Below are 72089 nucleotides of genomic sequence, written 5' to 3' on the forward strand. Positions count from 1 at the left end.
GAGGGAAGTGTCCCCGGCAAAACAGCTCTGCCGGAGCCCTAGATTGGTTCCGCCAAGGTTCCGCCTCGTGGCGGCGGAGTCTCGTCCTGAAAGCTTGCTTGTGATTTTTCCTTGGACGAAAGACTTCATATAGCAGAAGATGGGCATCGGAGGGCCACCAGGGGGCCCACGAGGCAGGGGGCGCGCCTAGGGGGGTAGGGCGCGCCCCCTACCCTCGTGGCCAGGGTGTGGGCCCCCTCTGGTATTTCTTCCGCTCAATATTTTTTATTATTTCCAAAAATAACTTTCGTGGAGTTTCATGACTTTTGGAGTTGTGCAGAATAGGTCTCTAATATTTGCTCCTTTTCCAGCCCAGAATTCCAGCTGCCGGCATTCTCCCTCCTTATGTAAACCTTGTAAAATAAGAGAGAATAGGCATAAGTATTGTGACATAATGTGTAATAACAGCCCATAATGCAATAAATATCGATATAAAAGCATGATGCAAAATGGACGTATCAGCGCTCATCCAGTTCCTCCGTGAGAACTGGGGCATCTTCGCATGGAAACCTTCTGACATGCCGGGTGAACCTAGGGGACTGGCTGAGCATCGTTTGTGAGTCGACCTGAAAGTAAAACCAGTCAAGGAACATCTTCGACGGTCCGCCGTACAGAAGAGAAAGGCAATTGGTGAGGAAGTGGCTCGGCTCCTTGCAGCGAGTTCATCTAAGAGATTTACCACTCCGAGTGGCTCGCCAATGTTGTCATGGTCCCCAAGAAGGACGATTCACTTCGCATGTGCATTGACTTCAAACATATCAATCGGGCCTGCCCGAAAGATCATTTTCCTCTCCCCCGCATCGACCAAATCATCGACTCGACTGCGGGATGTGAGCGATTGTCTTTTCTGGACGCCTATTCCGGGTATCATCAGATCCGACTGTATGGACCCGATGAGATAAAAACGGCTTTCATTACTCCATTCGGATGCTTCTGTTATGTCACCATGCCATTCGGCCTGAAGAACGCCGGAGCCACATTCATGAGGATGATTCAGAAGTGTTTGCTCACTCAAATCAGTCGGAATGTGGAAGCATACATGGATGACATTGTGGTCAAGTCTCGTAAGGGTTCCGACCTGCTGGCTGACCTTGCTGAAACTTTTGCCAACCTCAGAAGGTATGATATCAAGCTTAATCCATCAAAGTGCACATTCGGAGTTCCTGGTGGAAAGTTACTCGGTTTCCTCGTTTCCGAACAAGGGATCGACGCTAACCCAGAGAAAGTTGGTGCTATACTCCGGATGAAACGTCCTGTGCGTGTGCATGATGTCCAGAAGCTTACTGGTTGTTTGGCCGCCTTGAGTCGATTCATTTCTCGCCTCAGTGAAAAGGCATTGCCTCTTTACCGACTGATGAAGAAGTCTGATAAGTTCGAGTGGACTCCTGAAGCTGATGCAGCATTTGCAGAGCTCAAAGCCCTGCTTTCCACCCAGCCAGTGCTCGCTGCTCCAATCAGCAAAGAGCCTTTGCTGCTTTACATTGCAGCCACAGGACAAGTTATCAGTACAGTACTCACGGTCGAGCGGGAAGAAGAAGGAAAAGCCTATAAAATTCAGCGCCCAGTATATTATGTTTCTGAAGTTCTGACTTCATCAAAGCAAAGCTATCCACATTATCAGAAGCTTGTTTATGGGATTTACATGACCACGAAGAAGGTTGCACATTATTTCTCTGATCACTCCATTACAGTCGTCAGCGACGCACCATTATCAGAGATTCTGAACAACAGAGATGCAACTGGTCGAGTGGCAAAGTGGGCGATTGAACTCATTCCCTTGGATATCAAGTTTGAGGCAAAGAAAGCTATCAAGTCCCAAGCAATAGCAGATTTCCTCGCCGAGTGGATCGAATAGCAACTTCCGACTCAGGTTCACTCGGAGCATTGGACCATGTTCTTCGATGGATCCAAGATGCTGAACGGTTCTGGTGCTGGGGTGGTGTTGGTATCCCCCCGAGGTGACAAACTCAGCTATGTTCTCCAGATTCACTTCGACTCCTCCAACAATGAAGCTGAATACGAAGCACTTCTGTACGGGTTGCGTATGGCCATTTCACTCGGCGTCCGTCGCCTCATGATCTATGGCGACTCGGATTTAGTGGTCAATCAAGTGATGAAGGAGTGGGACGTTAGAAGCCCAGCTATGACTGGCTATTGTAATGTAGTGAGAAAGTTAGAGAAGAAGTTTGAGGGGTTAGAGCTCCATCACATACCCCGACTAAAAAATCAAGCAGACGATGATCTGGCAAAGATAGGTTCCAAGAGGGAAGCCATTCCTAGCAACGTGTTTTGGAGCATATTCATTCACCTTCAGTTCAAGAAGATCCTTTCACTGAAGAGCCCCCGCAACCAAAGAGTGGCACAGATCCGACTGAAGTCGAAGTCCCAGCCGTGGTCGACTTGATCATGGAGGTTTTGGTCATCACTCCCGAATGGACAGTGCCGTACATTTCATACATTCTCGGGAGGGAACTCCCGGAGGATGAAGAAGAAGCTCGACAGATCGTGTGTCGATCCAAAGCCTTCACTGTAATAAGAGGACAGTTGTTCAGAGAAAGTGTGACTGGAGTCTGCCAGAAATGCATAACACCAGAAGAAGGTCGAGTGATCCTCGTGACATCCACTCGGGGACCTGTGGTCACCATGCATCCTCTCGGACCATCGTGGCCAAAGCATACCGAGCAGGATTTTATTGGCCACGAGCAAATGAGATGGCAAAAGAAATAGTCGACAAATGTGAAGGTGGCCAGTTTTACTCCAACATGTCTCACAAGCCTGCATCAGCCCTGAAGACCATTCCACTCATCTGGCCCTTTGATGTTTGGGGATTGGATATGGTTGGACCTCTAAGGACTGGTAGGAGCGGCTTCACTCACGTGCTCGTAGCAGTCGACAAATTCACCAAATGGATTGAAGCCAAACCTATCAAAAACCTTGAAGCCAGTACTGCTGTCAGTTTCATCAGAGAGTTAACAATCAGATATGGTGTTCCGCACAACATCATCACTGACAATGGTTCGAACTTCGATTCTGATGAGTTCAGAGCCTTCTGTGCTTCCCAAGGCACTCGAGTCAACTATGCTTCAGTCGCCCACCCCCGGTCGAATGGACAAGCTGAAAGAGCAAACGGACTGATTCTCAAAGGACTGAAACCCCGACTGATGCGTGATCTCAAGCACGCAGCAGGCGCCTGGGTCGATGAACTTCCATCAGTTCTTTGGGGATTGAGGACAACTCCCAATCGGTCGACTGGCTGAACTCCATTCATCTTGGTTTATGGAGCTGAAGTTGTACTTTCGAGTGACTTGCTCCACAATGCACCCCGAGTCGAGCTTTTCTCAGAAGATGAAGCAGAACAGGCACGGCAAGATGCAGTTGATCTCCTGGAAGAGGAAAGAGAGATGGCCCTGATCCAGTCGACCATCTATCAGCAAGACTTGCGTCGATTCCATGCCAGAAACGTGAGGGGTCGGGCATTTCAGGAGGGAGACTTGGTTCTCCGAGTGGATCAGCAGAAGCCACACAAGCTTGCTCCTGCCTGGGAAAGCCCCATCATTGTCACCAGAGTACTCCACAACGGAGCATACCACCTTTACAATGTCGAGCACAAGAAAGACGAGCCGCGCGCTTGGAATGCGAAGCTGCTCGGCCCCTTTTATACTTAACCACTCAGTCTGTTGAGGTGTAATAAGAAATACCTTTGTAGTTTGTTTATCAAAGACAAGAGTTTTACAGTCTTCTAAAATGATTGCCGTTGCTTATATTTGTGTCTGAAATCCCCCAGTGGGTGACTTAGCCGCGAATCCGTTTCGCCTAAGTTTTAAAAATCCTACTGAGTGGTGAGCAACCCTCCCACTCGGGGGCTTAGCCGCGAATCCGTTTCCCCTAAGTTTTAAAAATCCTACCGAGTGGTGAGCAAGCCTCCCACTCGGGGGCTTAGCTGCAGTCCAGTACTCGCCTAAGTTTGAAAAATCCTACCGAGTGGTGAGCAACACTCCCACTCGGGGGCTTAGCTGCAGTCCAGTACTCGCCTAAGTTTGAAAAATCCCACCGAGTGGTGAGCAACCCTCCCACTCGGGGGCTTAGCTGCAGTCCGGTACTCGCCTAAGTTTGAAAAGTCCTACCGAGTGGTGAGCAACCCTCCCACTCGGGGGCTTAGCTGCAGTCCCGTACTCGCCTAAGTTTGAAAAATCCCATCAAGTGGTGAGCTACCCTCCCACTCGGGGGCTTAGTTGCAGTCCAGTACTCGCCTAAGTTTGAAAAATCCCACCGAGTGATGAGCAACCCTCCCACTCGGGGGCTTAGCTGCAGTCCAGTACTCGCCTAAGTTTGAAAAATCTCACCGAGTGATGAGCAACCCTCCCACTCGGGGGCTTAGCTGCAGTCCAGTACTCGCCTAAGTTTGAAAAATCCCACCGAGTGATGAGCAACCCTCCCACTCGGGGGCTTAGCTGCAGTCCAGTACTCGCCTAAGTTTGAAAAATCCCACCGAGTGATGAGCAACCCTCCCACTCGGGGGCTTAGCTGCAGTTCAGTACTCGCCTAAGTTTAAAAATTCCCACCGAGTGGTGAGCAACCCTCCCACTCGAGGGCTTAGCTGCAGTCCAGTACTCGCCTAAGTTTGAAAAATCCCACCGAGTGGTGAGCAACCCTCCCACTCGGGGGCTTAGCTGCAGTCCAGTACTCGCCTAAGTTTGAAACACATCCCTATCCGCAAGGACGGCGAGGTGCAGGTCGACTGCAACCTTCTCCTCAGAGTTGCGCCAAAAGTATAACGTACGCTCCATCCTCATCGGCAAGGACGACGAGGTGCAGGTCGACTACAACCTTCTCCTCAGACCTGCGCCACAAGTATAACGTGCTGTCCATCCTCATCCGCAAGGACGATGAGGTGTAGGTCGAATGGAACCTCTTCCTCAGAGCTGCATCTCAAGTATAAAAAAATATTCCGAGTGAAGAACAAATTCCACTCGAAGGCAAGCACAAACATATTCGGAGATAAACTAAATTCAGATAAATCCTAAGGTTCCGACCTTGGATTAAAGTACTCGGGCGTCAAGCCCGAAGGAGTTTAACGGTTACAAAATCACTCGGCATTCCGAGGCAAATTTAAGGTGAGGCATAAAAGTTTGTTCACTCCGCAGGAGGAGGGTTGGCAGGCTCGACGAATTCGTCCAGGTCGATTCCGTCAGCAATTCGAGTGGCAGCAGCAATGAAGGTCTCCATGAAATATTGGAAGTCATGCTTCTTGGTGTTGGCAACCTTGATCGCTGCCAGCTTCTCTTCTCGCGCTTCCTTGCAGTGGACACGAACCAAAGACAGAGCCACATCAGCGCCGCACCGGGCAGAAGACTTCTTCCATTCTTGCACTCGGCCGGGAATCTCATTAAGTCGAGTCATCAGAGACTCGAGGTCATTCTGGAGCGTTGCCCTTGGCCAGAGTGCTGTGTCGATCCGCGACATTGCGACCTTCAGTCGAGCGAGATACTCAACAACACCAGCAACACGAGATTCCAATCGAAGTACATTCATGACAGCCTCGTCTTTCACTAGAGAATGGATGGGGTCCAAGCTTGTCTCAACTCGCCCAGTCTCTTCCTCGAAGTTCCGGCAAAATTCTGCACGAACGATTCAAAGATGAGTCAGTGGTTGTATATCGAGTCGACAATAACGAGCCAGTCGGTTCAAAGAAAATACCTTCAAGCATGACGAACAGCTTCTTGGCAAGACCTCCCAGATAATTCTCGAGATCGTCCCTCTTGCGAGCAATGCCTTCCATCTTCTCGTTCAGATTGTTCTTGTCCTTCTTCAGGCGAGTCGCTTCCTTATTGGCTTCATCAAGGGCAGTTTTCAGCTTGGCGTTTTCTTCCTCCAGTTTGCCGACTGAAGCTAGCTTTTGATCAGCGAGTGCAGTTTTCTCGTCAGCTGCTTTCTGTGCGGCTGCAAGATCTTGGTCTTTCTTCGCCAGAGCTTGATTCATTTTCTCTGAAAGAAACAACGATCGGTTCAGAAAAAGCAAGATAGAATCGGTTCAGAGACAAATCAGTCGGCAAGCTTTCTCTTACCAGCAGCTTCATCATTGGCCTTCTGCAGATTTGTCTTGGCCAATTCCAGATCGAGGTTGAGCTGAATCTGTTTTTTCTCCAATTCAGCAAAACGAACTCCGAGTTTACAAGATTTCTGTAATCAAGAGACAGCCAATCAACAGATAGAAAGATTAGTTACTTCAGAACAATGGTCCGATAAATTCAAGTTGTTTTCAGACCATAGTCGACTGCCCGCAGTCAACCACGGTCTCGGGGACTACACCCAGTGGGTGCACTTAGCGTGCCCCCACTGGTCCAGTTTCCACTTGACATGGTCTATCCAGGCCCAGTGTAAAAAAAAGAAGCAAGTTGTTCTCAGACCGTCGCCAACTGCCCGCAGTCGACCACGATCTCGGGGACTACACCCAGTGGGTGCACTAAGCATGCCCCCACTGGTCCAGTTTCCACTCGACGTGGTCTGTCCAGGCCAAGTGAGAAAATTCTAATTCCAATTTTAAGACTACAGTCGACTGCCCGCAGTCAACTATAGTCTCGGGGACTACACCCAGTGGGTGCACTCAGCGTGCCCCCACTAGTTACAAGATCCAATCGACACAACCTAGTCGACTAAAGACACAAATTTGCTCAGTGACAAGTCAAAACACCCAATGGGTGTACAAATGCGAAACGCAGACAGATGAAAAGATTTTTTCAAAGGAAGTTTTCAGGTACCATATCCTAACAGAACAAGCAGCAAGTTAAAGAGTCAGTCGGTGATCAACCAACCTGGACGTTGCTCTGAAGAGCTGAGCTGGCGTCGTAAGCCGCTTGGCTGGCTTCCCGGACCATCTTCATCTTTTCCATCATGATGCCCGCTTGGCGTATGGCTTCCTTGGCAGCACCCACTTGGTCCTCTGGGACATGATGGGCGGCAAAGAGCGAAGATGGATCGGCTAGAGTTTGAGCAGTTGACGCCGAAGGCTGAGCACTCGTCAGTGGTACCGCGAAAGTTACGGAAGTCCGATTGGCGTTGCCACCTTCCTGGATCGATGTTTTGGTCGCCGACGCAGACTGAGGTGTCTTTCCAGCTGACGCTTTCCTGTTTCTTCTCCCCTGGGGCATCAGTGGCACGTCTTCGTCATCATCTGGAAGATCAATGACATGGGGAGGAGCTGCAAAAGAATCAATTGCTAGAAGTTCAATCGACCAATAAAACGACCGAGTAAATAAGGATAGGACTATGAGAATCGTACCTGGATTGGAGGTGACGGCATCTTCCATTTCTTCGTCTTCATTCTTGTAAGCGGAAGTCTCGGAGGTAGCGGCACTGCAGATTCCAAGATTCAGTCGGTCATAACAGTGAGTCGACCAAGACCCGGTTCGTATTAAACAAGGAATTCAAGTCCAACTATTACCCGGAAACAGTAGGGATGGTCACTTTGATCTTGGGCAAGGCTTTCGGCGGTTTTGATGGCGCAACTTTCGGCTGCTTCGGTGCCTTTTCAGTTGGCGCTGGAGAAGACGTCCGAGGACGCTTTGATGACTGCCCGGTTTGCGCGGTCGCCTTGCCGCGGGCGCTTGCCGGATCGTGGGTGAGCTTGGATCGCCTTTCCCTACGAGGAGGTGCCGACCTCTTCTTCATGACTCGGGTCGTCGCTATCCTCGTCCTCTTCACCATCAGAATGCCACTCGCCGCTCTTGCCTCCGCTCGCCTCCCCCTCTTGGTCATGTTCCTGCTCTCCGTTAGGCATCGAATACATCTCAGTAAGGGCCTGCACATTACAAGCAGTTGCATGATGAATTAAGATAACACTCGGCAATTCAGAGTTGGACCTTGTCTGTTTCATACGAGTTGTCGAGTGGAGGGACTCTCCTGGCCCCCCTGGGGTTATCTTTGTTGCCAATGATGCCCCTCAACCACTTCTCCACCGTATCCTCATCAACGTCTTCTGGATGGATCCGAGTGGAATCGTCAATGCCCGAATACATCCACATCGAATGGTCACGGGCTTGAAGCGGCTGAATGCGGCGCCTGAGGAAGACTTCCAACAGATCCATGCCGGTCACGCCATCACGGATGAGCTGGACCACTCGCTCAACCAGCACCTTCACCTCCGCTTTCTCCCCCGGAGTCACTTTCAAGGCGGAGGGCTTCTCTACTCGAGCCATGGAAAAGGGGGGAAGTCCAGTCGACTGGCCTGGAGTCGGCTGGTCTTTGCAGTAAAACCAAGTCGACTGCCATCCTCGGACTGACTCGGGAAGGATTATGGCTAGAAAAGAGCTCTTACCCCTCATCTGAATCCCAAGACCCCCACACATCTGGATCACTTTTTTCCTCTCATCACTTAGATTAGCTTTTTTGACCAACTGAGAGCGACACATGAAAATATGCTTGAAGAGGCCCCAGTGCGGTCGACAACCCAAGAAATTCTTGCACATAGACACGAAAGTGGCAAGATAGACGATGGTGTTGGGGGAAAAGTGATGAAGTTGTGCTCCAAAGAAGTTCAAGAAAGCTCGGAAAAAAGGATGAGGCGGCAAAGAAAACCCGCGGTCGACGTGAGTGGCGAGGAGGACACACTCACCCTCCTGCGGTCGGGGCTCGGTCTCGTCCCCCGGGAGCCGCGCGGATCCGTGGGGGATCAATCCCTCCTCGGCCAGATCGTCGATGTCGTCCTAACGAATCGTCGACCGGATCCAGTCGCCCTGGATCCAGCCGCGCGGCAGACCAGACCTCCACGAAGATCCGCCCCGGCTGGACTTCTTCCCCTTCGCCTTCGTCGTCGCCTTCTTCACGCGCTCCAAAGCCACCGTCTTCTCCTTCCCCATCGCAGCAGGCGGAGCTCGAACAGAGCGGTGGCGCTGGGGCAGGAGCGGATGCAGTGGAGAAAACAGAGAAGGAAGAGGAAGAATCGGAACGCACTGTTCAAAAAACCCCGTCTGACGCCTTATATGAGGTTGCTTCCGAGTGACTGACCTGTGGACCCGGGTGATCTTATCAAATCCCGCAACAGTCACGCGAGCGATACGTGGCGAAAAAGGCGGCGCGGAAATTGAGGCGGCCCTGCCTTATCCAACCCGATTGACGCGGCCTCCTCCGCCCCGCGCGCTTCCCAAAAATTTGAATCCCGCGAGATCCGCGGGCAACAGAGCAACCTGTCAGACAGGAGATTTTCTCAATATCAACGCTCAAAGCTTTTCAGCAAAAGTTCACTCGACAAAACCAAGAATGGATCAAGGCGACTGAAAAAGAAGTTGGTGTCACTGTGTTGATTCATTGATCCCAACAAGACACTTCCGAAGCGCAGAAGTTGAATCGGGAATACTTTCAACTCCTTCTCCACTCAAACCCTGAACCATTCGGGGGCTAATGATGAAGCCATGTACCTAGGGTAGGGTCATAGGCCTGACCTAGACACCCTCCCCAAGGGCATCACCCTAAAACCAGAAGCATTCGAAGGGTACCATCATCCACTCGACCAGAGACATTCCACTCGGAAGAATCAATGTCACTCGACCGTCACAGAAACCACTTGACATACAGAAGATCTAAAGTCACTCTACACAGTAAACGGTCGGGCGTTTACTCATAGACTTAATTATCATTTATAACACTTTATTGCAGACGTTACCTGTAACGCTTCCTCTTTATGAACATTGAACCCTGTGTAACGGAGGGGAGCTGGGGTCCTGGCGCACTCTATATAAGCCACCCCCCTCCTCTGGGACAAGGGTTCGCACCCCCTGTAACACACACACGCATAATCCAGTCGACCGCCTCCGGGCACCGAGACGTAGGGCTATTACTTCCTCCGCGAAGGGCCTGAACTCGTAAAACTCGTGTGTACAACTTCGCCATAGTTAGGATCTTGCCTCTACATACCTACCCCCCATTCTACTGTCAGCCTTAGATCCACGACAGTAGCCCAACCCAGCCCGTCCTCATTTCTTCCCACTCCCTCCCCTCCGCGCCGTCATCTTCCAATCCCCTCGTCTTCAACCGCTAGTCATGGCCCGGTAGAGGTTCACCACCTACGCCATGCTCACTCTGGAGTGGCGGTTGCAATTCCTGGAGGATATCCGGGAGGCGCGAAGCTCGGATCGTAGTCGGCCTACCTCTAGACTCACCGGAGTTGGAGGAGGAGGAGGAGGAGACGGCCACGAAGGATGCAGAGTCAGAGGAGGAGGAGGTTGAAGGCGAGGCTGTACTGGCGCCTCCAGCTGTGGGCTTCGCCATGGCCGACGCCTTGGTGGAGTTTTAACACGCCCAAGCGGAGGAGGCGGCGGAGCAGTAGGCCATCATTGACTCCATTACATCGGAGGCGGAGATGGACGCAAACCGTCGTGTACTCTGGGAGGCGGACAAGGTGCTAGAGGAAGTCTACAAATTCACGAACCTTTTTTCAAACACATGAACTTTTTTCAACTTTTTTTCAAATCGGCATTTTTTTCGAATGCATCAATATATTCACATGCACAAACATTTTCCAAAGACCAACTTGTTTTCTAGAATCTAGGAAGATTTTTCAATTTCATGAACAGTTTTTCAAAATCGGTGAACTCCTCTCCAAATCCGTGAACTTTTTTCAAAGTCATGAATTTTGTTTTACATAATCAATTAACATTTTTCAAATATACAAGATTTTTTTGAAATCTGCAAACTTTTTATAAGATCATGAATTTTTTTGAACTCATGAACTTTTTTGAATACATGATTTTTTTTTTCCGAACTTTTTGAAGAAAAAAATTCTTCCAAAAGATATGGGTTGACCTGTGATCAACGGGAACCACGGATGTGTGCAGTGGGTGCGCCTTGGCGAGCTACCAGGTCGCCCGTTTGATGGGCCGGCAAATGACTACAGGTCGCCCGTTTGATGCAGCCAACATTATTTGGGCCACTGGCTGGGCTATCCCAAATACGTTGGGCCCATTTTTTAGGCTCTTCCTATCATCTTTCCCCCCAAATCAACCGACCTGAAATCTCTCTGCTTCTTGAAATCGGTCGCAGCGGGAGACGCTCTGTCCGTCGTCTATATACCCTCCCTCGCCGTCCTTCCTCCCCTCCCATTGTTTCTCGTAGCTTCCTTCTTCCTTCCGTCCCCTCCCTATTAGGGTCACCTGGGCGTTCTTGCGAAGCTGTTCGAGCGAGGGGAGATGGCGGGCAAGCGGAAGGCCGACGACAACCTGACCGGAACAAGGCATCTGGCTGCGCGGACGGAGCCTACAGCCGGCGACGACCTCGCCGGTACATCGGCGCAGACTTCAGGGCCGACGGCGAATGCAGCCGGGGACGGCATTGCCGGGACTTCGCAGGCGCTTGCGGGGCTGACGGCGGCGACTACAGGCTCCGCCGGCGGCTCTTCCCAGTTCGGTGGAGGTGGGTGCCCAAGAAATCAAAGCATACGAAGAGTGCGGGGTTCGTTCTTGCGTTGATGCCCGCTTCTTGGATTGTAACATCCGGTACCTTCGTTTCTTGCAGTTCTCGGGAGCGGGGCCTGGTCGGGGCAGAGGGGAAGGGGACTCGCTCCGCCGCACCGGCAGACTTTTCCAGGGAAGACGGCGACTACACCAGCCTTCTCAGTAGGTGGAGGTGGGTGGCAAAGAAATCAAATCATACGAGCTAGCGCGTCCTTCGTTCTTGCGTTGATGCCGGTTCTTGGATCGTTTCTTGCAGCTGCTCGCGGGGCCGGGGGCGGGTCGGGGTACAGGGGATTCTCCCAGCCGCAGCCGCATAGGAGGGCGCCATCTCAGGGGATGCTTCGGCCGCCGCTGGGCAATCCACGTGAGTCCCCTCCCAAGAACAGCGCCAATTCTTTCTTTCTGATCCATGCGGTTCTTGATTCTTCATTGACGTCGGAGTTGGATTTCTTGGTTTCTGTTGCAGCCGGTGGGCGTCCGGCCTTCACCTACCAGTACCATAACCAGATCGCCGGCCCCTTGCAGACAGGAACAGGCCACTCCGGCTCCAGCGGGGTAATTTGCGATGCATTATTTCCCATTCATTCGTTATTTGGGCTTGTCCTGCCGCCATGAACTCATTGATTTCTTCTTGGATCTTTGCATTGGTCACCAGCCTTCTTCGGCCATCACTTCCGCAAGCGCGCCAGGTGCTCCAGTTCCAGTCAGTCCCCTCGTCGAGGCGTGCCCTCGTTGCAAGAGGCCCCCCACGTTCGTGTTTTCGGGATGTGCGCCATTTTGCGTGGATTGCTACGCCAAGATCGTCCTCAGCAACGTGCTTCAGAAGCACCCGGAGATCCGCTACGTGCATCCGCCTCCAGGGGCTGCGGCCATTAGGCCTTCTTCCAGTTCCAGCTCGAGCTCGGCCGTCGGTTCGGGGCCGATCTGCCCGGCTTGTGGCCACCCCTTGGGCACCGGCAACAGGGCGTGCAGGTTTTGCCACAGCAACGGCCCTCCACCGCCAGGGCTCGGCTAGCTCACATCATATCTCGTCGCTCCAATGTCTTCTGAACTCTGGGAGCCTTTTCTACTTGCTCTGTTTTGACAAAGATGCTTGCTCTGTTTCGACAAAGATGTGGCCAAATGTGGCAATACATACATACATACAGTAGAGCAGGGACACTATATACTTGATTGTTTCCTTTGTCAGTGACATTATAGAGTGATACTCTTCATACTTGCTGTGGATGTCAGTGTGCAATCTGATTCGTTAATCTTTGGTTCCTGTACTAATCTTTGGCTCCATTCCTACGCTTTGATTTTGCCTCAGTTGTCTGGCTGGATCACTTTCGGTTCTTCGTTGGTACTGGTTCAGTTTGAGACTACACTTTTTATTATACAAGTGATCAAATTGACGATCAGTTCAAAACCTAACAGTATGCTATGGCCAATACCTATAATAGGTCATTTGGGGAGGGGAACTTTTGGTTTAGGACATCGATAAGTACCGACCGTTCGGTCTGGGAGTGGACTCGTTCCTCACTGGAAAGCCAATCGACCGAACGGTGTCATTCGGGACGACAAGCCCAGCCCGAACACCATCACCCCAGGCCTTTTTCTGCGTTGAAAAAAAGAAGAAAAAAAAACAGTTTGTCCAAAAGCTATTTTGACTAAGAAAGCCCACTTTTGGCTATGAATAATAAAGGCCAGATTTTGGCATGATAGATATAAAATAAAGAACAAGATACAACTAGAAAATCACTATGGGTTGAAGCCCAAAAAAATTGCAATTATCTTTATAAGAAAATTTTGCCATGTTCAAAAAAAGATCTTTTTATGCAAAATGGCTACCATGATGGCAAAAAATGTGGATTAAAAATCTGTATGCTATTTTTACTATATAAACAAAGAGACAAAAAGGTGGATTGAAACTTGCCATCATATGGAGCAGAAAAAAAAAAGCACCATCTTTTGTGTAGTGGTGATTGCCATGTTTTGTAAAGTAAATGTACCATAGTCTATAGAAGCAAAAAATTACCATGAACAATGGAAAAGTCAAAATCTGCCGTGGATGTAAAGTATTTTTGCCATGGCAAAAATAGAACTCAAACTTGGCATGCTCCATTAGAAAGTAAATGTGTCATGAGTGACAAAAAGTAAATTTGCCATGTATGTTAAATAAAAATTGGCATGGCAATAGAAAGTTAATTTTGCCATGGAAATAAAAAGGTTAATTTTGCCATGGTAAAAATTGCCATGTATGTTCAAGTAAATTTGCCATGTACTTCCGAGTAATAGTCGCCATGGCAATTAAGGTAAAATTTTGAATGGCAAAAGTTAAAAGTAAATTTTTTGACATGGCAAAAAGAATAAAATTTGCCATGTATGTTCAAGTAAATTTGCCATGTACTTACAAGTAAATTTGCCATGGCAATTAAGGTAAAAATTTGCCATGGCAACTTAAAAGTAAAAAAAATTGCCATGTATGTAATAGTAAATTTGCCAAGTAATTAAAGGTAAAATTTCCATGGCAATGAAGCTAAAAATTTGCCATGGAACAAAAAGTAAAAGTTGACATGGCAAGGTAGAAAGTTAAATTTGCCATGCTCCATGAATTTTACTTAGTTTTGGCATGGCAAATAAAAGATAAATTTTTCCATGACAAAAAAAGGTAAATTTGACATGGAAAAAATGAGTAAATAATCGCATGGCAAAAAAAGGAAAAAAAAGTGCCATGTATGTGCAAAGTAAATTTGCCATGGCAAAATGAAAGGGAAATTTTGCCATGTCATGATAAAGGAAAAATTGCCATGTTGTAAAAGAATAAGAAAAGATTTGCCATGCCCACAGCCAAAAAAGTGCTGAAAATTGCCATGGCAATTTTTTAGATTGTGAACTTGGGTGAAAATTGCCATCATAGAAAACAAAGGAGAAGAAAAAAGTCTATATTTGCCATGGCCAAAAGAAGACTAAATTGCCATGGCAATTTATAGAATGTAAAAAAGTCTATATTTGCCATGTTTCTACACAAAACTGACCAAAAAATACCAAAAAGTTTATTCATATCCATCAGGTTCAAACAACCAATGCATTATTCGATTCATAGGTACATATGTTCAAGAATTACATAAAAACCAAATAAAGAATAATGAACCACAGTTGTATACTTGTACTATTAAAGACGGTAAAGAAAGAGGCGAAATATATTCTGGTTGCTGAACAAGGTGAAGCGGAATGCCCATATTGTGCCCTCCTCCACGCAGAAGGCACGCACGACTCTAGTCCAACCCCTTGTGATGGCCGGTCGCCCATCCTTCATGGTCTTCATGAAAACATCTAGATAATCATCATGTTCTGGTAGAAATACTTTAACCTTTGCATGCCCATCAATCATGTAGTTTGAGAGGTAATTTTGAGTAAACTGCTTTGGCAACCACTGCAAAGGAAAAAGATTCAGACATTGTCATGTAACACAACTCATTATGGCCAGTAAAAAGAAGGTTGCAGAGTTCTTACTTACCATCCTGTAGTTCGTTGTTGTCTTGGATAAAGTATAAACAAATAGTTTAATTGCCATCTTTGGACCCATTTTACTAACAGTCTTTATCAGCTTCCTCACTTGATGCTGGTTCATCGATATCTCATTGCCCCATACGCAGAAAGGGTCAAAGCGCGGATCTTTACCAATGACATATGCACCTGAAAGCACCAAGTTAATATTAGAAGTTAAACATCAATTGCACAATGATGTAGTATAACACTCTTTTATAATATGTCTATATACATCCGTATGTGGTAGTCCGTTTGAAATCTCTAAAAAGACAAATATTTAGGAACGGAGGGAGTATCTTATGACATCCAATATACTCACATATTAGATGAACTAACATCTTATATTATGGGCCGAAAGGAGTTTAGTGCATTCTTACAAATTATCGGCTGATTAACTGCTGCTGTATCCATGGGTTACAGTTAGTGTGAGCTAGTTCGGGCTCAAATAGCCCTAAAGTATATCTAAACATGAGGGCTGGTTTGAACTAGTTGCATATATAACCCACCTAAAAAATTATCCAACCCAAGAGGTGGTAATTGGAGCTAGTTCTCCTAGTGCATTTATTGTCAATCTAACCCTGCCATCCAAACAACTCTTTGGATGGAGTTAGTTCAGGGTTAGTCAGGAGCTAGAAACTAACTCTAACCTCTAGCTAAGTTGAGTATCCAAACAGGGTTGTGTTATTGTTGTTGCTGCTGCTGCTGCTGCTCTTCTACGTATATCTAGACATCATTAGAACATTAATGTAACACTCTTCCTTGTTGCTATGTAGCCTAGGATTGGATATTTAGACATTAAGTACAGTGCATGTTGCTATGTAGCCTCAGATATATTACATATGGCCCTAGTTAACCTAAGAATAAATGGGTTGCAGATATATTCAGTTAAAAGTCCGATTCACCTATTAGTCCCTTATTAGCCGCCGGCCTATATGGTACCAGCTACCGATATCCTGAACAGTGAGCAGATATAAGACATGGGATGAAACTAACCTCGATGGAAAACAGCAGTCGTTTCCAAAATTGTCCTATGCAGGTACATCGAGAAGCATGTTAATCACAACAGGCTAAACATCAACCAAAATTATCCATGGCAGACAAAATAATCTCCAAAAGATAGCTTCAGTGTGCAGGTTTAAGCACGCTAGTAAAGCAAAACAAGTGGAAAGGTGTGCTAACTGCAACAGGCCTAACATTTAATAACAAGCAAACATAGTTATTCAAACTGGTATTGTGCCGGTCTAAGTACACTGGTTATTGTTAAATAAAAATGGAAAGGCGTGTTAACTACAAGATGCAGCAACCAAATGTAGTCATTCATAGTGGTATTGTTGAAACTGGTACAGATGAAATTGAACTGCACAGTTCATACTTGCACATATAGAACATCACGTTGTGAATAACTGGAATAAACAAGGCATATTACGAACAACCAAAGATAGCATTTGAAACTGGACGTATGCTTACTACGGACAACCGAACAATCAAAAAATTTAAAAGAGGCATATGCTAGCTATAACAGGCTTAACAGCAAGCAAATATATGCATTCCTATCGGTATGTTTGAAGCTGGATTGATGAAATGTACTTCACAATAAATAATTGCACATATAGAGCATCACATTGTGAATAACTGAAATAAACAAGGCATACTGCGAACAACCAGATATAGCAATTAAAACTGGACATATTCTCACTACACTACAAAAGGGACTCGACGAAACAAATCATGGGTTTCCCCTTGTGAAGAGGCACAGCAAAACAAATCATGGGTTTCCTCACTTGTCACAGATGGGCTCGTTCCCGTGGGAAGAGCACGGACCCTGGATGCGCTCCATGTTGTCGCAGATGGGCTCCTTCCCCTTGGAAGAGCACGGCTGTAGGGTGCCCTCCCTGATGTCGCAGACGGGCGCTTTCCCCTTGGAAGAGCCGGAGAGGGTGTCCTCCTCGTGGTCGCTGTCGATGAGGTCTGACTTGGAAGCTGTGGATCCCAAGCCAGCTTCGCAGAACATGTCCTTCAGAAATGACAAAAGGGGCTCGATGACGATGTAGAATGGCAAATTGTTGACAGCGAGCCAGAGGAGATCAGCGGAGGGGCCATGGATGAGATCGACGGCGGTTGAACCCGAGGGGTCGGGGGTGGGCCACTTAACCTATGACATAGCCCGCCTCAGGCCGTCGCTGTCGATGACCTCGATGTCGTAGCCGGCGGCCGAGACATGCCCGCATACTCTAGCCCGCTGCTTGAGTGCCTGCTGCCAGTAATGGTCCTTAGCTTCCTCGGCGACGACGGGCGAAGAGACCGCTATACACCTCTTTTGGGCCAGTCGCTCCTCGAGCTCCACGGGAAGCGTAGCCCTGCTTAGGCTGCAATGCTCTGGAGTGGGGGATGGGGATGGGGATGGGGATCTGTGGGAAAGGTGGCGTTTGGCAGGCGTCATCTAAGAAACTCAGGGCGGCCTGGGTATGGAGATCGGTGGGTAAGCTGCACGAGCAAACCGGGAGATGTTGACAATGGAGGCCTTGCGGCGGCGGCGACAGCGGCGGCGAGGACCTTGCTAGGGTTTCGAGCGAGGGAGGGTGTGTGTGTGTGTGTGTGTGTGTCTGCGCGCACGCCCGAGGAGGTTTTGGTGTGTGTGTGTGTGTTGTGTGTGTGTGTGTGGAGGGGGGCGGGGGGTGTTTAAGGAAATGACGTGGGTATTAAAAATTTTACTAAGCGGGAGTCAAACGCGGGAGTGAAATGCCGGGGCTATTGAAAATTTTGATGATAGTGCATCGCACATGGTCCGGAGATAACAACCGTGCGTTATGAAACAGAAAAACCCTCGAGGCGGGCAGATATTTTCTAGGGATGCAGGCAGGATTGGGAACAAGAAACATCGCACACGGTCCGAAGATAACAACCGTGTTGTTATGAAACAGAAAAACCCTCGAGGCGGGCAGATATTTTCTAAGGATGCAGGCAGGATTGGGAACAAGAAACATCGCACACGGTCCGGAGATAACAACCGTGTGTTATGAAACAGAAAAACCCTCGAGGCGGGTAGATATTTTTTAGAAGGGGAGCCTTGTGGAGCCCAATGTACTGTGCGGATCTGTGCGTGACAGGGGCACCGCCGTGGCACACGGTTAGTTTGAGTGAACCATGTCTGTTGTGTCATCCGACTTGTCTAATGTTCATAAATTTGGCGAAAAATGACGCGGGAGAGGGTCAGAACACGAACACACTTGCAGGTGGACCAAATTTATGTATGAAAAGGGTGGTTTGATTCTCAAATACCAAATGCAACTTCGATGTGGCACCTCTCTCGCAAAGCGCATGGTATTGCTTGCCCCCACCCCCCTCGTGTCGGCACGAAGGGAATCCTAAGCTATGAACGCATGCCCCCTCCCCCCAACCGAGGTTCACCTACCAAAGTGTGAAGTAGCTAGCAGCTCCCCTCCTCCCTCGTGTCGGCACGAAGGGAATCCCAAGCTATGAATGCATGCCCCCCCAACCGAGGTTCACCTAGCAAAGTGCGAAGTAGCTAGCAGCCCCCCTCCTTCCTCGTGTCGGCACGAAGGGAATCCTAAGCTATGAATGAATGCCCCCCCAACCGAGGTACACCTAGCAAAGTGCGAAGTAGCTAGCAGCCCCCCTCCCTCGTGTCGGCATGAAGGGAATACTAAGCTATGAATGCATGCCCCCCCAACCGAGGTTCACTACCCTAGCAAAGTGTGAAGTAGCCAGCAGCCCCCCTCCCTCATGTCGGCACGAAGGGAATCCTAAGCTATGAATGCATGCCCCCCCCCCCACAACCGAGGTTCACCTAGCAATGTGCGAAGTAGCTAGGAGACCCCCCTCCCTCGTGTCGGCACGAAGGGAATCCTAAGCTATGAATGCATGCCCCCCAACCGAGGTTCACCTAGCAAAGTGCGAAGTAGCTACCAGCCCCCTCCCTCGTGTCGGCACGAAGGGAATCCTAATCTATGAATGCATGCCCCCCCCCCCCCCCAACAGAGGTTCACCTAGCAAAGTGCGAAGTAGCTAGCAGCCCCCCCCCCTCGTGTCGCCACGAAGGGAATCCTAAGCTATGAATGCATGCCCCCCCCCCCCAACCGAGGTTCACCTAGCAAAGTGCGAAGTAGCAACGTAACCCCCACCCCCACACACACAAACACACTTTCATTCGGCGGGCCAGAGAGGCATATCTCACCTTGGTCGTACAACCTCTCTCTTGTTGTCGGTCAAAGTGATGGCCGTCCATGCGACCCCGGAGATGGGCTAGCTCGCCAATAATCGCGCAAGTAGCTAGTCCCCGAAGACAACCACTGCATGCGTGTGGCCCAAACATATGTATGGAGAGGTGTATTTTTGAGTAACAATGGAACAACTTTGATGTGGCACCGTGATTTCGAACTAGAAATCCCCACACTGAGTGAGGGTTAGGTTGACGATGCATATGTATGTTACACCACACTTCAAGCCAACGACGGGGATTCATGCATGCATGCGTGCATATATAGTATATGCGTTCAAACTTAAGGTCTGAATCTCACCATGACCTATACTACGATAACACGAACCAAACGAAGAATCCACCATGGTAACCTTTCTTGTTGTTGGTCAAGGTGATCATGGATGTCCACGCGGGCCCACGAATATATAGGCTTATCGCCGATAACCATGCGAGGGAGTGTACCGTTCGAAGGCAACCACTACATGCATATGTATGGAGGTGATGCATGCATGCATGTTTGAATACCATTTCACAACATTGATGTGGCGCGTGCGTCAAAAATCAAACACTAGCTCCCCACACAAAGCTAGATCGGTTCATGATGTGTCGTTGTACTAGCCACTTCGACTCGATGGGAGGGATTCATGCGTACACATGCATGTGTGTGTGCTCAAACTGTATCATTTTCTTCTCTCGGCAAAAAGGGTCTAAATATGTGGGGTTTTCATATATGCACAATTACTCGTCAACCCCAACGAACGCGTGGGCGCTGGCTAGCCGTGTCCCTTTTTTCCAAGTAAAATGAGATAAGTACTACTCCGAAATCCAAATTGAGAGAACAACTCAATGATTATCCTCGTCGTTTTCCAATCGATTGGAAGAGGGTTGGGCGGTCGGGAGGGGGGGGGGGTGATAGTGGGAGCTGGAATGGCTTTGGTTACCGTCGGCCTGCTTGCAGTGCGAGCAAGGAGGGACCAGCATGAGGGAAGGGCCGGAATTATCCCGAGACTTGGCTACGGCCACTCAAATGTAAGAGTCCGTTGACCCGCCGCTTAAATTTTTTTTTTTTTTGAGTTAAACTAGATAATGGTTCGGTTAGGTTCGGTTTAACTCTTCAAAACCAAAATTTATAGGAGTTATGCGGTTTAAAGGGATTGGCTAGTGATGTTCAAAGAGAGCCAAGCTTTTTGACCTACCTGGCACGCCTCAAAAGTTTTATATGAATGCAGAGAGGATTATAACGTTTTTGAAGAAAATTATTTGTTAAACAGGAACGAGACGCATGACTAGCTTTTCCAAGCCGTCGATGCTAATGGAGAGCATTGTGGCCTTGTGGGGGCTAGATGATTCATTTTCCCTTGGACTTGATACTTGATTTGGCACATAGTCAATTCGTGAAGCAATGTCTTTGATGACCACACAGTTGATTAGCACACACATGGATCAGCAACTTGCTCTTCCTGAAAGCTTTAGATTCATAATTGAGACGCCAATAAAGAGTAAGAGGCACGACTAACTTGCAAACCCCACATATTTAGACCCTTTCTGCCAGAGAAAGAGAAGAAAATTATAGTAAATTCATTCCTTTTTTAGAGCAAAGTGATAAATACTACTCCCTCTCTAAACTAATATAAGAGCGTTTACATCATTAAAGTAGTGATCTAAACACTTTTATATTAGTTTACGGAGGGAGTACTCCACTACTCCTCGTCGTTTTTCAATTTGACATTTTCTTTTGGATTTCTGTTGGTTCCAGAATCATGTGGGTGTAGGGAAGGTGACGAGGGACGCTGGTCTGTTTATTTGAAACGTGATAACTTAGATTTTCATATATGTGCGCTGCTAGGCATCTCCCTTTTTTTCCAAGTAAAACTATAAGTACTGCTCCAAATTGAGAGCATAGTCAAAGATTATCCTCGTCGCGCGTTTTCCAATTTTCGTTTTGCGAAAGAGTTATTGTAAGTACGTGCTTGCAATTGCGATCATATGTCGTGGCATTTGGTTGGCGCGAAGGAGAACTTTTGGTTGCGCACATCAAAGAGCACGTGCATGTTCTGCTGCTGGACGTTGCCGATGATGGAGATTGACGCGCCGAGGTCCTCCGGCGACCTGGCCACCGCGAGACACATCAGCCCGGCTCTGGGCTCCTGGAAGTAGTTGTCCCGCGGCAGCGCCATGGCCGCGCCGCCGTCGAAGTGGAGCACGAGCGGCGGCGTCTTGACCGCGGCCATTGCCACGCCGCTCGGCAGGGCGAAGCACAGCTCGTAGTCCTCGACGGTGCCGTTGAACACCGGGAGGCTCACCGCCTCCAGCACGGCCGTCTTCACGGCCTCGAACGCCGTCCCCGCGAGGTACGCGATGGTGCTGCCCGAGTCGACGATCGTGCCGCCGGTGCCGTCGGGCTTTATCGTGAGGCTGTCCGCCGGCACGCGCAGCCGCTTGGTCCCGAGCGAGAGCCCGACCAGCGGCACGTAGTAGTAGAAGGTCTCCTCTGCCGGGTTCGTCAGTATGGCGGTGGTCTGGATCGGGCCCGCCGTGTTGTACTTGCGCAGGTCGGCCATGGCGCCGAACAGCATCGGGCTGGTCTTGCGCTCAGCGAACGGGGTGAGGCAGTAGGAGAACCTTGGCACGGACAGCTGCGATACGAGGGACATGATCCCCGGACTGAGGCCCATGAGGCCGGAGGCGCCGGCGAGGCTCCCCGCCGAGAGCGCGCCGCATCCGAAGCCGAGGGGGAGGGAGACCTTGCTGCGCTGCACCCCGAAGGTGAAGGTCTCGGACGCGAGGAGGCCGTCCGCCTCGGCGCTGCCGTAAAGCTCGTCGTACATGCATCTGTTCCCGGTGCAGTTCTTGCCGCTGAACTGGCCCTCCTGGCACAGCCTGCTGCCGCAGGGGAGGAAGGAGAAGGAGGAGGACTTGCGGGGATCGTAGAGGGGCGGCTCGCGCTGCCTCGCCGCGCGGCCGCGCGGCAGCTCGCACTGCGTCCAGATGAGGTCGCTGCCCGTGTCGACGATGAGCGTGCGCGGCTGCGGCGGCGTGCCGATGCCCACAGTCAGCGAGTGGCCCTCGTCGCCGAGCGGGGCGAGCGGCACGTGCGCTGCTGACATGTCTCCGCCTTTGCCGATGGCATGTGCGAGCCTCGCGTTGATCCTCGCCGCCCGTGCCTTGCTGGCGCGGGCGGCATGGCCGATGACATGGGCCGTAGAGAGCGAGCTGCCGGCGTAGGGGTGGTTGAGGTCAGCTCGGAAGTCGACCGAGCCGCGGGCGGCGGCGAGGCAGCAGAGAAGCGGGAGGAAGAGATGTGGAATGCGCGCCATTCTCGGTGGACGCCTGAGAGCTCAGACTAGGACGGGCTTTAGTGAGGTCTGACGTGCTAATAATCCACACGGTGGTTGGGTGGTCGCGTCCGTTCCGTCGTCTTTGATTCCCATGATGGTCCAAAAATTTGGTCAATTCCTGAGTGTAGGCCGCTACATGGTGCCTTTCGCCGTGGAAAGCATTGGTGCGGTGGTGCCTGAAGAGTGGCACGCACATTTTTTATCTTCGATAAAAGGGCATTTCTATTGAGCTTAACAAAACATAATGAGCGCACGCGCGGCCTCTCGGCCAACACCAACCCACATAAAGTATGCGAACCAATTTGTGGTTGAATAGTTAGAAGTATCCCTTGCCTCCAATTCGACCCCTCGACATGCCCGGTCAGTAACCGGGCGTGTCCATTAAACCCCTATTGTCCGTCCGCACAGGCATATTCATCATTTTCTTCCTCATATGCCCGATCACTTGCACGTATTTTTTTAAACCCCATATATTAAAACTTAAAATAGTTGAATACAATCATTTCTTGCGACATTCGCCACGCAAGGCAGAAAACTATTACAGAGCAAACCATCTGACCTATTATCAAAGCTAAACTTCACAATTTGGTGAGTTACCACATTGGCTTGTCTATTGATCTTGACCAGCTTCCAATTTGGTAGGAACTTGGTGATGACTATCACTTCCTTCTTCAGATCCATGAGAAATGATCTATCAAGCTTATCACGTGCAAGGAAGGAGACCACAAAAACGCAGTCCGTTTCCAAAATAATAGGCTTATGAAAAGTGATCCAATATAAAGGCCAGTGAGACACGTCCGAAGCTCCACTTCATCAACGCTGGCACACAAACAATTATAATCCCAGGAAGAGACAATGATTTCGCCTACCGAATCCCTGACAACAACCCCACACTAGCAGAGCAATTGCTGTCCACAAAACTGGTATCCACGTTAATTTTAATATGACCAGAAGGCGGAGGCTGCCATACCTCGGGACTTCTCGGAGGGGCATTAGCAGATTTTAGCCCATCTTTAACTCCCTTTCATTTGACGCCAGGGACGAACTCAGTCTTGAAATGGCAGGATGAGTACTTCGTCCAGTAGATATCCACAAAAGCTCGCTGAGTTAGAAACAAACTCTTTCCTTTTAGCAAAAATTAAACCATTGTGTAAGTATCAAGCTCTCCAGAACATGAATAAGATTTGTTCGCGAACTGGATGCGTTAGCTGATCCAATAAAATAAGCAACTAATCAGGCCCTGAGTAATTGAAAACCTCTTCCCTTGCATATTCCACAATCCTCTCAACTCCATACGCAACGCTCTTGCCTTAGGGCAAGACACCAATGCATGAAAGATACTCTCATCCTCCAATCCACAAATAGAGCACCCGCCTGAAGTTGCCTGATGATGTTTAATTCTATTAAGTTGTACCGCCAGGCTATTGGATGATGCATGCCACGCAAAAAAGTTAGATCTTCTGAGGCACATTGGCGTTCCAAATGATATTCCATAGTTACCTCTCCCCATCGGTGCCACTACTAGACTCCACTATCCTCCTTCCTCTCGTTCAGCATAAGCGCCAAATTATACGCACTTTTTACAAAGAACAATCCATTCTTTTCATAGTGCCAAGCAATAAAATCACCGTTGCCAGAGGACTGAACACACACCTTTTCCTCATCGGCAACATGGGGGTAAAAAAAGTGCTTGATTAAATTCACATCCCATCTCCTTGATTCGTTCAGAACTAATTCCGACACCCATTTGATCCTGGTTCCATTCATTTTTTCCCGAGATTTTTAGTCCAAAAATTCTAGGCAACCAATTATCTCTCCAAATATTTATACTAGAGCCGTCAAAAACTCTCCAAATAACCCCTTTTTTAAGGAGACCTAGACGATGCATAATACCTTGCCAAGTCGTCGAAGTAGACTGCGTAAAAACCATATCAAGAAGGTGGCCTTGAGGGTAATATTTTTCCTTCGTCGGTTGCACGTAATTGGTGGAGATGAAGAGAGAAGAGAAAGAAAAGAATGATTAAAGAACGAGAAAAGGTGGTCCAGGGTAGGGCCGCGTCCTACGTGGCGGACTGATCGGGCGCGTTTGCGCGCGTTCGCGAGCCCTTATATCCTCTGTATGTTTGTATTTAATATGAGGGTTCGCGGATAGCCTGGATATATAGGGATGAATGAGAGGTTCGATTGAATCCTTTTTTTTTCTTCTCTCCTGTGCGGTCACTGACCGGACGCGTCCGCAAACGCTTAAGAGATATTCGAGAAGGCCGGCTATAGATGCTCTAAGCAGGCTTGTAACCCACTATTGTACTTGCTCTTTGAGGCGGAAAGGAATAGGCCAGCGCAAAGCAGCCAGCGTGCAGGAAGAGTGAAGACCGAAGCATGACGATGTCAAATGTCGCAGATGTGCGCGTGTGCATTAGAGTCCACTAGCTCTACTACTCGGGAGCAGCTGTATATAGCTCAGGGCGAGCAGTACACTCGCATCGCTCATGCCATCACGCGCTTTCCCATATAGGCCTGGCCCAGCGAGCGGAGGCAAGCGCTACTCTCCCAACGAGAGTGCAAACCGAGTTTATTTATTTATGTCTAAGAAAACTGAGTTTATTTATTTATTGATTTTTATTATTGTAGGTTTTATTTTGATTTTCAAAAGTATTAATGAGTATTAAGAAATGTTTGAGGATTTTTAAACTATTGACGAATTTTAATATTTCGTTTATGAATTCAAAAATACTTCATGAATTTGAAAAAAACAATTATTATTTTGAAATAATATCATAATTTGGATTTTTTGCAAATTAAAGAAATGTTGAACAATTTTAGAAAATGTTAAAAATTTAAAATAAATTGTTTAAATGATTGTGCATTTTGAAGGAAATTGTGGGAATGCAAATAAGTATTCAAGAATTTTAAAAATGATCTCGGATAAAAAATTGAAGTAAAACAAGAAAGGGAAAATAGGAACTGAAAACCAGGTTCTTTTAAAACAAAACCCAAGAAAACTGGTGTACAAAATAAAAAAACGGGCGGACCCTTCCCAAAACCGAGCTCAAGTTCCTAAACCGGAGGAAGAACCTTCCCAATACCGCCAGAAGGTTTCCTACACTCCCACTAATGGATTGGCCCATGCTGTCGCGAGCGATTCTTGACATGTATCGCAATTAGCAAACTACAGGCCAAATAGGTTAAAGGACTTTTATGACTATAGCATTACTGTACAACTCGGAAATGCACATCATTAGTGCATAATACTCGCATTACAGTATTATAGAAGGTTTTGCAGAACATTAGTACATTAGTACATCATTATAGCATTACAGTATTAGAGAAGGTTTTGCAGAACTTTATGTAAATTGCAGAAATCATCGCGAGACTCCCTCTAAATTACTTGCTTAAAAATGGTAAACCTAGATATCGGGTGATGTTATATCGCCAAACCCCTGGGTTAATAAATCATGATATAGTCTGAATTTTTTTAGCACTCATTCTGTTTAACAGAAACTGAATCAGTCAAAACAAAAGAGGCAACACCAAAGCGTCAGGAAGAGCAAAATGATACGGAGGGAAATAACCACCGAATGATCTAGTATATGTATTGGCCCTAGCATACTGTTAGGATTTGAACTGATCATCAGTTTCATCACTAGTATAAGAAAATGTAATCTCAACTCAAACTGAATCAGTACCCAGGAAGAAGCTCTCAAGTACTCCTCATTTGGTTGAACTGAAAGTGAACCAGCCAGACAACTGAGGCAAAATCAAAGCGTAGGAATATTACCAAAGATTAGGAATCAGATTGCACACTGACATCCACAGCAAGTATGAAGAGTACCATTTTATAATGTGAGAGCACTGACAAAGGAAACAATCAAGTATATGATCTACTCTATGTATGTATTGCCACATTTGGCCACATCTTCGTCAAAACAGAGCAAACATCTTTGTCAAAACAGAGCCAGCAGAAATGGCTGCCGGAGTTCAGAAGACATTCTCACTCACAGTACTCATTGGAGCGACGAGATATGAGCTAGCCGAGCCCTGGCGGTGGCGGTGGCGGACCGTGGAGGCGCCAAAGCCTGCACGCCCTGTTGCCGGTGCCGAAGGGGTGGCCACAAGCCTGGCAGATCGGGCCCGAACCCACGGCCGAGCTCGAGGTGGAAGAAGGCCCAATGGCCGCAGCCCGGTACTGCTGCTCACCGGCAGGGACTGGCCCCCGTGGCACACCCGCGTAGGCGTAGCTGGGGACCGGACTCGGAAGCACGTGGCCGCCGGTCTGCGCGTGCTGCGGAGGCACGTCGCCGGCGACGAAGAGGCGGTTGTAGCAAACATCGCACAAGGGCGACGAGCCCAAAACCCCCCTGGTTAGCGCTAGGCAATTATTGCACCAGCCATCAGTCGGTGCCCTTCTGAGTGGGCCGACGGCAGCCCGTGCCCGTGGCAGCGCCGCGGAAGAAGGCTGGCGGAGGCGGTGGTCGAGCTGGCGCTGGTGACCATTGGCGGTGGTCGAGCTGGCGCCGCCGTAGTGGATCTCCGGGTGCCGCGGAAGCACGTAGCTGATGACGAAAGTGCTTAAGCAATCCGCGCACAATGGCGACAAGCCCAAAAACACGATCGTGGGCCTGTTGCAACGAGGGCACGCTCGAACGAGGGGATTGACTGGAGCGCCTGGTGCGCTTGCGGAAGAGATCGCCGAAGAAGGCTGCTATGCGAAGATCCAAGAAGAAATCAATGAGTTCATGGCGGGAGGACAGCCCAAATAACGAATGAATGGAAAGTAATGCGTCGAAAATTACCCCGCCGGAGCCGGAGTGGCCGAGCGGCTGCCCTGTTCCTGTCTGCCTGGGGCCGGAGAGCGAACCATTGCCGGTCGGCGCGTGGTACGGGAAGGGCGCACTCCCAACGGCTGCAACAGAAACCAAGAAATCCAACTCCGGCATCAATGAAGAACCAAGAACCGCACGGATCAGAATCCCAGCGGCGGCCGGAGCATCTTGGGAAGGAACGCACCTGGATTGCCCCGCGGCGGCCGGAGCATCCCCTGAGATGGCATCTGCGGCGGCCGGAGCATCCCCTGAGATGGCATCTGCGGCGCCCTCCTATGCGGCTGCGACTGGGAGAATCCCCTGTACCCCGACCCGCCCCTGGCCCCGCGAGCAGCTGCAAGAAACGAGGTTACAATCCAAGAAGCGGGCATCAACGCAAGAACGAACCCCGCGCTCGTCGTATTCTTTGATTTCTTGGGCACTCACCTCCACCGGACTGGGAAGAGCCGCCGGCGGAGCCTGTAGTCGCCGCCGTCAGCCCCGCAAGCGCCTGCGAAGTCCCGGCAATGCCGTCGCCGGTTGGATTCGCCGTCGGCCCTGATGCCTGCGCCGATGTACCGGCGAGTTCGTCGCCGGCTGTAGGGTCCGTCCGCGCAGCCGGATGCCTTGTCCCGTTAAGGTTGTCGTCGGCCTTCCGCTTTTCCGCCATCTCGCCTCGGTTGAACAGCTTCGCAAGAACGCACAGATGAAAAGGAGAGGGAGGGCGCGGAAGGAAGGAAGCTACGAGAAACAATGGGAGGGGAGGACGGCGATGGATGGAGGCTATATAGACGACGGTTAGAGCGTCTCCCGCTGCAACCGATTTCAAGAAGCAGAGATTCAGGTCGGTTGATTTTGGGGGGAAGATGACAGGAAGAGCCTTGAAAATGGGCCTAATGTATTTTGGATAGCCCAGCCAGTGGCCCAAATAAGTTGGATGCATGCCTTGAAAGAGCTCCTACTCAGCTCCCCGTCCGTGTAGTCATTTGCCGGCCTATCAAACGGGCGACCTGGCAGCTCACCAGGGCGCACCCACTCCACCTCCGGGGTGCCGAATGACGTGGCAGGAGGCCAGAATGTCTTTTGGAAGATTTTTTTTCAAAAAGGTCGGGAAAACGAAACATAAATCATGACTTCAAAAAATTTCACGAGTTCATAAAATAGATAGTGGATTTGAAAAGAAGTTTACAACTTCAAAAAAGTTCATGATTTAAAAAAAAGTTTGGAAATTTTAAAACAAGATTGTATATTTGAAAAATGTTCATCGATTATGTAAACCAAAATTCACGACTTTGAAAAAATTTCATGGATTTGGAGAAAAGTTCATCGATTTTGAAAAAAAGTTTACAGAATTAAAAAAAAAGTTCGTAGATTTGGGAAAAAGTTTGTCCTTGGAATTTTTTTCTGCATTTGAATATGTACATGCATTCGAAAAAAGTTTGCAGATTCCAGAAAAAGTTCAAAAGTTTCAAAAAATGTCCGTGAAAACAAAAAAGGAACAACAAAAACAGAATAAAAACCGTCGTAAAAAAACGGTTAGAAGCTTCCACAGGCTAGAAGTCCGGGCATTTAAAAAAGAAAAGAAAAAGAATAATTAAAAAGGAAAGAATAAAAATAGAATTAAAACCGTCATGAAAACCAAAAAAAGAATAATCGGCTAGAAGCTTCTAGACGCTTCCCAAAACCAGGTGGAAGCTTCGCACCTGATAGGTTGCTTCCGAAAAAAAATATAGTGTCGTCTGCATTCGAAGAAGTAAAAAAAGGTGAAATGGGTCGAGCCCAAGTGGAGGAGTAAGCGAGCACGCAAACGCGCATGAAGCGCCGAATAGGGTTTGGCTGAATTTTAACTCATCTTTCCTACTTATAAAGGTTGGAGTTGGTGATGAGTTCACACATAGGACCACCAACCTTCAACTAAACAAATGCACCCAAACCCACATATGAGACCAACAATCTTCACCAATAAACAAATGCACTCCTACCCACATGTGGGACCAACAACCTTTACCAATAAACCAATGTTCCTCTACCTGGATCAACAACCTTCCAAAATATAAATAATTGTACATTACTCACATGTAGGACCTACCAATAATAAACAACTAAATTATACTTTTATGTGAGATCAACACTTAAAGAAAGAACATATAACAAATGCAGAAATACAACTCCAACTCAAAATAATGCTCTTATTTTTAGTTTCTTCCTAACCAATCTCTCATGCTTCTATATATTAGAACTATGAAAGTGAACAAATTGTAATTCCAAAGCGACGATAGCCATTATCCTACCCTTCTGCCCTGTGCAGTCAACTTACTAATTGTCTATTCCCATGTGTTTCAACAATAAAAAATGTCGTGTCTTACAATGACCGCTTAAGATTCTCCAAAGTTGTCGTATGATTTTTATAGTATTTTTATCCTTTTTAATCTTAAACTACACACAAAGGCTGCATGGCACAATATTTTGATGGCTTGGTAAGCCAATGACTTAACTCGTATTTTATAACTTCGTAGCAAGCGCATGGGCATTGTGCTAGTCTTGTTAAAAAGGGACTTCTAAAAAATGTTAAATGCATCTTGCTAATGATTTGCTTTGAAAGATATTGCTTTTGTTTGGAGCATGATTTGCCAATACCACTGTTGTTACATAATAAACATTGGTGTCTGAAGGCACAATGATGTCATGTCGGGCTTCCTTGATAAACTTCATCTAGTACAAAAAGGAGAAACATTCAAAATACTAATTACATCGCTATAAATACCCAAATATCCCCCCTACACCAGAGAGCCACCTGAAATTCTTTTTCCGCCGTCGCAAGTTTCTGTTCTCGTGAGATCTCATCTGGAGGCCTTCCCCGGCACTCTGCCGGAGGGCGGATCGATCACGGAGGGGCTCTAATCAACCTTACTGCCCTTCCGATGATGTGTGGGTAGTTTACTGCAGACCTACGGGTCCATAGCTAGTAGCTAGTGTTGGGGATCGTTGCAGAAATTAAAAAATTCCTACGCATCACCAAGATCAATCTATGGAGAGACTACCAACGAGAGAGAGGGGAGTGTATCTTCATACCCTTGAAGATCGCGACGCGGAAGCGTTACTAGAACGCGGATGAGGGAGTCATACTCGCGGCGATTCAAATCGCGGAAGATCCGATCTAACGTCGAACGGACGGCGCCTCCGCGTTCAACACACGTACAGCCCGGGGACGTCTCCTCCTTCTTGATCCAGCAAGGGGAGAGGAGAAGTTGAGGGAGAGCTCCGGCAGCACGACGGCGTGGTGGTGGAGCTTGCAGTTCTCCGGCAGGGCTTCGCCAAGCACTACCACTAGTAGAAAACTGGGCTTTGGTCACAGGGCAATATTCACATTAGTCCCGGTTCAGTCACGAACCGGGACTAATGTGAGCATTGGTCCCGGTTCGTGCGGCCAGGGGCCTGCCGGGCCTCGTGGGGGCATTGGTCCCGGTTCGTCCGGACCCTTTGGTCCCGGTTGGTGGGACAAACCGGGACCAATGGGCCATGCTCCTGGCCCACCACCCTTTAGTCCCGGTTCATACCACAAACCGGGACTAAAGGGCAGGTCCTAGTTGCGGCCAGTGTTTAGTCCCACCTCGCCAACCGATGGGCGCTCACACCAGTTTATAAGCCCGTCCCTCTCTGCCTTGTTGAGCTCCTCTCAAAGTGAAAATAGATGCCCTTATACAGGGAATTTGACCTAAATTCACAGTAAATTTCTTTGAATTTCATAGAAATTTATTATGAATTTAGGTTGAATATTTTCTATAGGCGCATCTATGTTCATTTTTTATAGTAAATAAAAATAAATAAACCTTAATAAAATAAAATAAACTATAGTAACTAAAATAAATAAACCTTAATAAATTAAATAAAAATAGCAGCAGTAAAATAAATAAAAATAAAATAATTAAAGTAAAATACATAAGTAATTAGAAATAAAATAAATAAGTTTTTTGTTGTAAGTAGAAACAAAACAAAACAAATAAAGCAAAAGAGAAAACAAAAAACAGAGAAAAAAAATTATGCCACCTACTGGGCCACCACGGCCTGAATACGACTTGAAACCCATCCGTGGGCCAGGATTCATGCCCGCAGAAGGCCCAGTAGGCCCCACAGGCAAAGAGAATGGTTAGGCCCGAAAGCCTGGAGTTGAGAAGAGCTCGAGAGGGTGGGCGCAGTAGCGCTTATAAACCACTCTCGAGCCCTCTCAACTAGCGGGGTGGGACTAAACTTTTGACGCGGGGCAGCACGAGGCCTTTATTCCCGGTTGGTGCCACCAACCGGGACTAAAGGGGGCATTGGTCCCGGTTGGTGGCACCAACCGGGACCAAAGGCCTTCAGTCCCGGTTGGTGCCACGAACCGGGACCAAATAGTTCCCTATATATACCCCATCACCACAGCAGAGCACTCCACAGTGCTCTGTTTTTTCTGGCCGGCGAGGGGAGGGCATTTGGGTGCTCTAGCTCACCTCCTATGCACATGAGGTGTTCGATGAAATGTCTGAGCCACACTAGTTAATCTTTCTCCTCTCGAAACTCGACCTTCGAGCTCCATTTTCCCCGAGATTTGTCTAGGTTTAGCGGTCCGTCACGTCCCGTCCCCGTCTTCACCGTCGTCGATCGCCCGCGCCGATCTCGTCGCCAGCACCACCGTGGTGAGCCTCTTGTTCTTATCTTCTTCCTGAAAGGAAAAAATTCTTACTTTAGATAGTTACTTGTCTAATTTTGTTACTTTTATTATTCCTTCTTATTACATAGTGCGATGGTTTTGGTATCCGCCCCCGTCGGCCCTCGTCCTGTCTATGATTCGGATGTGGTATATATTATCTTTTTATAACTATTTGGTTCATTTATTGTTTATGACAAATATACCGACCAACGTGACATAGATTTTATTTATCTAGGAGGTGGTTGAACCGGAAATTCTAACTGACCCTATTGTCAAGAGGTTAAATTTAGTTGAAGAAGAAAACAATTACTTGAAGGAAAAAATAAAAAAATTGAGGAGGAGAAGATGATATTGGAGTTGCATGTTGCGGATGTCGTTGATGATCACAAGATCAAGATGGATGCAATGCGCTTGAAGATTAGAAAGATTAGAAAATATGCCATTCATACCGAGGCTTGGTATCATTATGCCGTTGGATCAATTGTTACCTTGGTTGCGATTATGATCGCATTTGTTTTCGCATTAAAATGTTTTACATAGTTTCAATGTATGGTTTAATTAATTAGATGCTCTGGAGAGCTATATATATGTTGTTAGATGAGAACTATGTATGTACTTTGGTTTTAATGTGATGATGAACTTCTATTAATTTGGTCACTTAATTATCTATTCATGATGTTCTGTAATGGTTTTTGACACACTTAATTATGGTGTTTGACACACTTAATTATATATAATGCACGCAGATGAACCGGCAATGGATGTACGGTGACAGACACACCTCTGAGTACATTAAGGGCGTGCATGATTTTCTCGAAGTGGCTGAGGCAAACAAGCATAATGGTTTTATGTGTTGTCCATGCCCTATATGTGGGAATACGAAGTCTTACTCTGACCGGAAAATCTTTCACACCCACCTGCTTTACAAGGGTTTCATGCCACACTATAATGTTTGGACGAGGTACGGAGAAATAGGGGTTATGATGGAAGACGGCGAAGAAGAAGAGGACGATGACAACTATGTGCCCCCTGAATACGGTGATGCTGCAACGGGGGAAGCTGCTGAAGATCAAGAGGAACCAGACGATGTGCCCAATGATGCTGCAAGGGGGGAAGCTGCTGAAGATCAAGAGGAACCAGTGCCCGATGATGATGATCTCCGCCGGGTCATTGTCGATGCAAGGACGCAATGCGAAAGTCAAAAGGAGAAGCTGAAGTTCGATCGCATGTTAGAGGATCACAAAAAAGGGTTGTACCCCAATTGCGAAGATGGCAACACAAAGCTCGGTACCGAACTGGAATTGCTGCAGTGGAAGGCAGAGAATGCTGTGCCTGACAAAGGATTTGAGAAGCTATTGAAAATATTGAAGAAGAAGCTTCCAAAGGATAACGAATTGCCCGACAGTACATACGCAGCAAAGAAGGTCGTATGCCCTCTAGGATTGGAGGTGCAGAAGATACATGCATGCCCTAATGACTGCATCCTCTACCGCGGGTGCGTACAAGGATCTGAACGCATGCCCGGTATGCGGTGCATTGCGGTATAAGATCAGACGAGATGACCCTGGTGATGTTGACGGCCAGCCCCCCAGGAAGAGGGTTCCTGCGAAGGTGATGTGGTATGCTCCTATAATACCACGGTTGAAACGTCTGTTCAGAAACGAAGAGCATGCCAAGTTGATGCGATGGCACAGTGAGGACCGTAAGAAAGACGGGAAGTTGAGAGCACCCGCTGACGGGTCGCAGTGGAGAAAAATCGAGAGAAAGTACTGGGCTGAGTTTGCAGTTGACCCAAGGAACGTATGGTTTGGTTTAAGCGCGGATGGCATTAATCCTTTCGGGGAGCAGAGCAGCAATCACAGCACCTGGCCCGTGACTCTATGTATGTATAACCTTCCTCCTTGGATGTGCATGAAGCGGAAGTTCATTATGATGCCAGTTCTCATCCAAGGCCCTAAGCAACCCGGCAACGACATTGATGTGTACCTAAGGCCATTAGTTGAAGAACTTTTACAGCTGTGGAATGGAAACGGTGTACGTACGTGGGATGAGCACAAACAGGAGGAATTTAACCTGCACGCGTTGCTGTTTGTAACCATCAATGATTGGCCCGCTCTCAGTAACCTTTCAGGAGAGACAAACAAGGGATACCACGCATGCACGCACTGTTTAGATGACACTGAAAGTATATACCTGAACAAATGCAGGAAGAATGTGTACCTGGGCCATCATCGATTTCTTCCGACCAACCATCAATGTCGAAAGAAAGGCAAGCATTTCAAAGGCGAGGCAGATCACCGGAAGAAGCCCGCCATGCGTACCGGTGATCACGTACTTGCTATGGTCAATGATTTACACGTAATCTTTGGAAAGGGTCCCGGCGGACTAGCTGTTCCGAATGACGCTGAGGGACACGCACCCATGTGGAAGAAGAAATCTATATTTTGGGACCTACCCTACTGGAAAGAGCTAGAGGTCCGCTCTTCAATCGACGTGATGCACGTGATGAAGAACCTTTGCGTGAACCTGCTAGGCTTCTTGGGCGTGTATGGGAAGACAAAAGATACACCTGAGGCACGGGAGGACCTGCAACGTTTGCACGAAAAAGACGGCATGCCTCCGAAGTAGTATGAAGGTCCTGCCAGCTACGCTCTTACGAAAGAAGAGAAAGAAATCTTCTTTGAATGCCTGCTCAGTATGAAGGTCCCGACTGGCTTCTCGTCGAATATAAAGGGAATAATAAATATGCGAGAGAAAAAGTTCCAGAACCTAAAGTCTCATGACTGCCACGTGATTATGACGCAACTGCTTCCGGTTGCATTGAGGGGGCTTCTACCAGAAAATGTCCGATTAGCCATTGTGAAGCTATGTGCATTCCTCAATGCAATCTCTCAGAAGGTGATCGATCCAGAAATCATACCAAGGCTAAGGAGTGATGTGGCGCAATGTATTGTCAGTTTCGAGCTGGTGTTCCCACCATCCTTCTTCAATATCATGACGCACGTCTTAGTTCATCTAGTCGACGAGATTGTCATTCTGGGGCCCGTATTTCTACACAATATGTTCCCCTTTGAGAGGTTGATGGGAGTCCTAAAGAAATATGTCCGTAACCGCGCTAGGCCAGAAGGAAACATCTCCATGGGCCATCAAACAGAGGATGTCATTGGGTTTTGTGTTGACTTCATTCCTGGCCTTAAGAAGATAGGCCTCCCTAAATCGCGGTATGAGGGGAGACTGACTGGAAAAGGCACGCTTGGAGGGGACTCAATAATATGCAGGGACGAATATTCTTGGTCTCAAGCACACTACACAGTTCTACAGAACTCTACCTTGGTGACCCCGTATGTCGATGAACACAAGAACAGTCTGCGCTCCAAACAACCGGAGCAGTGTGACGACTGGATTACATGTGAACACATCAGGAATTTCAGCAGTTGGTTGGAAACACGTCTCAGAGGTGACACCACTATTTGTGATGAGTTGTACTCGTTGTCCAGGGGACCATCTTCGACTGTATTGACTTACAAAGGATACGAGATAAATGGGAATACATTTTACACGATCGCCCAAGATCAAAAGAGCACCAACCAAAACAGCGGTGTCTGCTTTGATGCAGCAACCGAGAGGGGAAAGGACACATATTATGGTTACATAATGGACATATGGGAACTTGACTACGGACATGATTTTAAGGTCCCTTTGTTTAAGTGCAAATGGGTCAATCTGTCAGGAGGCGGGGTACAGGTAGACCCACAGTACGGAATGACAACAGTGGGTCTGAACAATCTTGGGTACACTGACGAACCGTTCGTCCTAGCCAATGATGTGGCACAGGTTATCTATGTGAAGGACATGTCTACCAGACCGAGAAAAAGAAAAGATAAGGAAGCGAATACATCATACGATGAGCCAAAGCGCCACATAGTTCTTTCAGGAAAAAGGGACATTGTGGGAGTGGAGGGCAAGACAGACATGTCTGAAGATTATGAAAAGTTTCATGAAATTCCTCCCTTCAAAGTCAAGGCTGACCCAAGCATCCTGATAAACGATGAAGATTATCCATGGTTACGGCGCAATAAGCAAATGACACAAGCGAAGAAAAAGTGAAGACTTTCTCCCGCAACTATTATGATGATACCATGCCAACTTTGTAACAGACGAGTATGATACCATTGTCCGTTTTATACACGAAGTGCATCTAGTTTTTGCCGTAACCCTCTCAACTTTCTTACACATGCTATGTGGATGAAATGATGATACCATGCCAACTTTCAACCTTTTCAGAGTTCATTTGAAATGCTTTTCAATTTTAGGGTCTTATAGCTCAATAATTAGTAAATGCATGAAAAATAACAGGCCAAAAATTACAAATTATGCCACCTACTGGGCCACCATGGCCTGAATACGATTAGAAACCCATCCATGGGCCAGGATTCAGGCCCGCAGAAGGCCCAGTAGGCCCACAGGCATGTACAGAGAGGTTACGCCCGTAAGCCTGCTTTAGAGAGGAGCTCGACAGCTCAGGCGCACCGCACCTTATAAACAGGTGCGACTCTCTCTCAGCTAGCGAGGTGGGACTAAACTCCCACCACCATGCCGCTGTGCAAGGCCATTGGTCCCGGTTGGTGGCACGAACCGGGACCAATTCCACCCTTTGGTCCCGGTTGGTGCCACGAACCGGTACTAATGAGGCTGTGGCCCCACGAGCACCTTTAGTACCGGTTCGTGGCACGAACCGGTACTAGAGTTTCTTACTAAGCAGTTTTTTAGTCCCACCTCGCTAGCCGAGAGGCACTAGGAGCGGTTTATAAGCCCTGAGTGCAGAGACGATGAAGAAGAGGCGCAATGCTCACGTTGCTTAGCTTCAAGCCTTGAGGAATAAGGTAGACTGCATGGAGCTATGTGCAGTGCAGTCTACACTATTCCGAAAGGCTTAAAGCAAATCAACGAGCATTGCGCCTCTTTTTTATTTTTAATAACTTATTACAACTCCGGACTTCTTGTGTTCCGACAAAATAAAATAAACTTTAATAAAATTTATGAAACTAAAATTAACAAAGTATTTTCTGTTCAAAACATTATAAGAAACCTCTAGTATTATTGAAACTAAAATCATATAAAATTGATGCAACTAAAATTATCGAAGTATTTTCTGTTCAAAATCATTAAAAGCAAAAAGAATTTTCATAAAGAACTTTTTTTGATAGAAACTTAAATAGCAAAAAGAATTATCATAAAGTAAAATAAATAAGTAATTAGAAACAAAATAAAATAAAATAAATAAGTTTTTTGTTGTAAGTAGAAACAAAACAAAATAAATAAAGCAAAAAAGAAAACAAAAAAACTAAATATAGCAAAAAGAATTTTCATAAAGAACTTTTTTTGATAGAAACTTTAATAGCAAAAAGAATTATCATAAAGTAAAATAAATAAGTAATTAGAAACAAAATAAAATAAAATAAATAAGTTTTTTGTTGTAAGTAGAAACAAAATAAAATAAATAAAGCAAAAAAGAAAACGAAAAAACTAAATACAGCAAAAGAAATTGTTGGGGCGCTGCCAGCTGGGCCCTCCAACCCTCGGGTTTGAAAATACAGGCCCAGAAGGGCTAGAGGGCTCAACGGGCAGCGCGCTAAAGTTAGGCCCAGAAGCCTGCTATAGAGAGGAGTTCGAGACAGCAGCCGCAGCGGGGCTTATAAACCACTCCGAGCCCCTCTCAACTAGCGAGGTGGGACTAAACTTTTGGCCGCGACGCGGGCAGCAATAGGCCTTTGGTCCCGGTTGGTGGCACCAACCGGGACTAAAGGGGGGGGCATTGGTCCCGGTTGGTGCCACCAACCGGGACCAATGCCCCCCTTTAGTCCCGGTTGGTGCCACCAACCGGGACCAAAGGCCGCCGCTTCCCGCCCTTTGCGCTGCTGAAAAGAGGGCTTTGGTCCCGGTTGGTGGCACCAACCGGGACTAATGCCTACCTTTAGTCCCGGTTGGTGCCACGAACCGGGACTAAAGGCTTTGCTATATAAGTTCACACCTAGGAAATTTTCAGAGTTACCTAGCAGTTGCCGCCCCGACGACGCCGACGCCGCCCGCCGCCCCGACGCCGCCAGGCTGCCCCGACGCCGCCCGCCGCCCCCGCCGTCGCCGTCGCCCGTGCCCGTCGTCGCCGTCGCCGTTGCCCGCGCCCTCGCCGTCAGCCGCGCCCCTGCCCCGACGCGCGCCGCCCCGGCCCGTCCCCGTCGTCGCCGTCGCCCTGCCCCGCCCTTCGCCGCCGACGCCTCTGCCCCTGCCCCGACGCGCCGCCGTCGCCTTGGTCAGGGCCGGCACTGCCCCCTTCCTCCCTGTTTTTTCTGCACATTTATATGCTTATATGTATATGTATGAGTATATGTATGTGTGTATATCTGTTTATATGTCATTTTTTTAGATCTTTTTTTTTTGCATTTTCTCTGTGTATATGTATGTATATATGTTCTCTGTGTATATATATGTTCATGTATATATGCAAAAGATAGATTTTTAGAAAAGTTAGAATTTTTTTCTGTTCATAGATTTTTTTGGTGATATTAATTATTGTAGAATATGCAAATGTTTGTATATTCATATGAACAATGCATTAGGCAAAACCTTTACTTTTTTTGAAATTTTCTATTTGAACATTTTTTTATGAATGAGAGGAAAAAGGAAAATAAGAAGAGGAAGAAAGGAGAAGAAGAGGAGAGGAAGAAGAGGAGAAATAAATAAGAAGAGGAAAAAAGAAGAAAAAGAAGAGGAGAAGAAGAAAGGAATAGAAGAGAAGAAGAAAAAATAGAAAAAATTCTATTTTTTCTTCTTCTCTCCTCTATTCCTTTCTTCTTCTCCTCTTTTTTTTCTTTTTTTTTCTTCGATCTTCTTCTCTATTCCTTTTCTTCTTCTCCTCTTTTTGTTTCTTCTTCGTTTTCTTATGTTTTATCGGGTCTGTCATCGTCGATATACCCCTCTCCCGATAACTTCAACACGAGGGGGGGTCGATATACCCCCTCTCCGATAATATTATTTTCCCATGTACGTTCATTGTCGTTGTCGATATAACCCCCTCCCGATAACTTCAACACGTGGGGGGGGGGGTCGATATACCCCCTCCCCGATAACATTATTTTCCCATGTATGTATGTCGTCGTTGTCGATATATATAACTCCCTCCCAGATAACTTCGACATGATGGACGGTCGATATTTATACCCCCTCTCGACCGTGACAACTTATACCACGGGAGCACCCCCCGGCCCTCTCGCTCGACCAAAACTCTCGAGGACACCCAAACCGTAGAAAAAAATGATGTCAGTCTCCTACCCCCTCCCGCCGCGCCCCTACCCTTGAAGCGTTGCTGAGGCCACCCCAAACCCGGAATAAGCTAGGTCTACGTTTGCACTAACCACCTGCTGTCATGTTTGTGTAATAATTGCCATGTTGTAATATTTGCAGAAACAATGGAGCACGGACGAGACGAGCAAGCAGAAGAGGTGTTGGGGGACATAATCTTAGCCGGAGGTGATATCTTGTCGTATCTTAACGACAATGATGGTCTGAAGAACAGGGTGAAGAAGCAGGCTACAGTGATCGAAGAGTGGAGGAGGAAAGACATGATTATGATGGCTCCGGTGACCCAATGCTGGTGCAAGAAGGAGCCCGTGGTGACGGCTCCGGTGACCGAACAGAGTCCGGCCAGGTAAATATATTAGTTAAGCCTGTGCTGACTAGCTAATTGATGCATTCATTGTTTTGGTATGTACACATATTAATTAACACTCGTCTTTCTTCTTTTTTCTAGCCCTCCGAATCGAGCACAACTGCGGTAAAGAGACGAGGCCCGAAGAGAAAGTTGCGCTTGGATGAAAGGTTTGAGATCACAGCAATCGCGCGCGACGGCCAACCGATTGAATCCATCCGGACAAAGGATGCATTTGCTGCTCAGTGCGGGGTTCTAGTTAGGGACAAGATCCCGATCAGCATCCACCAATGGTATAAGCCTAAGAAGGAAGACCCTGAGGTGTCTTATGTCAATGATATGCAGAAAGATGATCTTTGGACTGAGCTGAAGGCAAATTTCACCCTACCGCCAGAGGAGGATCCGGAGAAGCCAGTTAAAGAGCAATTAATCAAGTCTCATGCTCTTAAGAAGATGGCAGACCTATTCAGGAGGTGGAAGAATGAGCTGAAAACGTTTGTCGACAAAGAAGAGACACCAGAATTCATCGGCCGGTATGAGAAGATCAGAGATCACTGGCCCGCATTTGTGGCCCACAAGACATTGAAAAAGAGTAAGAAGATGTCAGCGACAAACAAGAAGAATGCTGCGAAGAAGAAGCTTCACCATCGCACGGGGTCAGGTGGCTACCTCAAAGCCCGGCCTAAGTGGGCCAAGGCTGAGAATGATCTGCTTGAAAAAGGGATCGAACCACAGACAATGAACTGGACAGACCGTTGCCGGACTTGGTTCTTCGGGGCTAGCGGAACCTTGGACCCTGTATCAGGGAGGTGCGTTTGGACGAACGAGCTTTTGAGAATACCAGTCAAGAAGATTCAGCAATATATCGATGCAGCGCAGGAAGGGACGTTCGTTCTAGACAGAGAGAACGACGAGCTCACAATGGCCCTCGGGAATCCTGAGCACCCTGGATGGACACGAGGCACGCCAGGCTCCGTTCCGTGGAAGGCTGGTTTTCCGGACGCAGGCGGTTACAAAAGCCAGGAGAGGAGGAAAAAAATGGAGCAGACCCAAATTCAGAAGCTGCACGAAAGGGTTCAAGCGCTAGAGGAACCGACAACAATCGACATGCCGAAACTACCCCCAAAGCTACCCCGCCATCTCAGCGGAGAAGCAGCGTGGCTTCCACCGAGCTGCTTCAGCTGGAGCATGTCTTGACGGCTCCTGCTAGCTACCCCGTGGATGCTATCACGGAGTCTCAACATTGCCACCTTATGGCGCAATGGCAGAACTTCAAAGTCAAGGCGGCTGTTGGCTCTGTTTTACCTCCTGAACCCGGCGCAACCTACCATTGCCGGCCGATTCCAGAAGGATATGCTAGGGTGATGGTGGATGAAATAACGGAGGGATTTGAGGACCTCCAGCTTGACCACCCTACCGGTGAAGGGGAGACTCGGCTGGGTTTAGCTCTGAAGACTCCATGCCTATGGCGGAAGAAGCTCATCAACCTTCCGAACTGGACGGCTCCGGCGAGTAAGGGCAGTCCGCCTCCTCCTCCGCCTCCTCCTCCGGCGAGTGATCAGGGCACTCAGCCTCCTTCTCCGGCGCGTGGCGGCACTCCGCCTCCTCCTCCGGCGACTGATCAGGGCACTCAGCCTCCTTCTCCGGCGCGTGGCGGCACTCCGCCTCCTTCTCCGCCTGTGCCGGCGCGCCAGAGCAGCCAGCCTCCTCCTTCTCCGCCTCGTCAGCAAGGGCGGAAGAGACCCGCCGCCGCTGCGGCTGCTCCGGCGCGTCGTAGTCCTTCTCCTCCGCCTCGTAAGCAAGGAAAGAAGACAGCCGCAGCCGCTCCGTCTGCTCTGCCGGCGTCTAGCAGTACAGCTGCCAGAGGCGGGAGGCAATACAGATTCGGTCCTTCTCTGAAGACTCCAGAGAAGTTACCATACGAGAGGACCAAGGAGGAAACCAGGAAGATCGTGCGAGCCGAAGTGACAAACTTCTTTGAAGGGGTGAAAGCAAAGAAACATCCACCTCCGGAGGAGAAGGTAGATCCGGTGAAAGCAAAGCTCACTCTGGCTGCCCCGACAAAACCACCAAAGTCTCCGCCGAGAGGCAACTATGAGCGCATTCTTGCAAAGACATATGCCAAAGCGGAGCGGTCGGGAAGTACTGTTAGTGATCAAAGGTTAAAAGAACGACGAGCTGGGAAAAAATTTGCCCAGCTCGGCGAACAAGCGAACCAATCGTGCCCCCGCTCAAGGTGTCAAAAGACATCGTCGCTAATGATCCGAGGATGGTGCCCGGTTATAGCAATCTTGGAGATTACCTGCCCGACGATGTACATTATGAAATCATGGAGGTGGACGAACACAAATACCATTACGGGAAGCCTCTCGTCAAAGATGAAAGATCTCTAACAACGATGATGCGAAGATTACATGATTGGTACATGAAAACCTGCAGAGAGTCTGATGGGATGAGTACTTTGACGCTGAGAGTTAAACCGGAGCATGACCTCGTTGGAATTGAACTGCTGAATGTTCCATTTGAGGATTTCTTCCAGTTTTACAATCAAAAGGCCCTCGATAAAACAACGATCACTTGCTACTGTCTGTAAGTAGTACTACTTCTGTCATTAAGTCTCTCTATATAGGTCAGCTCTTTCATTGCATGTATTTATAATTATCCTCACTATATTATGCAGATTGAAGATCGCCGAATTGAAGAAAAGACAAATCGGTGATATTGGGTTCATTAACACAAATCTCATAGATGCATATACGGTTGAAAAACATCCCAAAGAAGCCGAGGCCAACTTGCTACGATCGTTGGTATTAAATCAAAACAAAGATATAATACTCTTTCCTTACAACTTCAAGTGAGTGTTACTGTCTTGTGCATATTCGGTTTCCCTTATTAGTCCAGGTTATGGTAATGTAATTGATGACTTATGCATGCATGCGCAGCTTCCACTTTATTCTCCTAGAGATTAAGCTTGAGCCGGGAGTAGTAACCGTCTTAGACTCGAGACGAAAAGATCCCCAGGACTATGCGAACATGACTCAAATGCTCGAGAAGTAAGTTAAATCGATCATTATCCACCATATCAGCAACTTTGTTCATTTCCTGATATCAAGTAATTGTTTTCTTTGTCTGGCAGGGTTTGGAGAGAATTCACCACAAAAGCTCCGGGACTGCCGAAGAAGCTGCAATTTAAACACCCGAAAGTAAGTACTATAGTAGCATGTTCCGCGCATCTCCTAGTGATTCAAGCACTAGTTTCATCAATACCATTTAGCATGCTTGCTTATCAGTTTGATTGACCTCTATTTCTTGTAAAGTGGTTGTGGCAGGAACCCGGGAATAATTACTGTGGATACTACGTTTGCGAGTCCATCCGCTACACGACCTATGAACGGGGCTACTCTGACGAACAATATGAAGTGCGTAAGCAATAATATTCACAATTTTATTTTATTACCATCATTTGTGTTGAGTTTCATTTATTCATATATATATATATATATATATATATATATATATATATATATGTATTGACCCCCTTCTTCAAATTAGATGTTTCGGAAGCGGGATGAACTCCTAGCACCAGATCGTATGCGAGCAATTCAAGAGGAATTGGCGGCATTCTTCCTTGACCACGTGATCGCTGAAAACGGAGAATACTATGTGGACCCTGTGTTCTTACAATTTAATTAGGAGATTGTATTGTAAGAGATAATTATTGTATATATGTAGCCGGTAGTGTCGGATAGATATATGAGAACTTGTTGTTCGACCAATCTCTCGGAGAAGAAGAGGTGGTCGATATCACTTCTCTCTGTATGCATATGTTCATGATGATCTTCTGTTTCCTTCATTTGATTACTAGCTAGCATGTCTAGTCCTCTCCATACGTATATAGTACGTAGCGTCGACCAAGCACGGAGATAAGAGATGACACTTCTCTCTATTAATTAGCTAGCTAACACAATATATGAAACACCTAAATTAACCCCCCCACCCCCCCCCCCCCCCCGTTTAAAAAAAACAAAAACCCCAACCCCCGAAATGCTGACGCGTGGATGCCTATTGGTCCCGGTTGGTGACACCAACCGGGACAAAAGGCCCTGCCTATTGGTCCCGGTTGGTGGCACCAACCGGGACCAAAGGCCCCTCTGCCTGGGCTGGCAGCAGCGGCCACGTGGAGGACCTTCTATCCCGGTTCATGTAAGAACCGGGACTAAAGGGTTAGGGCTTTAGTAACGGCCCTTTAGTCCCGGTTCGAAAACCGGGACAAAAGGCCCTTACAAACCGGGGTAAAAGCCCCTTTTCCTACTAGTGTACAGAGGAGGAGGAGGTGTTGGGGAGGGAGAGGGCTGCGCCAGGGGAAGGGGTACGGCAGCCCTTCCACCCCCCTCTATTTATAGGGGCAAGGGAGAGGGGGCCGGCCCCCTCTAGATGGATCTAGAGGGGGGGCGGCGGCCAAGGGGGGAGGCTTGCCCCCCAAGCCAAGGGGGGCGCCCCCTTTAGGGTTTTCCCCCAACCCTAGGCGCATGGGCCCTAGGGGGTTTTGGCGCCCAACCCACCTAGGGCTGGTTCCCCTCCATATTCAGCCCATAAGGCCCTCCGAGGCAGGTGGACCCTCCCGGTGGACCCCCGGAACCCTTTCGGTGGTCCCGATAAACCCCCGAACACTTCCGGCGACCGAATAAGGACTTCCCATATATAAATCTTTATCTTCGGAGCATTCCAGAACTCCTCGTGATGTCCGGGATCTCATCCGGGACTCCGAACAACATTCGGTAACCGCATACTAATTCCCATAACAACTCTAGCGTCATCGAACCTTAAGTGTGTAGACCCTACGGGTTCGGGAATCATGCCGACATGACCGAGACATCTCTCCGGCCAATAACCAACAGCGGGATTTGGATACCCATGTTGGTTCCCACATGTTCCATGATGATCTCATCGGATGAACCACGATGTCGGGGATTCAAACAATCCCGTATACAATTCCTTTTGTCAATCGGTATGTTACTTGCCCGAGATTCGATCGTCCGTATCCCAATACCTCGTTCAATCTCGTTACCATCAAGTCACTTTACTCGTTCCGTAATGCATGATCCCGTGACTAACTGCTTAGTCACATTGAGCTCATTATGATGATGCATTACCGAGTGGGCCCAGAGATACCTCTCCGTCATACAGAGTGACAAATCCCAGTCTCGATTAGTGCCAACCCAACAGACACTTTCAGAGATACCTGTAGTGTACCTTTATAGCCACCCAGTTACGTTGTGACGTTTGGTACACCCAAAGCATTCCTATAGTATCCGAGAGTTGCACAATCTCATGGTCTAAGGAAATGATACTTGACATTAGAACAACTTTAGCAGACGAACTACACAATCTTGTTCTATGCTTAGGATTGGGTCTTGTCCATCACATCATTCTCCTAATGATGTGATCATGTTATCAACGACATCCAATATCCATGATCAGGAAACTGTAACCATCTATTGATCAACGAGCTAGTCAACTAGAGGCTCACTAGGGACATGTTGTGGTCTATGTATTCACACATGTATTATGATTTCCAGATAACAGAATTATAACATGAACAATGGACAATTATCATGAACAAGGAAATATAATAATAACCATTTTATTATTGCCTCTAGGGCATATTTCCAACAGCTAGATGGCTTCTTTTCTCTGTTTTGATCTTCAATACGATGTTCTTCTTGATGTTCTCGGAGATCTACTCGATGTAATCACTTTTTGCGGTGTGTTTGTTGGGATCCGATGAATTCTGAGTTTATGGTCAGATTATCTATGAATATTATTTGAGTCTTCTCTGAACTTTTTTATGCATGATTGTTATAGCTTTGTATTTCTCTCTGATCTATTTATTTGGTTTGACCAACTAGATTGATTTTTCTTGCAATGGGAGAGGTGCTTTGTGATGGGTTCGATCTTGCGATGCTCAATCCTAGTGACAGAAAGGGACATGGCACGCATTTGTATCATTGTCATTAACGACTACTTGTCTCGGATGTTGATGTCCATATACATGATCATTGCCTTAGATATCATCATGATTATTTGTTTTTGTATCAATTGTCCAACAGTATTTTGTTTACCCACCGTATGATATCTTCATGAGAGAAGTCTCTAGTGAAAACTATGGTCCCCGGGTCTATCTAAATCATATATTAAAATCCAAAAATACCTTACTGTAATTTACTTTACTTTATTTTATTGTGTTTTTATTTATCTATTTCATCACTACAAGATTAATCCTTGCAATTAACCGTCAAGGAATTGACAAACCCTTGTTTGCATTAGGTGCAACTATTTTTTGTGTGTGTAGGTACTGCTAACGAGTTGTTGCGTGGTTCCCCTACTCGATTGATAACCTTGATTTTTAAAAGAGTGAAATACTTATCTCTATTGTACTGCATCATCCTTTTCTTTTTGGGGAAATCCCAACGCAGCTCACAAGTAGCAGCATGGTGTGTTGACAACGGGGTGGCACGGGCTCCTACTCAAGGACAGCCAATGCACGTCACATGGTATGATGACTACCACGTCTGTGCCGAATGCCCAATGCGCGGCACGGTCCACAATGGATGGCTCTAGGCGTGGCAAGTTGCGAGGCGCTAGAGCTTGGGCCACCATGCTTGGGGCGCAAGACGAAGAACAACAGGGAAGCACTGCATGGCGGAGACGTTGGAAAAACAAGAGCGTGACTGGGCTGAGACCTAGCTAGGTGAAGCCTCCGACGTCGATTGACTGTACGCGGATGTAACAGCTGCCCGTCACTTACAATGTGGTGGCTATAGTTGTTGTGCAGTAGTCTGCTCGTCACTCATAATGTGGCAACTATAGTTGTTTTGGCGGTATTCCTTTATGGCTTCTTCCTACTTAATCATAATTTCACATAGTAATTTTGTTGGATTTTCTTCATCTCGGGTAGACCTATGAATGGGCAGCCCGGGTAGGGTCGGGCCTGGCCTTCGAGCCAGGCTTAGGCTTGGGTTCGGGTGAGGTGTATCTTTTTTATCATTTTTGGGCAGGTTTTTGGGTTTGGGGTCGGGCTTGCACATGAAGGTGCTAAAAAGTGTCATTTGGGTTAGGTTTTGGGTTTTCGGAATGTGTTTGGGCCAGGCATGGGGTTGACAAGGTAGTGATTTTCAGGCTTTGGGTCAGGCTTGGCTTGGAGTTTGAAGGTCGGACTTTTACAAGCCGGGCCCAACACCTAGCCCAGCCTGATCAATGATCAGGTTTGGTCTTGGAGAATGCCTTCGTGTTGTGGAATCTTCTCATATTTCTAGCTTTCAAGGACACCCCCCCCCCCCCCCCCCCCCCCCCACCTCAATTTATTCGTAAATGCAGGGGAAAGGGGTAAAAACTAAAATACATGGTCGAATATGTATGCCATTTTAGCAACTTATCTTATTTAAATAATGATACAAAATGCACATAACAACGGACGTAAGGGGGGCAAGCCTCTGGAGCCGCACCCTTTTTGATCCTACACTAGTAGAACGGTGATTAGCTTGTTTTATGCTTATTGCGTTCATGTGATTAGCTTACAATATGTGACTAATATTATTAGTATTATCGTCAAGAATTTATTATGTCTTAAATTAATAAAAAAATGAAGTGTCCAACAGTATGCATTCTTTACTCGTTGGTAAGATATCAAAAACTTCGTTACATATCTGTTACGTTGGTCGACTCTAGACGCGATGAGTGAGTTGTGTTGGAAGAGGAAACTGGTTGATTCAATGGACTAAGTAAGAGTATCTACAACGGACGACCCACTTTGTTCCTATACATCCGGGCGGACAGATTGAATAGGGCTCAAACATGAGAGAGAAGAAAAAACGCCGCCATACCGGCAACCACGTAACCAGACTGCCTTATTATATAACCAAGTTTCTTGCCTCCTTCTGTGTAACCAGACAAAGTGAAACTAAAACCACGAACAGCACAATGTGCTACCTACATTTTTTTTTTGAGAAATTGTGTGCTACCTACTGGCTGCAACCAAAAGCCCAAACCAAGATTTTTGCTTTGCTTTCAAGTGATCAGCTTGGCCTATGAAATCGAAGTCCCTGCACATGAGCGGTTGGTCACTATATGTGGCAGAAATTTTCTAATACCAACACAAAACACCAAAAAAATGATTTCTTTTTCTGTTTCGGTATCGCTTCGGACTTTGATTTGTCGCTTTTAATGCCCACCCAAAAAGTGCATTGTCGTGCAAGATGCCGTCCGACTGGGCCGGCCCATTGTCGCACACGGAAACAGGGAAATATTAAATAACAATTTTATGTACATGTTTAAATTATGATTTTAAATACTTTTTTCTTCAAACCTGGCATGGAAGCCTATCATGGGCATTCCCAGCTGCTGCAAAAAGTTAAGGTCACTTCATGCATGTCCAAAAAAACACCATGTTCAACTGAGGATTTTCGGGTAGGCCGGAAGGCTCTGTTTGAGAGCACGTTTTTTTCGGCATCTGTCAAATGACCCCAATTTTTTTCTGTGAGTTTATATGACCAATTAAAGGCACCATGCCAAGTTGTCTTGGTTTTTTTGACAAAATTTTATTTTCTGGAGTTTTCTCGGTCAAAAAGGCCGATAAATGGCCGGACGTGTCGCAACTTGCATACGGTGTTGGGAATCATTCAAACCTTGCATGAATGACTACCATGGGTATGTCCATCTTCTTGCAAAAGTTAGGGCCATTTCAAGAATGTCCAAAACTAGACCATGTTCAATGGAGGGTGTTCGGGTAGGCCCCAAATTGTCTATTTTTGGACATTATTGAAAGGACGTTGTTTTGGCAGGGTGTTTGGGGGCCGCAAGAAGGGTCCATTTGAAAGTACACTGTTTTTTTGCCATCCGTCAAATGACCCCAAATTTTTACACCTGCTTCTATGACCAATTCAAGGCATCATGCCAAGTTGTTCGAGTTTTCGATAATTCTTACATTTTTTGGAGTTTTCTCGGTGAAAAATGGCTGGATGTGAAGCAACTTGCATACCGTGTCAGACTGCCACCAGAAGTTGAGCTCATTTATCCATAGTCCAGAAAGCCCACCATTTAGTAGGAGGAGTGTGATAGACTAGGCCAGGCGGGCGCATCCATGAGCATGTATTTTTTCTGAATGATTCTGTTATTTGCAATTTCCATAATTACCAATTGACTTGAACATTTTATTATATCCTAACCATTTCTCAAAATTTGTCACGAATTTTGCAATTTCAAATTGTGTATGCAAATTTTACAAATTTGAACGCTTTTAAAAAAAATGTTAATAATTGCCAAAAATTAATGTTGAACACAAATTGCAAACCACGTAATTTTTTTAAAATTTCTTGACTTTTTTGAAACGCAAACATTTCTTAAGTTTGTGATTTTTTTTGGAAAATAGGCACATTTTGAAATTCCAGAACATTTTGCAAATACGCTGGGATTTTCTCCTGTGGAGGCGGAATCAAACTCTCTTAATGTGATTGAATTTTGCACTGGCCAACCAAGTTACCAAGATGGTGTGGTGCTGCTTCTGCAATTTTTACGGAGAGTGTTGATGTTTCAGTGTTCTTGGGAAGGTCAAATTTAAGCATTGTTTTTGTTCTGCAAATCAAGCGGCACATGTGCTAGCAAATTTTAGTTGTTGTGATAAAACTTTGCTTTGCTGAGGCTGTCTCGTCTCTAAGCTCTTAGACAATGTAATGTTGTTTTAATTTTAATAAACTAGCCATGAAGGCCTTCCCAAAAAAACTCTGAAATGTACATCATTAGTAGTACATGGTATTAGAGAAGATTTTGCAAAAGTTTATGTATATTGCATAAATCATCAGGAGAATCCACGCCGAAGCACTTTATTAAGAGAAAACCTAGACATCATGTGTTTTTTATCGCCAAACTCAAGATACATAGTCCGGAAATAATGTCAGTAGTAATTCGGTTTAACTGAAACTGAATCACCAGTCAAGCAAATGAGGGCAACACTAGAAACGCTAATACGTATCAGCCTATTCTCCGCGCCAAATCATTTGCTGATGACAAAGGACAGAGAGATATAAGAGGAAACAACCCTCTGAATGATCTATCATATGTTATAGTCTTAACTGATCATCACTTGTATAACAAAATGTAGGCTTAAGCTGAATAATCAGTAGCAACTAAAGCTTTGAGTATTCACCTGGTTTAACTGAAAGTGAACCAGGCAAACACTTGAGGCAAATTCAAAAGTGTCAGAAAAGAACCAAAGATCAACGAATGTATAGTGCCACTGATCTACTGTATGTATGTATTGCCACATTTGGCATCATTACGAGTATCATCACAAGAATCATCTCTACTCAAGGAAGCAACTATGTCAAAAGTCAAAACAGAGCAAGCAGAAATGGCTACCAGAGTTCAGAAGACATTCTCACTCTCACAGTAATGCCGTACACTCATCGGATGTCTAGATATCACGTGCAGTGCGAACGTGCACATCTTTCTCAAAAGCTTACTGGTTATAATGTCAAGCTCACAGATAACAATGTCCAATAATATTGACGAAGAGACGGCTGTAGCAAACCTCGCAAAAGGGCGCCGAGCAATAAACCCGCGTGGCGGGCGCTGGGCAAAGACGGCACCATCGAGCAACCTGTGCCGGCGCTGCAGAAGAAGGCTGGCGGAGGCGGTGGTCGAGCTGGCGCTGGTGACCAATGGCGATGCCCTGGCCCTGAGTCGCACCGCCGTAGCTGGGGACTGGACGCGGAGGCACGTAGCGGATCTCCGGGTGCTGCGGAAGCACGTTGCTGGCGCAAGACATCGCCGAAGAAGGCTGCTCACCAATGCCAAGATCCAACAAGAAATCAATGAGTTCATGACGGCAGGACAAGCCCAGATAACGAATGAATGATGGATAATAATGCATAGCAAATTACCCCGTCGGAGCCGGAGTGGCCGCGCGGCTGCCCTGTTCCTGTCTGCCTGGGGCCAGCGATCTGGCTCTGGCCGGAGAGCGAACCATTGCCGGTCGGCGCGTGGTACTGGTACGGGAAGGGCGCACTCCCAACGTCTGCAACAGAAACCAAGAAATCGAACTCCAACGTCAATGAAGAACCAAGAACCGCACGGATCAGAAAGAATTTGGCACTTTTCTTGGGAGGGAACTCACCTGGATTGCCCAGCGGCGGCCGGAGCATCCCCTGAGATGGCGGCTGGGAGAATCCCCTGTACCCCGACCCGCCCCCGGCCCCGCGAGCAGCTGCAAGGGACGAAGGTACGGGATGTCACAATCCAAGAAACGCAAGAACGAACGACGCGCTCGGTCATATGCTTTGATTTCTTGGGCACCCACCTCCATCGAACTGGGAAGAGCCGCCGGCGTAGCCGTAGCCTGAAGTCACCTCCAACAGGAACGCCATGTCCGGCGAAATCCCAACAATGCCGTCGCCGGCTGCATTCGCCGTCGGCCCTGCAGTGTTCGCCGATGTACCGGCCAGGTCGTCGCCGGATGTAGGATCCCTCCGCGCAGACGGGTGCCTTGTCCCGGTAAGGTTGTCGTCGGCCTTCCGCTTGCCCGCCATCTCGCCTCGGTCGAACAGCTTCGCAAGAACGCCCAGGTGAATAGGAGAGGGAGGGGGCGGAAGGAAGGAAGCTACGAGAAACAATGGGAGGGGAGGGGAGGAAGGCGAGGGAGGGTATATAGACGACGGACAGAGGGTCTCCCGCTGTAACCGATTTCAAGAAGCAGAGAGATTCAGTTGGTTGATTTGGGGGGGAAGAAGACAGGAAGAGGAACGAGCCTAAATAATGGGCCTAATGTATTTCGGATAGCCCAGCCTGTGGCCCAAATAAGTGGGTTAGCTTTCCAAAGTTTCTGCAAATTTTTACTCATCCTGTTAAAAAAACAGGACTTCTCAAAAAAAAATTAAAGGCACAATGCCAATGATTTGCTTCGAAAAATATTCATTTTGTTTGGAGCATGATTTGCCCATGCCAGTGTTGTTACATAATAAACATGCCGGGCATCCTTGATAAACTTCATCTATTACAAGAGGAGAAAAACTCAAAACAAAGATGTCAATACATCATCTGCTTAATGATAAAGTCATTTCAAACCTTTTGCCAGTCAAAGATAACATAATAATCTAGGGTTGTTTTGGAGTGAACTAGATCCATGTTCAGTTAAATCTAAAAATTCTTTAGGACTATTTTTGTGACAAAAATAACTTGACTAGTTAGATTTGCACCAATCAAGCTTGTAGAAGATGAAACAAACTATTATTTGCATAGTAGTCCGATACCGACGAAATCATCTAGAATATGACTATTCAATAAAAATTTAAATAGAAACTTGCTATTTATTTCATAAGATAAGGTGTACGCAGGTTCTTTTTACTAATTTATGATCAATTGCAAGATCAACATATATAAATACTATCTTGTATATGCCGGTACAATCCAGGTAAAGGAGAAGGAAAAGAAGATAAAGAAAGCAACATGTTTTTTTGTGGGGTAAAGAAAGCAATAACTAGCTTAACCATAAACTTACACGCAAGGTAATGATATCGTCCAAATAACATTGATTTGATTTTTTTATTTAATACTATAATTTTATTTATGTGCTTTTAAATTGAATTTACGCATATCATTTTATTGATCTCCACCTCTTCACTGTTTTCTTGTTAATACTGTGGTTTCTCAAGTTTCGTATCGTTTAAATTCTTTCTTCCCTTCCCCCAATTTTTCTGAATTATCCATGCTTACTATTTACCCATTGTTGGTTTTTTCTTCTGCCAAAATTTGGACTCCAGGGCCTTTTATCCTCCACATGGACACTGTGTCAGCAAATACTTTGACACTTAGGTGTCTCGTTGTGCACATAGTGGCCATGCAACTTGTAAACCTAAATGAGATATCTGAACCGTCCGCTTAATTCACCCTGATAACACACAAGTATAGGGGATCGCAACAGTTTTCGAGGGTAGAGTATTCAACCCAAATTTATTGATTCGACACAAGGGGAGCCAAAGAATACTCTCAAGTATTAGCAGTTGAATTGTCAATTCAACCACACCTGGATAACTGAGTATCTGCAACAAAGTATTTAGTAGCAAAGTAATATGGAAGTAACGGTAACGATAGCAAAAGTAATATTTTTGGGTTTTATGGTGATTGTAACAGTAGCAACGGAAAAGTAAATAAGCGGAGAACAATATGTGAAAAGCTCGTATGCATTGGATCGGTGATGGAGAATTATGCCGGATGCGGTTCATCATGTAACAGTCATAACATAGGATGACACAGAACTAGCTCCAATTCATCAATGTAATGTAGGCATGTATTCCGAATATAGTCATACGTGCTTAAAGAACTTGCATGACATCTTTTGTCCTACCCTCCCGTGGCAGCGGGGTCCTAGCGGAAACTAAGGGATATTAAGGCCTCCTTTTAATAGAGTACCGGACCAAAGCATTAACACATAGTGAATACATGAACTCCTCAAACTATGGTCGTCACCGGGAGTGGTCCCGATTATTGTCACTTCAGGGTTGCCGGATCATAACACATAGTAGGTGACTATAGACTTGCAAGATAGGATCAAGAACTCACATATATTCATGAAAACATAATAGGTTCAGATCTGAAATCATGGCACTCGGGCCCTAGTGACAAGCATTAAGCATAGCAAAGTCATAGCAACATCAATCTCAAAACATAGTGGATACTAGGGATCAAACCCTAACAAAACTAACTCGATTACATGATAAATCTCATCCAACCCATCACCGTCCAGCAAGCCTATGATAGAATTACTCACGCACGACGGTGAGCATCATGAAATTGGTGATGGAGGATGGTTGATGATGACGATGGCGACGGATTCCCCTCTCCGGAGCCCCGACGGACTCCAGATCAGCCCTTCCAAGAGAGTTTAGGGCTTGGCGGCGGCTCCGTATCGTAAAACATGATGAATCCTTCTCTCTGATTTTTTTTCTCCCCAAACACGAATATATGGAGTTGGAGTTGAGGTCGGTGGAGCTCCAGGGAGCCCACGAGGCAGGGGGCGCGCCCATGGGGGCAGGCGCGCCCCCCACCCTCGTGGAAAGGGTGTGGGCCCCCTGGCCTTGATTCTTTCGCCAGTACTTTTTATTATTTCCAAAAATAATCTCCGTGAAGTTTCAGGTCATTCCGAGAACTTTTGTTTCTGCACAAAGATAACACCATGGCAATTCTGCTGAAAACAGCGTCAGTCCGGGTTAGTTCCATTCAAATCATGCAAGTTAGAGTCCAAAACAAGGGCAAAAGTGTTTGGAAAAGTAGATACGACGGAGACGTATCAACTCCCCCAAGCTTAAACCTTTGCTTGTCCTCAAGCTATTCAGTTGATAAACTGAAAGTGATAAAGAAAAACTTTTACAAACTCTGTTTGCTCTTGTTGTTGTAAATATGTAAAGCCAGCATTCAAGTTTTCAGCAAAGATTATGACTAACCATCTTCACAATAACATTTAGGTCTCATGTTTACTCATGTCAATGGCATAATCAACTAGCGAGCAATAATAATAAATCTCAGATGACAACACTTTCTCAAAACAATCATAATATGATATAACAAAATGGTATCTCGCTAGCCCTTTCTGAGACCGCAAAACATAAATGCAGAGCACCTTTAAAGATCAAGGACTGACTAGACATTGTAATTCATGGTAAAAGAGGTCCAATCATAGTCATACCCAATATAAACTAATAGTAATGGATGCAAATGACAGCGGTGCTCTCCAGCTGGTGCTTTTTAATAAGAGGGTGATGACTCAACATAAAAGTAAATAGATAGGCCCTTCGCAGAGGGAAGCAGGGATTTGTAGAGGTGCCAGAGCTTGATTTTGAAATAGAGATAAATAATATTTTGAGCGGTATACTTTCATTGTCAACATAACAACCAAGAGATGGCGATATCTTCCATGTTACACACATTATAGGCGGTTCCCAAACAGAATGGTAAAGTTTATACTCCCCCTCCACCTACAAGCATCAATCCACCTCCAAACAACGAGTGCCTCCAACTAACAACAGTCCCGGGGGAGTTTTGTTTGCAATTATTTTGATTTGGTTTGCATAAAGCATGGGACTGGGCATCCCAGTGACCAGCCATTTTCTCGTGAGTGAGGAGCGGAGTCCACTCCTCTTGAGAATAACCCGCCTAACATGGAAGATACGGACAGCCCTAGTTGATACATGAGCTATTCGAGCATTCAAAACAGAATTTCATTTGAAGGTTTAGTGTTTGGCACATACAAATTTACTTGGAACGGCAGGTAGGTACCGCATATAGGAAGGTATGGTGGACTCATATGGCATAACTTTGGGGTTTTAAGGGATTGGATGCACAAGCAGTATTCCCGCTTAGTACAAGTGAAGGCTAGCAAAAGACTAGGAATCGACCAACTAGAGAGCGACAACAGTCATGAACATGCATTAAAATTGATGAACATTGAGTGCAAGCATGAGTAGGATATAATGTTGGGGAACGTAGTAATTTCAAAAAAATTCCTACGCACACGCAAGATCATGGTGGTGCATAGCAACGAGAGGGGAGAGTGTTGTCCACGTACCCTCGTAGACCGACAGCGGAAGCGTTATCACAACGCGGTTGATGTAGTCGTACGTCTTCACGATCCGACCGATCAAGTACCGAACGCACGGCACCTCCGAGTTCTACACACGTTCAGCTCGATGACGTCCCTCGAACTCCGATCCAGCCGAGTGTTGAGGGAGAGTTTCGTCAGCACGACGGCGTGGTGACGATGATGATGTTCTACCGACGCAGGGCTTCGCCTAAGCTCCGCAATGATATTATCGAGGTGTAATTTGGTGGAGGGGGGCACCGCACATTTCCTTCAGTGAATAATAAACATTTATCATAATAAAACTTTTTGGTTTTCTTAAGATTTTTCAAAGACACAAGAAGAAAGCGAAAAAATAAACTAGCATGGATATTACAGTGAAAAAGTATGAGCACCGACAACTAGCAATGAGTGTGTAAACATGAATGTAATGTCGGTGAGAAATACGTACTCCCCCAAGCTTAGGCTTTTGTCCTGAGTTGGTCTATGGCCACGGCTGGCCTGGCGGATATCCAAAGTTATAGCTGGGGTCGTACTGTGAAGAAGCCTCGGATTGCCACTGGTTGGCAATCGTCTCCGGATCCCATTGGTAATCAGACTGTCGTGGAGGATCAAATTGGGTTCCGGCTCTAGCTCTGTAGCTGATGTAGGGTTCCGGTAGGCGTGGATGGCCGCCAGCGGAACGAGATACTTGCCTGCAGATAAGTCAAACAGGGAAGGAGCAGGCAAGGTAATAGTCTCAGGGTGATTTTTATCAAATATCAGTTTGTACTTAAGCGTCTTTTCCCTATTCTTAACAATAAAATCATGCGCTACCATACTCTTATAATCTAGATAAACATGAGGCAGCAACTTTTCTTCTTTCTCATAATGCCTAATAGGCATGTTATAGTATGCAGCGAGGCGCGAGACGAAGATGCCTCCCAAGATGGGGCCCTTAGTATGGTTAAGATTTAACCGCTTTGCAACAATAGCGCCCATACTAAATGTGTCATCATGAAACAAGGCATGGCACAAAATAATAATATCAGGGACACTCAGGTTTCCACAGTTTCCGCGACCAATTAAGCACCTACTAGCAAATATACAAAGTAACGTAGAACAGGAAAGTGTATGCTAGTGATTCGTGCGTCGAAAACCTTCCTCGTTTCCCCTACAGCAATGGTATCAATAAACCCCTCCACATCGTTACGATGTGGTTCCTCTATGAAACCCGGAAAAGGTAACTTGCAAACCTCACAGAATTCGCGAAGGGTCATCTCCTTATACTCATCATATAAATAAAAATCCACCGTAGGTGGTGACCTCTTAGAATGGAAATGAAAATTATGCACAAAGGTATTGGTGAGTAAGAGATACTATTCGCGTTGGTCGCGAAGGAAGTCGGTGAGGCCTGCATTCTCAGCCAATTCATAAAAATCATCATAAATCCTGGCTGCTCTCAAGAAATCATCACAAGGCCATTCACATGGCCGAACCTCCGTGGTGCGAGGCAGATTATATTTGGGCCTCTCTTCTTCTTCACTTTGCTTATCCTTCGAGCTTCGGCTCGAAGAGCCCCTCAAAAATCTCTTCATCATTTTCTGCAAATTTCTAAAAAAATTAGTAACTTCAAATAAAAGTGAACTAAGCTCAACAAAATTGATAGCAACTACTCCCACAAGTGCCTAGAGACTATATCATGCATTAGAACTACTTGGGACCATATAAATTTGTCATGCAAGCTCAAGAACATGGTCACCTAGGCAGCACAAATTTGCAATGAATAAAGCACTAGAACAAAAACTAATTGGACCATTGGAGGAGTCACATACCAAGGAACAATCCCCCAAAGCAGTTTTGCGAGAGGTGCTTTGAGCAAGGAGATCGAAAATCGCAGCAAAATGAGCTAGAACTCGTGCTTGAGCTGGTTGGTGCTTTTTTTGGGAGGAAGAAGGAGTGTGTGGGTGCAGGAATAAGTGGAGGGGAGCCACCATGGGCCCACGAGGCAGGGGGGCGCGCCCTGGACCCTCGTGGCCAGGTGCTTGCTCCCCCCGCTGTGTTCTCAGTGCCAGATATTCTCAAATATTCCAGAAAAAATCATATTTCAATTTCGGGGCATTTGGAGAACTTTTATTTTTGGGGTATTTCTTATTGCACGGATAATTCAAAAAACTGATAGAAAATACTATTTTTACTTTATTTCAACTAAATAACAGAAAGTAGGAGGGTACAGAAGGTTGTGCTTTGTAACTTCATCCATCTCATGCTCATCAAAAGGAATCCACTAACAAGGTTGATCAGGTCTTGTTAACAAACTCATTCCGAATCGCATGAAACCGGAGAAATTTCGAATAACACTATGTTACCTCAACGGGGATATGCACATCCCCAATAATAAGAATATCATATTTCTTCTTGACAGTAGGTAAAGGAAATTCAAAACCTCCAAAAATAATCGATGGAATTTTTCCAATAGAATTGATACTGTGGACTTGAGGTTGTTTCCTCGGAAAGTGTACCGTATGCTCATTACCATTAACATTAAAAGTGACATTGCCTTTGTTGCAATCAATAACAGCCCCTGAAGTATTCAAAAAGGGTCTTCCAAGAATAATAGATATACTATCGTCCTCGGGAATATCAAGAATAACAAAGTCCGTTAAAATAGTAACGTTTGCAACCACAACAGGCACATCCTCACAAATACTGACAGGTATAGCAGTTGATTTATCGACCATTTGCAAAGATATTTCAGTAGGTGTCAACTTATTCAAATCAAGTCTACGATATAAAGAGAGAGGCATAACACTAACACCGGCTCCAAGATCACATAAGGCAGTTCTAACATAGTTTCTTTTAATGGAGCATGGTATAGTGGGTACTCCTGGGTCTCCAAGTTTCTTAGGTATTCCACCCTTAAAAGTATAATTAGCAAGCATGGTGGAAATTTCAGCTTCCGGTATCTTTCTTTTATTACTAACAATTTCTTTCATGTACTTAGCATAAGGATTCATTTTGAGCATATCAGTTAATCGCATACGCAAGAAGATAGGTCTAATCATTTCAGCAAAGCGCTCAAAATCCTAATCATCCCTTTTCTTGGATGGTTTGGGAGGAAAAGGCATGGGTTTCTAAACCCATGGCTCTCTTTCCTTACCGTGTTTCCTAGCAACAAAGTCTCTCTTATCATAACGTTGATTCTTTGATTGTGGGTTATCAAGATCAACAGCAGGTTCAGCTTCTACATCATTGTTATTGCTAGGTTGAGCATCAACATAAACATTATCACTAACAATTTCTCAAGGTTCATGTTCATTACCAGATTGTGTTTCAGCATCAGAAATAGAAATATCGTTTGGATTCTCAGGTGTCAATAACAAGTTCACTAGAAGCATGCAAAGTCCTATCATTTTTCTTTTTCTTCTTCTTAGAAGGACTAGGTGCATCAATATTATTTCTCTGAGAATCCTGCTCAATTCTCTTAGGGTGACCTTCAGGATACAAAGGTTCATGAGTCATTTTACCAGTTCTAGTAGCCACTCTAACGGCAAAATCATTATTCATACTATTCAATTCATTGAGCAAATCATTCTGAGCTTTAAGTACTTGTTCTACTTGAGTGGTAACCATAGAAGCATGTTTACTAATGAGTTTGAGTTCACTTTTACTCTAGACATATAATCACTCAAGTGTTCAATCATACAAGCATTACGTTTTAATTCTCTACCAACATAAGCATTGAAGTTTTCCTGTTTGACAATAAAATTATCAAACTCATCTAAGCATTGGCAAGCAGACTTATAACGAGGAATATCACCTTCATCAAATCTATAGAGAGAATTTACCTTTACTACCTGTGTTGGGTTATCAAGACCATGTGTTTCCTCAATAGGTGATGGATTAAAATCATGTATTTCTTCAACAAGCGGTAAAATAAGACCATGTATTTCTTGAACAGGAGGTAAATTCTTAACATCTTCAGCTTTTATACCCTTTTCTTTCATAGATTTCTTTGCCTCTTGCATATCTTCATGACCGAGAAATAGAACACCCCTTTTCTTCGGAGTTGGCTTAGGAGTTGGTTCAGGAAGTGTCCAATTATTTTAATTTGTCAACATATTATTCAATAGAATTTCAGCTTCATCTGGTGTTCTTTCCCTGAAAACACAACCAGCACAACTACCCAGGTGGTCTCTGGAAGCATCGGTTAGTCCATTATAAAAGATATCAAGTATTTCATTTTTCTTAAGAGGATGATCAGGCAAAGCATTAAGTAATTGGAGAAGCCTCCCTCAAGCTTGTGGGAGACTCTCTTCTTCAATTTGCACAAAATTATATATTTCCCTTAAAGCAGCTTGTTTCTTATGAGCAGGGAAATATTTAGCAGAGAAGTAATAAATCATATCCTGGGGACTACGCACACAACCAGTATCAAGAGAATTAAACCATATCTTAGCATCACCCTTTAATGAGAACAGAAATATTTGAAGGATATAATAGTAGCGAGTTTTCTCATCATTGGTGAACAGGGTAGCTATATCATTTAATTTAGTGAGATGTGCCACAACAGTTTCAGATTCATAGCCATAGAAAGGATTAGATTCAACCAAAGTAATTATATCAGGGTCGACAGAGAATTCATAATCCTTATTAGTAACAAAGATAGGTGAAGTAGCATAAGCAGGATCATATTTCATTCTAGCATTCAGAGTTTTTTGTTTCAGCTTAGCTAATAATTTCTTAAGATCACTTCTATCATTCCAGGCAAGAAAGTCTCTAGAAGTTTCTTCATCCATAACATAGCCCTCAGGCACAACAGGCAATTCATATCTAGGGGGAGAATCTTCATCATCACTTTCATCAATATTATCAGTTTCAATAATTTCATTCTCTCTAGCCCTAGCAAGTTGTTCATCAAGAAATTCACGAAGTGGCACAGTCGTATCAAGCATAGAAGTAGTTTCATCATAAGTATCATGCATAGTAGAAGTGGCATCATCAATAACATGCGACATATCAGAATTAATAGCAGAAGCAGGTTTAGGTGTCGCAAGCTTACTCAAAACAAAAGGTGAATCAAGTGCAGAGCTAGATGGCAGTTCCTTACCTCCCCTCGTAGTTGAGGGATAATTTTTTGTTTTCGCGTCTTTCAAGTTCTTCATAGTGACCAGCAGATATAAATACCAAGTGACTCAAAGAATAGAGCTATGCTCCCCGGCAACGGCACCATAAAATAGTCTTGATAACCCACAAGTATAGGGGATCGCAACAGTTTTCGAGGGTAGAGTATTCAACCCAAATTTATTGATTCGACCCAAGGGGAGCCAAAGAATATTCTCAAGTATTAGCAATTGAGTTGTCAATTCAACCACACCTAGATAACTTAGTATCTGCAGCAAAGTATTTAGTAGCAAAGTAATATGGAAGTAACGGTAACGATAGCAAAAGTAATATTTTTGGGTTTTATGGTGATTGTAACAGTAGCAACAGAAAAGTAAATAAGCGGAGAACAATATGTGAAAAGCTCGTAGGCATTGGATCGGTGATGGAGAATTATGTCGGATGCGGTTCATCATGTAACAGTCATAACATAGGATGACACAGAACTAACTCCAATTCATTAATGTAATGTAGGCATGTATTCCGAATATAGTCATACGTGCTTCTGGAAAAGAACTTGCATGACATCTTTTGTCCTACCCTCCCGTGGCAGCGGGGTCCTAGCGGAAACTAAGGGATATCAAGGCCTCCTTTTAATAGAGTACCGGACCAAAGCATTAACACATAGTGAATACATGAACTCCTCAAACTATGGTCATCACCGGGAGTGGTCCCGATTATTGTCACTTCGGGGTTGCCGGATCATAACACGTAGCAGGTGACTATAGACTTGCAAGATAGGATCAAGAACTCACATATATTCATGAAAACATAATAGGTTCAGATCTGAAATCATGGCACTCGGGCCCTAGTGACAAGCATTAAGCATAGAAAAGTCATAGCAACATCAATCTCAGAACATAGTGGATACTAGGGATCAAACCCTAACAAAACTAACTTGACTACATGATAAATCTCATCCAACCCATCACCGTCCAGCAAGCCTACGATGGAATTACTCACGCACGGCGGTGAGCATCATGAAATTGGTGATGCAAGATGGTTGATGATGACGATGGCGACGGATTCCCCTCTCCGGAGCCCCGAACGGACTCCAGATTAACCCTCCTGAGAGAGTTTAGGGCTTGGCGGTGGCTCCGTACCGTAAAACGCGATGAATCCTTCTCTCTGATTTTTTTCTCCCCGAACATGAATATATGGAGTTGGAGTTGAGGTCGGTGGAGCTCCAGGGGGGCCACGAGGCAGGGGGCATGCCTAGGGGGGGCAGCCGCGCCCCCACCCTCGTGGAAAGGGTGTGGGCCCCCTGGCCTTGATTCTTTCACCAGTATTTTTTATTATTTCCAAAAATAATCTCCATCAAGTTTCAGGTCATTCCGAGAACTTTTGTTTCTGCACAAAGATAACACCATGCCAATTCTGCTAAAAACATCGTCAGTCCGGGTTAGTTCCATTCAAATCATGCAAGTTAGAGTCCAAAACAAGGGCAAAAGTGTTTGGAAAAGTAGATACGACGGAGACGTATCAAACCCTCCCACACAACATTTCTTACTTTATATGAAACATCATTGCAACATTTTTCTTGTAGTATGTAAGAAGTCATGGAAAACAACATTCCAACATCTCAAACCAACTTGCAAGTAATTATGACTTACGGTTTAGAGAATGCAAACACTCACAACATGAGGATTTTTCCCGTGGTTCGGATAGTTGGTGGTATCCTACATCCATGTCGAGGGAGGGTTCAAAACAAAAGGTTCTAGGACTCACTTTACTACAAATCCAAATAGCGTTGACCCCTCATCATTGACCAGCCAGTGACCACGAGTTAGTGATGAGCACTAGCACCAACCGGCCAGCCGAGATGTGTCAATGATAATACATTTGAGGCTTGGCTTGAAGCTTACCACGAGCGGGCTAGAAAATGACCGATTAGTGATTGTTTGTACCGACTGTCAAAACAGATCAACAATTTTAACTGATGGACTGCTATATTTCACCCATCTATATTGAAATTTTAATTGAGAGCTTTCAGTTTCCCCTCGGCCAGCGTTGTTATTATGAAGCTCTTTATAATACAATCAGTTGCTTGCCACCATTTCAAATAAGCGCACTGCACTGCTAAGCCCCTACCCATTTAGTTTTCGACGTGCCCAAGCCCCTTGGCCCTTGCGTCTACACGGTGCAGCTGCACCATGCCTACGCTCTTGCTGTATGATGTATGAATTGCACGATGTATTGCTCATGTGCAAAGGCACGTATATATGATGTACAAGAGGTGGGCCACGACTTCAACTATACAAGGAACTAGGAGGTGGGCCCAATACACAGATGTGCACAACACATATACTCAACACCTCCTCGCAGTCGAAGCAGCACCGCTGCTGACGCAAAGACTGGACCGGAACTCCTCAAACGACGCCGTAGGCAAGCTCTTGGTCATGATATCTGCAAATTGTTGGGAAGTAGGGACGTGTAGAACACAAATATGGCCAAGGGCCACCTGTTCCCGAACAAAATGAATATCCAACTCAATATGCTTGGTCCGACGATGATGTACCGGGTTGGCGGAGAGGTAGACCGCCGAGATGTTGTCGCAGTAGACCACCGTAGCATGATCCACATGACAAGAGAGCTCCTGAAGGAGCTGGCGAAGCCACGAACACTCGGCAACGACGTTGGCCACCGCACGATACTCAGCCTCGGCACTGGAGCGAGAGACGGTAGGCTGCCGCTTGGATGACCACGAGATGAGTGAGGGTCCAAGGAAGACACAATAGCCCGAGGTGGAGCGACGAGTGTCAGGGCAGCCCACCCAGTCGGCATCGGAGTAGGAGGTGAGGGCGGTGTCGGTGGAAGCGTAGAGCGTGACGCCAAGATCCATAGTGCCACAGATATAGTGGAGAATCCGCTTGACAACGGACCACTGAACGTCCCGAGGAGCATGCATAGGAGACACACCTGCTGCACGGCATACTGGATCTCCGGTCGAGTCAGAGTGAGGTACTGGAGAGCACCAACGATAGACCGGTAGAATGCAGCATCCGAAGCTGGAGAACCATCCATGGCAGAGAGCTTGGCCTTCGTATCAATAGGCGTAGCGGCGGGCTTGCAGTTAAGCATGCGAGCACGATCCTGGAGCTCATGAGCGTACTTCTGCTGATGAAGAAACAAGCCATCCGGACGGCGCACCACCTCAACACCCAGGAAGTAGTGCAAATGACCCAAGTCCTTGATGGTGAACTCAGCGCGAAGACGATCAGTGAGCTGACTAAGGAGGCCAGCCGTACTGTTGGGGAACGTAATAATTTCAAAAAAATTCCATCTCACACGCAAGATCATGCTGATGCATAGCAACGAGAGGGGAGAGTGTTGTCCACGTACCCTCATAGACCGAAAGCGGAAGCGTTAGCACAACGCGGTTGATGTAGTCGTACATCTTCACGATCCGACCAGTCCAAGTACCGAACGCACGGCACCTCCGAGTTCAGCACACGTACAGCTTGATGACGTCCCGTGAGCTCCGATCCAGCAAAGCTTTGCCGGAGAGTTTCGTCAGCACGACGGCGTGATTACGGTGATGATGATGCAACCGACGCAGGGCTTCGCCTAAGCACCACTACGATATGATCGAGGTGGATTATGGTGGAGGGGGGCACCGCACACGGCTGGAAGAGATCAACTGATCGACTTGTGTCTAGAGGTGCCCCCTGCCCCCGCATATAAAGGAGCAAGGGGGAGGTCGGCCGGCCCCTTGTGGGGCGCCAGGAGGAGGAGTCCTCCTCCTAGTAGGAGTAGGACTCCCCTCTTTGCTACTCCTACTAGGAGGGGGAAAGGAAGGGGGAGAGGGAGAAGGAAAGGGGGGCGCCGCCCCCCCCTCTCCTAGTCCAATTCGGACCAGAGGGGGAGGGGCGCGTGGCTTGCCCTAGGCCAGCCCTCTCTCTCTCTCTCTACTAAGGCCCATAAGGCCCACTATTTCTCCCGGGCGGGGTTCCGGTAACCCTCCAGCACTCCGATTTTCTCCGAAACCACCCGGAACACTTCCATTGTCCGAATATAGTCGTCCAATATATCGATCTTTATGTCTCGACCATTTCGAGACTCCTCGTCATGTCCGTGATCATATCTGGGACTCCGAACTACCTTCGGTACATCAAAACACAAAAGCTCATAATACCGATCGTCACCGAACTTTAAGCGTGCGGACCCTACGGGTTCGAGAACTATGTAGACATGACCGAGACACGTCTCCGGCCAATAACCAATAGCGGAACCTGGATGCTCATATTGGCTCCCACATATTCTACGAAGATCTTTATCGGTCAAACCGCATAACAACATACGTTGTTCCCTTTGTCATCGGTATGTTACTTTCCCGAGATTGGATCGTCGGTATCTCAATACCTAGCTCAATCTCGTTACCGGCAAGTCTCTTTACTCGTTACGTAATGCATCATCCCGCAACTAACTCAGTAGTCACATTGCTTGCAAGGCTTATTGTGATGTGCATTACCGAGAGGGCCCAGAGATACCTCTCCGACAATCGGAGTGACAAATCCTAATCTTGATCTATGCCAACTCAACAAGTACCATCGGAGACACCTCTAGAGCACCTTTATAATCACCCTGTTACGTTGTGACGTTTGGTAGCACACAAAGTGTTCCTCCGGTAATCGGGAGTTGCATAATCTCATAGTCATAGGAACATGTATAAGTCATGAAGAAAGCAATAGCAGTAAACTAAACGATCATGTGCTAAGCTAACAGAATGGGTCAAGTCAATCACATCATTCCCCTAATGATGTGATCCCGTTAATCAAATGACAACTCATGTCCATGGTTTAGGAAACTCAACCATCTTTGATTAACGAGCTAGTCAAGTAGAGGCATACTAGTGACACTATGTTTGTCTATGTATTCACACATGTATTATGTTTCCCGGTTAATACAATTCTAGCATGAATAATAAACATTTATCATGATATGATGAAATAAATAATAACTTTATTATTGCCTCTAGGGCATATTTCCTTCAGTCTCCCACTTGCACTAGAGTCAGTAATCTAGATTACACAGTAATGATTCTAACACCCATGGAGCCTTGGTGCTGATCATGTTTTGCTCGTAGAAGAGGCTTAGTCAACGGGTCTGCAACATTTAGATCCGTATGTATCTTGCAAATCTCTATGTCTCCCACCTGGACTTGATCCCGGATGGAATTGAAGCGTCTCTTGATGTGCTTGGTTCTCTTGTGAAATCTGGATTCCTTTGCCAAGGCAATTTCAACAGTATTGTCACAAAAGATTTTTATTGGTCCCGATGCACAAGGTATGACACCTAGATCGGATATGAACTCCTTCATCCAGACACCTTCATTTGCTGCTTCTGAAGCAGCTATGTACTCCGCTTCACACGTAGATCCCGCCAAGACGCTTTGTTTAGAACTGCACCAACTGACAGCTCCACCGTTCAATGTAAACACGTATCCGGTTTGCGATTTAGAATCGTCCGGATCAGTGTCTAAGCTTGCATCGACGTAACCATTTACGACGAGCTCTTTGTCACCTCCATAAAGGAGAAACATATCCTTAGTCCTTTTCAGGTATTCCAGGATGTTCTTGACCGCTGTCCAGTGATCCACTCCTGGATTACTTTGGTACCTCCCTGCTAAGCTAATAGCAAGGCACATATCAGGTCTGGTACACAGCATTGCATACATGATAGAGCCTATGGCTGAAGCATAGGGAACATCTTTCATTTTCTCTCTATCTTCTGAAGTGGTCGGGCATTGAGTCTGACTCAATTTCACACCTTGTAACACAGGCAAGAACCCTTTCTTTGCTTGATCCATTTTGAACTTTTTCAAAACTTTCTCAAGGTATGTGCTTTGTGAAAGTCCTATCAAGCGTCTTGATCTATCTCTATAGATCTTGATGCCCAATATGTAAGCAGCTTCACTGAGGTCTTTCATTGAAAAACTCTTATTCAAGTATCCCTTTATGCTATCCGGAAATTCTATATCATTTCCAATCAGCAATATGTCATCCAAATATAATATCAGAAATGCTACAGAGCTCCCACTCACTTTCTTGTAAAATACAGGCTTCTCCAAAAGTCTGTATAAATCCATATGCTTTGATCACACTATCAAAATGTTTATTCCAACTCTCGGAGGCTTGCACCAGTCCATAAATGGATCGCTGGAGCTTGCACACTTTGTTAGCTCCCTTTGGATCGACAAAACCTTCTGGTTGCATCATATACAACTCTTCTTCTAGAAATCCATTCAGGAATGCAGTTTTGACATCCATTTGCCAAATTTCATAGTCATAAAATGCGGCAATTGCTAACATGATTTGGACAGACTTAAGCATCGCTACGGGTGAGAAAGTCTCATCATAGTCAACCCCTTGAACTTGTCGAAAACCTTTCGCAACAAATCGAGCTTTGTAGACAGTAACATTACCGTCAGCATCAGTCCTCTTCTTGAAAATCCATTTATTCTCTATGGCTTGCCGATCATCGGGCAAGTCAACCAAAGTCCACACTTTGTTCTCATACATGGATCCCATCTCAGATTTCATGACCTCAAGCCATTTTGCGGAATCTGGGTCGCTTCTTCATAGTTTGTAGGTTCGCCTTGGTCAAGTAACATGACCTCCAGAATAGGATTACCGTACCACTCTGGTGCGGATCTTACTCTGGTTGACCTAGGAGGTTTGGTAGTAACTTGACCTGAAGTTTCATGATCAATATCATTAGCTTCCTCACTGATTGGTGTAGGTGTCACAGGAACCGGTTTCTGTGATGAACTACTTTCCAATAATGGAGCAGGTATAGTTACATGATCAAGTTCTACTTTCCTCCAACTCACTTCTTTCGAGAGAAACTCCTTCTCTAGAAAGGATCCATTCTTAGCAACAAATGTTTTGCCTTCGGATCTGTGATAGAAAGTGTACCCAACAGTCTCCTTTGGGTATCCTATGAAGACACACTTCTCCGATTTGGGTTCGAGCTTATCAGGTTGAAGCTTTTTCACATAAGCATCGCAACCCCAAACTTTCAGAAACGACAACTTTGGTTTTTTGCCAAACCACAGTTCATAAGGCGTCGTCTCAACGGATTTAGATGGTGCCCTATTTAACGTGAATGCAGCCGTCTCTAAAGCATAACCCCAAAACGATAGCGGTAAATCAGTAAGAGACATCATAGATCGCACCATATCTAATAAAGTACGATTACGATGTTCGGACACACCATTACGCTGTGGTGTTCCGGGTGGCGTGAATTGCGAAACTATTTCGCATTGTTTCAAATGAAGACCAAACTCGTAACTCAAATATTCACTTCCACGATCAGATCGTAGAAACTTTATTTTCTTGTTACGATGATTTTCCACTTCACTCTGAAATTCTTTGAACTTTTCAAATGTTTCAGACTTATGTTTCATTAAGTAGATATACCCATATATGCTCAAATCATCTGTGAAGGTGAGAAAATAACAATACCCGCCGCGAGCCTCAATATTCATCGGACCACATACATCAGTATGTATGATCTCCAACAAATCTGTTGCTCGCTCCATTGTTCCGGAGAACGGCATTTTAGTGATCTTGCCCATGAGGCATGGTTCGCAAGTACCAAGTGATTCATAATCAATTGATTCCAAAAGTCCATCAGTACGGAGTTTCTTCATGCGCTTTACACCAATATGACCTAAACGGCAGTGCCACAAATAAGTTGCACTATCATTATCAACTCTGCATCTTTTGGCTTCAATATTATGAATATGTGTATCACTACTATCGAGATTTAATAAAAATAGACCACTCTTCAAGGGTGCATGACCATAAAAGATATTACTCATATAAATAGAACAATCATTATTCTCTGATTTAAATGAATAACCGTCTCGCATCAAACAAGATCCAGATATAATGTTCATGCTTAACGCTGGCACCAAATAACAATTATTCAGGTCTAAAACTAATCCCGAAGGTAGATGTAGAGGTAGCTTGCCGACTGCGATCACATCGACTTTGGAACCATTTCCCACGCGCATCGTCACCTCGTCCTTAGCCAGTCTTCGCTTAATCCGTAGTCCCTGTTTCGAGTTGCAAATATTAGCAACAGAACCAGTATCAAATACCCAGGTGCTACTGCGAGCATTAGTAAGGTATACATCAATAACATGTATATCACATATACCTTTGTTCACCTTGCCATCCTTCTTATCCGCCAACAACATAGACAAGCAAAATACTATCAGGTACTAAGTTCAAGATAAATTAAAGTTCAATTAATCATATTACTTAAGAACTCTCACTTAGATAGACATCCCTCGGATCATCTAAGTGATTACGTGATCCATCTCAACTAAACCATGTCCGATCATCACGTGAGATGGAGTAGTTTTCAATGGTGAACATCAATATGTTGATCATATCTACTATATGATTCATGCTCGACCTTTCGGTCTCAGTGTTCCGAGGCCATATCTGCATATGCTAGGCTCGTCAAGTTTAACCCGAGTATTCTGCTTGTGCAAAACTGGCTTACGCCCGTTGTATTTGAACGTAGAGCTTATCACACCCAATCATTGATACGTCCATTTTGCATCATGCTTTTATATCGATATTTATTGCATTATGGGCTGTTATTACACATTATGTCACAATATTTATGCCTATTCTCTCTTATTTTACAAGGTTTACATAAGGAGGGAGAATGCCGGCAGCTGGAATTCTGGGCTGGAAAAGGAGCAAATATTAGAGACCTATTCTGCACAACTCCAAAAGTCCTGAAACTCCACGGAAGTTATTTTTGGGAATAATGAAAAATACTGAGCGGAAGAAATACCAGAGGGGCCCACACCCTGGCCACGAGGGTGGGGGGCGCGCCCTACCCCCTGGGAACGCCCCCCTGCCTCGTAGGCCCCCCGTTGGCCCTCCGGTGCCCATCTTCTCCTATATGAAGTCTTTCGTCCGAAGAAAAATCAGAAGCAAGCTTTCGGGACGAGACTCCGCCGCCACGAGGCGGAACCTTGGCGGAACCAATCTAGGGCTCCGGCGGAGCTGTTCTGCCGGGGATACTTCCCTCCGGGAGGGGGAAATCATCGCCATCGTCATCGCCAACGCTCCTCTCATCGGGAGGGGGCCAATCTCCATCAACATCTTCACCAGCACCATCTCCTCTCAAACCCTAGTTCATCTCTTGTATCCAATTCTTGTCTCTAAGTCTGGGATTGGTACCTGTAGGTTGCTAGTAGTGTTGATTACTCCTTGTAGTTGATGCTAGTTGGTTTATTTGGTGGAAGATCATATGTTCAGATCCTATATGCATATTAATACTCCTCTGATTATGAACATGAATATTCTTTGTGAGTAGTTACGTTTGTTCCTGAGGACATGGGAGAAGTCTTGCTATTAGTAGTCATGTGAATTTGGTATTCGTTCGATATTTTGATGAGATGTATGTTGTCTCTCCTCTAGTGGTGTTATGTGAACTTCGACTACATGACGCTTCACCTTTATTTGGGCCTAGAGGAAGGCATGGGGAAGTAATAAGTAGATGATGGGTTGCTAGAGTGACAACCCTAGTTTATGCGTTGCTTCGTAAGGGGCTGATTTGGATCCATCTGTTTCATGCTATGGTTAGGTTTACCTTAATACTTCTTTTGTAGTTGCGGATGCTTGCAATAGGGGTTAATCATAAGTGGGATGCTTGTCCAAGTAAGGACAGCACCCAAGCACCGGTCCACCCACATATCAAATTATCAAAGTACCGAACGCGAATCATATGAACGTGATGAAAACTAGCTTGACGATAATTCCCATGTGTCCTCGGGAGCGCTTTTTCTTTATATAAGAGTTTGTCCAGGCTTGTCCTTTGCTACAAAAAGGATTGGGCCACCTTGCTGCACTTTATTTACTTTTGTTACTTGTTGCTCGTTACAAATTATGTTATCACAAAACTATATGTTACCTATAATTTCAGTGCTTGCAGAGAATACCTTGCTGAAAACCGCTTATCATTTCCTTCTGCTCCTCGTTGGGTTCGACACTCTTACTTATCGAAAGGACTACGATAGATCCGCTATACTTGTGGGTCATCAAACATCACGTGGTGTCTCGGCACGACAAACTTTCGCAATGGTGCATACTCAGGGAGAACACTTATACCTTGAAATTTAGTGAGAGATCATCTTATAATGCTACCGTCAATCAAAGCAGAATAAGATGCATAAAGGATAAACATCACATGCAATCAATATAAGTGATATGATATGGCCATCATCATCTTGTGCCTTTGATCTCCATCTCCAAAGCACCGTCATGATCACCATCGTCACCGGCGCGACACCTTGATCTCCATCGTAGCATCATTGTCGTCTCGCCAACTATTGCTTCTACGACTATCGCTACCGCTTAGTGATAAAGTCAAGCAATTATAGGGCGATTGCATTGCATACAATAAAGCGACAACCATATGGCTCCTGCCAGTTGCCGATAACTTGGTTACAAAACATGATCATCTCATACAATAAAATATAGCATCATGCCTTGACCATATCACATCACAACATGCTCTGCAAAAACAAGTTAGACGTCCTCTACTTTGTTGTTGCAAGTTTTACGTGGCTGCTACGGGCTGAGCAAGAACCATTCTTACCTACGCATCAAAACCACAACGATATTTCGTCAAGTTAGTGCTGTTTTAACCTTCACAAGGACCGGGCGTAGTCACCCTCGATTCAACTAAAGTTGGATAAACTGACATCCGCCAGCCACCTGTGTGCAAAGCACGTCGGTAGAACGAGTCTCGCGTAAGCGTACGCGTAATGTCGGTCCGGGCCGCTTCATCCAACAATACCGCCGAACCAAAGAATGACATGCTGGTAAGCGGTATGATTTGTATCGCCCACAACTCACTTGTGTTCTACTCGTGCATATAACATCTATGCATAAACCAGGCTCTGATACCACTGTTGGGGAACGTAGTAATTTCAAAAAAATTCCTACGCACACGCAAGATCATGGTGATGCATAGCAACGAGAGGGAAGAGTGTTGTCCACGTACCCTCGTAGACCGAAAGCGGAAGCGTTAGCACAACGCGGTTGATGTAGTCGTACGCCTTCATGATCCGACCGATCCAAGTACCGAACGCACGGCACCTCCGAGTTCAGCCATGTTCAGCTCGATGACATCCCGCGAGCTTCGATCCAGCAAAGCTTTGCCGAAGAGTTTCGTCAGCACTACGGCGTGATGATGGTGATGATGATGCTACCGACGCAGGGCTTCGCCTAAGCACCGCTACGATATGATCGAGGTGGATTATGGTGGAGGGGGCACCGCACAAGGCTGGGAGAGATCAACTGATCAACTTGTGTCTAGAGGTGCCCCCTGCCCCCGTATATAAAGGAGCAAGGGGGAGGCCGGCCGGCCCCTTGTGGGGCGCGCCAGGAGGAGGAGTCCTCCTCCTAGTAGGAGTAGGACTCCCCTCTTTGCTACTCCTACAAGGAGGGGGAAAGGAAGGGGGAGGGACAAGGAAAGGGGGGCGCCGCCCCCCCCCCCCTCTTCTAGTCCAATTTGGACCAGA

The 72089-nt window shown here is 46.2% G+C and overlaps 1 protein-coding gene across 1 annotated transcript; it reads right to left on the reverse strand.

Moving 5' to 3' along the window:
* Positions 1-21031: 21031 nt before the first annotated feature.
* LOC109763193 (aspartic proteinase nepenthesin-1) lies at positions 21032-22622 on the reverse strand. Its single transcript, XM_020322042.4, has one exon. It carries the CDS (start codon positions 22548-22550, stop codon positions 21216-21218), a length of 1335 nt encoding a protein of 444 aa, XP_020177631.1. The 5' UTR covers positions 22551-22622; the 3' UTR covers positions 21032-21215.
* Positions 22623-72089: the final 49467 nt, after the last annotated feature.

Source organism: Aegilops tauschii, chromosome 5 (genome assembly GCF_002575655.3).
Source record: "Aegilops tauschii subsp. strangulata cultivar AL8/78 chromosome 5, Aet v6.0, whole genome shotgun sequence".
Taxonomy (NCBI): domain Eukaryota; kingdom Viridiplantae; phylum Streptophyta; class Magnoliopsida; order Poales; family Poaceae; genus Aegilops; species Aegilops tauschii.

Coding starts and splice junctions, on each gene's coding strand:
- LOC109763193 (XM_020322042.4), bottom strand. CDS start 22,550: ATGGCGCGCATTCCACATCTCTTCCTCCCGCTTCTCTGCTGCCTCGCC.